Source organism: Gastrolobium bilobum, unplaced genomic scaffold (assembly GCF_033153095.1).
Source record: "Gastrolobium bilobum isolate Gb01-03AN ecotype WA unplaced genomic scaffold, APGP_CSIRO_Gbil_v1 utg8041, whole genome shotgun sequence".
NCBI classification, from domain to species: domain Eukaryota; kingdom Viridiplantae; phylum Streptophyta; class Magnoliopsida; order Fabales; family Fabaceae; genus Gastrolobium; species Gastrolobium bilobum.
In genome coordinates this window covers 1,019,919-1,092,007 of record NW_026897652.1, presented here as the reverse complement: position 1 = coordinate 1,092,007, position 72,089 = coordinate 1,019,919, and the positions used below count along the sequence as shown (strand labels likewise).

Below are 72,089 nucleotides of genomic sequence, written 5' to 3'. Positions count from 1 at the left end.
CAATAAGCTCTCTTGTGAAGGGACGTGTTATAGATACATAAAATCATTAATGTAATCTCACCCAACAGCTTAAGTTTTTGGGTTGAATTGGTTTTTTACAAGTTAGCCTAAATATATTGTAATGCATTGTACATATTTCATTAATTTAGAAATAATATTCAATCCTTTTTCATTCAAGTTGGGATCATAGTTCCTAATTTGGGAGACTTTGCGTTTTCAAATTAATCCTAGCTTGCCTTTATCTCAGCCTTCTTAGTTGCACCCTACATTGCAGCTAACCTCCTCCTAGATTTGAGCCTTTGTCACACCCAAAGCCACTACTGTCCACCATATCGGACCTTGAGACCATCCACAACTCCACCACTACTCAGTCCATCATGTCTAGTACCACACCATTCACTCAAATGGCGATTGGTCTTGCAGCCTACTGATCGACTCGCAGGAAAAATTAATTTGCAATGGACTCAAGTCAAGTCATTCATGCTACCCTCAAAGGATGATGCAAGCTAAACCATATTGAAAGGAAAATCCTCGATAAGACAGACCTAAAGTTTGATGAGTGGGACAATGAAGACTCCCTTGTCATGATATAGAAATGAAATTCTATGACATTAGAGGTTAGTCGGAATTGCATGTTCTTGTCCATTGCGCGAGGAATTTGGGATATCTTCCATAAGATTTACTCTGTGAAACACGACATAGTCACTTATTATGAGGTAACAACGATGATTTTTTTTCTACCAATAATACAAGGAATGCTCTTATTATGGGATCCTTAATGGGTTGTAAATTGAGCTAGATCAGTAACAAATGTGAAAATGGAGTGTAGTAAGCATGGTTCCACTTTGGCTAGTTTTGTTGAACGGCACACATCTTTCGAGTTCCTCATAGGTTTAAACTCTGAGTACGATCCTTTTAGGGTTCAAGGTTTTGGAAAGTAGAAACTTCTGTTCTATCTGAGCTTTTTTACACTCTTTGAGGAGAAGAAAGTTGTAGAGTTGTCATGCTTGATGACAAACCCAATCATGGGTCAACTTTAATAACAGGTAAGGCTTTTCTTCTTTTTCTGAACCCAACAAGGACAACCACTTGTGTTCCTATTGTAAGAAGTCTAGACATACAAAGGAAAATTGCTTTAAGCTCCATGGGAGGACTAGGTTCTTAGTCACACAGTAGGGTTCAAGGGTATTCCATAGCAAGGCTAATCTGACTTCTTCATATTCTATGCCTCTCGGGTGACATCCTAAGGGTGGTAGATGAAGTTCCAGCCCTTAATAAGGATGAGTTGGAGCAACTATGAACTTTCATTGATGCCAATCTGAACCAGCTAAGGACAAGGCTGGCCCACCAAAATTGGTATGTCAAAGGAGAGAAAATCCCAACCAAAAGGTTTATACATCCAAACCTACTCTTAAGTACTGAAAGTACTATTCCTCTTGTTGACTCTAATTCTTTGAACATTCCTTTAAATAATTGTGAACATGACTCATATGACTACGCATTGCCTTGAGAAAAGGTAAGAAGTCTTGTACTGGATTATTCTATTTCCTGATTTTTCTCATTTGAAAACCTTTCAGCATAAGAGTTTCATTTAGCCCTTGATTTTATCAAAATCCTTACAAAAGTGCTAGAGACATTGAAGGATAAGAATTAGGTTCAAGCCATGAATGAGAATTGGAGAAGAATGGAAGAAACACAAGAGATTATTGAAAGACCAAGGGGTAAAAGACTAGATAGATGAAGATGGATATATGTACCTTGAAATATCTGTCTAAAGGTACACTGGATCAATATAAATCAAGGTTAGTTAGAAATGGTTATAATCAAACTTATAAAATTGATTATCAGGGGACATTTTCTCTAGTAGCAACAATGAACACTATAAGAGTCTTTTTTCTCTCTCTCTCTTGTTGCTCAGCATGGGTGGGAATTGTAATAGTTTGATGTTAAAACTGCCTTTATTCATGGAGTTTTTAAGAAAGAAGTTTACATGGAGATTCCATTTGGATATGGTTCTCCTAGTGGAGGAAATAAGGTATTGATGAAATATAAGACTGAAATGTATTTTTCATATATTGATTGACACCCAAAGGGATCTTTATATACAGATTACAAGGTAGTTAAGGAGTTGAAGTAATAAATAAAATACACAGTAACCGAAGAGGCATCACACTACTCAAAGGAACAAGTAGCTAGAAACAAGTAGAAAACTCTAGAATATTCTACACTCCCCCTCAAGTTGGGAGATATATATTGATCATCCCCAACTTGCTAATTAAATCCTCAAAGATGGGTTTGTGTAATCCTTTGGTGAGAATGTCGGCTGTTTGCTCCTTGGTAGGTATATATGACAAACATACATTACCCTCCTCCAATTTTTCTTTGATAAAATGACGATCAACCTCCACATGTTTGGTTCTGTCATGATGTACAGGATTTTGAGCAATACTGACTGCAGCCTTATTATCACAATAGAGTCTCACAGGTAGAGAATAAGATATCTTTAATTCTCCAAGGAGCCTTCTTAACCAGATTCCTTCACAAATGCCATGGGCTAGCGCCCGAAATTCTGCTTCTGCACTGCTTCTGGCAACAACAGTTTGTTTCTTACTTCTCCAGGTCACAAGATTTCCCCAGACATAGGTACAATATCCTGAAGTGGATCTTCGGTCCATAGCAGAGCCAGCCCAATCAGCATCTGTATAGATTTCTATCATCCTCTTGTGTCCCCTTTTAAAGAGCATTCCTCGACCAGGGGTGTTTTTGAGGTACTTGAGGATTCTATAAACAGCACTAAGGTGTTTTTCCTTAGGAGAATGCATGAATTGGCTAACCATGCTAACCGCAAATGCAATATCAGGCCGAGTGTGAGATAAGTAGATCAGCTTCCCTACCAACCTTTGGTATTGCTCCCTGTCAACATCTTTTCCATCTTCAATTCCCAATTTAATATTGGGTTCAGCTGGAGTTTCTGCAGGCTTGCACCCAAGCATACCTGTTTCTTGTAGCAGGTCTAGAATATATTTCTTCTGAGATAAGGAAATTCCCGCCTTGCTACGAGCAACTTCCATTCCAAGGAAATATTTGAGAGATCCAAGATCCTTTAGTTCAAACTGACTAGCTAAACCCCCTTTTAAAGATTTTATTTCTTCCCAGTCATCACCTGTGACAATTATGTCGTCAACATAAACAATGAGGATAGCAATTTTGCCACTATCGGAGTGTTTAAAAAATAAAGTGTGATCAGTTTGAGCTTGGATAAATCCTCTTTCTTTAACAACACGAGTAAACTTTTCAAACCACTCTCTACGAGATTGTTTAAGTCCATAAAGAGATTTCTTCAACATGCATACAGAACCATCTCCCTGTTCAAAACCAGGTGGTGGATCCATGTAAACTTCCTCATGTAAGTCCCCATTTAAGAAAGCGTTCTTTACGTCCAATTGATGCAAGGGCCAATCAAGGTTGGCAGCAAGTGATAGTAAGACTCGGATAGAGTTAAGTTTGGCAACGGGAGCGAACGTCTCCTGATAGTCTATCCCATAAGTCTGAGTAAATCCTTTGGCAACCAATCTGGCCTTATATTTGTTGATGCTGTTATCTGCATTAAATTTTATTGTGAACACCCATTTGCAACCTACAGTTTTCTTTCCTCTGGGAAGTGCCACGGACTCCCAAGTTCCATTTTTTTTAAGAGCATCCATTTCTTCAAAGACTGCATCCCTCCATTTAGGGTCATTAAGTGCCTCTTGGATATTTTTTGGTATTTTTGTACCGTCTAATATAGTGTTGAAAGCACGAAAACCTGGAGATAACTTTTCATATGAAATGTGATGAGAAATAGGATGAGCAGTGCAAGATCTAGTACCTTTTCGAAGGGCAATGGGCACATCTAGGTCAGCTGTACCAGTGTTCTCAAGTGGATTGCTGGAACTAGGACTCGGGTCAGAATCCTGGCAGTCTAGAGGATCTTGAGGAGATTTTCGCCTGCTGTAGAATTTTCCCCATTTACCGGGAGGATCTCCAGTCTCTGGTACAATTGCTGTCCTTGTCTCCTGTACATTAACTCCCCCTGACTCCAAAGGTAAAGAAACCAGATGTTTCCAAGGGTAAAGGTAAGACAGTAGAATTATTTGGATTCCAAGACTTGTCTTCATTTATACCAATAGACTCCCCCTGAAGAGAAGTCGAGGGAAAAAATGATTGTGTTTCACAAAAAGTAACATCCATAGAAACAAAGACCTTTCGAAGAGAAGGTGAGTAGCACTTGTAACCTTTTTGATTAGGAGGATATCCTATGAAGACACATTTAACAGACTTATGATCAAGTTTGGACCTTTAATGTGGAGGAATATGAACAAAAACCACGCAGCCAAACAACTTTGGAGGAAGGGAAGAGAGAGCCCGAAAGGAGGGAAAAGAGCGGGTAAGGCAAGATATGGGAGAATGAAAATTCAGGACGCGAGAGGGCATCCGATTGATGAGATATGAGGCAGTCAAGACAGCCTCCCCCCACAGGTATTTAGGGACATGCATTGTAGATAAGAGGGCTCTAGCAACTTCAATGAGATGTCTATTTTTCCTTTCAGCCACCCCATTTTGTTGAGGGGTGTTAGGACAAGAACTTTGATGGATAATACCTTGCTTGGTTAGGTAATCACCAAGAACAGAATTAAAATATTCAGTACCGTTGTCAGTTCGCAGGATTTGGATAGAGGTCTGGAATTGAGTTTGTACCATAGCATGAAAATTTTTAAAAGTGGCTGCAGCTTCAGACTTATCTTTTAGAAGATATACCCAGCATACTCTAGAATGATCATCAATAAAGGTAATAAACCAACGAGTTCCAGATATATTTTTTTCACGAGCTGGGCCCCAAATATCACTATGAATCAATGTAAATGGAGACGAAACATGATAATCTCTAGGGAAATAAGAAACACGAGAGTGTTTTGCAAACTGACAATCATCACAAAAAAAGGAACTTGGTTTTTTGTTGATAAATAAGTTTGGAAGCAGCTTTTGAAGATAAAAGAAATTTGGGTGTCCTAAACGACGATGCCACAACAAAACATCATTACAATCGTCTGATAAACATAAAGAGTGATTTGCAAAAATTCTCTTTTCATGAGAATCTTCTTCAAAATAGTAAAGCCCTTCTTCCTCTCTAGCACTGCCAATCATCAGCCCCGAATCCTGTTCTTGAAAAACACAGGTTTTGGCAGAGAATTTAGCAACACAATGCAATTCAGAGGAAAGTTTACTAATAGAGATAAGGTTACAAGTAAGAGAAGGGACATGAAGGACAGAATTCAGAGTAATATGTTCAGAGAGCTTAATGGATCCCTTTCCCGCAATATTAGAGAAACTACCATCAGCCGTCCTTATTCGTGACGGGTGATAATAAGGGGTATAAGAACAAAACAGGGATGCATTACCTGTCATATGATCAGAAGCTCCCGAATCAAGAATCCAACGACTACTATGATCAACATGGAATGCCATACCTTGTTGAGCAACATGACTAGTTGCCTTAGCAGATTGAGACATCACCTTCTGAAATTGCTCATAATTCTTACCGTTTAAACGGTGGTTAGTAATCTGTATAGCTGGGTTGTCTCCGGAAGACGAAGAACAGGGAAGAGGAAAGACACCGGAAACATTACCGGATGATTTTTCAGAATGCTTATTCTCAGCCTCAATATTTTCAATTTCCATTGTTCAAAATAAAAAAAACAAAAAAGGAACACCAATCGTTCAGAACTGAAAAATCACGAAGATGAACCAACTGGACCCAACAAGAAGAGTGCTCCAATCGTGATTTAAACCCCCAGAACAGGAAGAGGAAGGCCAGGCGAGCCGTTCTGTGAAAGCCGCGTGACAAACGGAGGCCGGCAGGGCGGCGCGTGGCTCACACGCGCCGGAGAGGCAGTTCTGCAGTGGCGGCGCGTGGCGGCGCATGGATGACTTTCCGGCGACGGGGCTGACGTGGGTCGACTCGGAAATGGCTTCTGAGCCCAATGGTGGCCTTGGTTTCGTGATTGGAGGGGTCCAGATATGGTTTCTGAGTTATTTTAATAAACAGTGAAAAATGGAAAACGGAAGGAAACGTGAAGGTTTACAAGATGACCACAGGATAACCTGCTCTTGATACCATGATGAAATATAAGACTGAAATGTATTTTTCATATATTGATTGACACCCAAAGGGATCTTTATATACAGATTACAAGGTAGTTAAGGAGTTGAAGTAATAAATAAAATACACAGTAACCGAAGAGGCATCACACTACTCAAAGGAACAAGTAGCTAGAAACAAGTAGAAAACTCTAGAATATTCTACAGGTATGTAAGTTAAGAAAGGCCTTATAAGGAGTAAAGCAATCTCTCCGTGTTTTGGAAGACTCACAAAGGCATTGGTGTCATTGGGGTACAGGCAAAGTTAATGTTTTCTTAAAGCATTCAAAAGAAGGTAAATTCAGTGTCTTACTTGTGTACGTCTATAACATTATTATATTAGTTGATAAACTAGTTGAGAAACAATTTTTGAAAGAAAAACTAGCACTTTAGTTTGAACAATTTTTGTAAGGCTACTGGAGTACTCATTGAACAGAGCCACAAAATTGGTAACTTGATATACCTAATATATACTAGGCCATATTTGTCGTATGTTGTTAGGGGGGTTAGCCAATTCATGCATGATTTGAGGGTGAGACACTTATAGAATCCTACAAGTTACACCTGATAATGGATTATTGTTCAAAAAGGGTATAAATGAAAGTAAATATAGATGCTGATTTATTGATCGGATATTGTATGTTCATTGGTGGAAATTTAGTAACATGGAGGAGGAAGAGACAAAATGTTGTTGCCTGATCAAGTGCAAAGACTGGGTTTCGACCAATGGCACAAGGGAGTCTGTGAGTTAATATGGATGAAGAACATATTGGATGGCCTTGGGATTGAGTATGAAATACTATGAAGTTGATTTGCGACAACAAACCACCCATTATCATTGCTCATAATTTGGTTCAGCATGACACGACAAAACATATTAAGATAGACTGGCATTTCATAAAGAAGAAACCGAATTGATTCCACAATGTATTTGTAGAAAACTCAATTCACAATAGATAAAAGTAGAACAGTAACACAAACTAAATTAGAATTACTCCTCTGAATCATAAAACTTTGAAACATCTTCTAGTTATATTTAATGACAATACACAAAGTTACAGAAGCATGCATTCAAGAGGCATGTTCTCTCCTTATTCTCCCAACTTTCTGACTTAATTCCTCCTCCCTCTAATTACAATTTCCTTCTTTTGTTAATAGACCTATAACTGCTATAAGCACTATGCAGCAGTTTCTGCTTCCATTATCAAGCAGTTACTTCATAACTATCTTCCCATATCACCTTAAGGCAGTTATGGACTTATGGTTGTAGTTGAGATGGTTTATTTCCCCTATACTATCTCCTAAAATAAAGTAATAAACCTAAGTAATTGATGGTTTTGGTTGTCCAACAGTACTCCCCCTGAAGCTTTCCCCTTGTCCTAAGGTGAAGGTGAAATTCCAGAAAGTGTCTATGCCTTTTCATCAAATTCTTCTCCCATAATCAACAATTGCAATTGTTGATGTCTACAAACACGATTGAGAAAAAATGTGCCATCACGATTAAAACACAACACTTTTGATCTCCTCTCTTGCATGTCAGCCCAAGACAGCCGCCTAAGACCCTCTTGATTGTTACTTCCTGTATTCTCGTCATTCTTACTTGTGGAAGGATTTATGATTTGAAGATTTGCGCCGATGTTGTGTGGACCCCTGTTCTCCTTTGTTGTTTCTGTAAAGGTTCTTTACATGGTATCAGAGCCGTTCGATCCTCGCCGCCCCCCACTTTCTTTCAAGTGGAATTTCTTTGTTCGCACAGGTAGGTGAGCCTGTGCATTGTCCACACTTCAAGCCCAGTGGGCTCTCGTGTGGGGGGCGTGTTGCAATATATAGTCCCACATTGGTTGTTTGTGCAACTAATGTGGAGTTTATAAGGCCTTGGACACTCCCGCCCTTTGAGCTAGCTTTTGGGGTGGTGACCTCAAGGTTCTTTACAGTTTCTATAAAAACATGGGCTTTGGTTTGTTGAGATATGGAAGTTGGGTTAATGATCCGTACATGTTGAGCTAAACGTTGTTGGACATTTCTGATTTGCTACTAGCTTGCACAAATTTTTTTCTCTTCCAACAATTGGACTTGTGTCATCATCTCCATTAATGTACCAATTCTGTATAACATGAATTCTGCTCTGATTTCCTCGTTTAAGCCTATCAAGCACATTCCTTTGAGGAAATTATCATCGGCATCCCTAATCAAACCTGAAAACCGCTCAAACTAATCCCTATATTCAGTTACAAAACATTTTTTGTGCAAACTAAATTGAATTTCATATGGATTCTTAGCAATCGTGGGTCGGAAGCGTTGTAATAAATCATATCGAAATTGATTCCAAGTAGGTTGCGATACCCGTCCTTCCCACCATTGGTACCAATTGAGGACTCTTCCTTCCATGGCTAGAAGCACCGTTGTCAGCAAATCAATCTATGAAATGAAATTGATTTGAAAATAACTTTCCAATTGATTTATCCACCCAAAAGCATCATCACCATCAAAGACTAGAATTTCTAGTTTCCTCCCAAGATCGAGCTCCATTCTGGACAAATTTTGTTGAAAACTTCCTAATTTGCTTCTGGTGTTATCCTGCAATTCTGGACCATTACTTTGCCCCACTACTTCATGAGAATCTTCACGTCCACTTGATCTAACGAGACGTGCAAGATCATCAAAAGAGGCCTGCATACGAACCTCTTGTTCCGCTTGCCATCATTCCAACCTTTCTTGCCATTGTTCCTCCCGTCCCTCCAACAAACTCAACCGAGACTCCATAGTCCGGCGATTGTGGACCATCAAAAGCTCCTGGATCGGGATGTCTGATACCACTTGATAGAAAACTGGATACACATAGATAATAGTAGAACAATTAAACTAAATTAGAATTACTCCTCTAAATCATAACTCAAAAACATCTTCTAGATGTATTTAATGACAGTAATCACCAGAAGCATGTTCTATCCTTATTCTCCTAATTTTCTGACTTAAAATTCTCCTCTCAATTACAGTTTCCTACTTTTATTTATGGGTTATATTTCTCTCATTTTACATAAGAGAAACAAAGTTTCAACATACACAAAATAGAGGTGGGTCCCAAAAACCTCTACTTTTTCTCTCTCCTCTTACCTGTGGATCCCACTTATAATTTTGTTTTTACTACGTGAGATAACTATTTTCCTACGACATGAGAAAATGATTTCCTTTTATTTATAGACCAATAACTGCAATAACCACTATGCAGCCGACTCTGCCTCCATTATCAAGCAGTTACTTCATAACTGCCTTCCCATCTCCTTAAGGCGTTATGGTAGTAGTTGAGATGGTTTATTTCCCTTACACTGTCCTAAAATAAAGTAATAAACCTAAGTAATAGATGGTTTTGGTTGCCCAACAGTATTTTATAGATATTCTAAGATAATCTAAAGATATCCAAAATGCTAAGAATTATGACTTTAGGATGAAGAAGGAAAAGAGAGAAAAATGACTAAATGTAGCAAACTGGAAATATTACAATACCTTATCCTATTAATTAATGACCCTGATTAAATGAGAAAACAAATCAAGAAATCAAGAAACAACTTCTATGATTGCTTCCTCAATTAGATGACTGATTCCACAAGATGTTCTAAAGATATTCTAAGATAAATGAAAGATATCATAAATATTCTGTAGCAAGTATCAATCACTTCTTAGTTCTTCATAATCCAGGAAATTGCCATTTTCATGGCCATATTGATTGGGTGCACAACTTTTGTAATGCACTCAATTATTTTTTCGTTAAGTTTATTGACCCAAGTTGGTTCTCTGTCTCTCTTTTTTGTTTCTTTTATGGTACCAGATATATGTACTTATTTTTGTAAGTGTCTTATGGTTTTATTGTCTTGTATTTAGTTTTTACATGCTAATATATATATATATATATATATTGCAGTAATTATTCCCATAAGCTAGCAGCTGAAAAATTATGTCAGCTTTATATCAGAACATTTTTTGCATTCTTTCCTTCCTATTAATTCTTTCTTCTAATTGGGTGCATCTGTGACTGATTACAGCGAATGGGGAACATTGATAATGCTGTCCCTTTCTTTGGAGATAAGTTTAACAGAATCTATCCACTTATTATGGTTATATACACCCTTTTGGTTGCAAGCAACTTCTTTGACAGAGTATTTGATTTTCTGGGGAGCTGGAAGAGATATATTTTCAAAACTGAAGCTGAAGATATGGATGGGGTCAATCCATCAGGATTAATTATCTTGCAGAAAGGTATGCAAGATGACACTTCTCTAATTATTAAAACTCACTTCCAAGTTATTTAGTGTTAAATCATGTCTAAATTAGTGAACAACATCGTAATTTTGGATATTGAGTTTGTGATAGTTATGCTGATTATTGAATTTGTATAATTTGTAGAACGGTCTTGGCTTGAACAAGGACGTAAAGTAGGCGAGCAAGTTGTTCCACTAGCAAGGAATTTTAATAGTATTGATGTTGAAACTAGCAACAATATTATGGTATGTCGACTCACCACCAAAAAAAAAAAAAAAAAATTAAAAAAACGGAAGTAATCTTCTCTATTTTCATCTTTCATGTAACATATGTAGTTTAACCTCATATTGCCTTTGACGGCTGCAAGATATGACTTCTGTTACTGTACTTTTTTCTTTTTGTGGTCAAACAGTTCACTAATGTTATAGCTTATATTGTTCAGGAGAAGAATGGTGTTGAAATGGGGGGAACTTCCAGTTTAATCAATGCAGAAATAAATGGAAGTCTGCCTAAAAGTTTGAAGGAAGAGAAAAGGAGATATAGTTCGAGCAGGGAAGCCATCAGCAGCAAGTATGCTGCTGCCAGACTGCAGAGTGGACAAGCACCTAAATTGAAGGCAGAAGAGAAAAACTTAGCGTCTGCTAGGGTTTCCTTGCTTGATCAAGGGAATACTCATTCTAGTAATACTACTGGAACTTCTAGTTTGGCTTCGACATGGCAAACAGTGAAAACAGGCTTTCGGAGTTTCAAGGGCAACGTCGGGGCCAGAGGATTTTTACCCATACGGCAAACACAGGCAGATAAGATCTCTCCTGTTTCCTCGTCTGAGTCACTTGATGATATATTTCAAAGACTGAACCAGCCTTCATTGGACCCCAAGTAATATACAATGACGATAATTATTTGATGGGGGCCAATATTTCTGGTCCTTCTAGATGATTTCCATAGTTTGGGCTAAAAGTTGCAGTTGTTGTAAAATTGGGAATGCAAGTCCATATTATCATGTACAGTAATGGGGAAGTCTTGCATTCTGTTCTTAGCTTCTAATTTTTTCCCCTCTTTTTTTTTTTTTTTTTTTGGTAGTTTATACTCCAATACAACCTATTGATGGAAAATAGTCTGCTATACAGATACACACATACGTTACAAATCAATATCATACGAAAGGTAGATGGTCCATACTCCATAGAATAATGAATACTTAAAATTGTACCATTCGACGGCATTGTTGGTGATTGGTCTGTTTGATTCACAACTTTATTCCACTGATAAGTTTGACATACCCTTTCGAAAAGAATCCAAAATTGCATTGGTTTAATGTATCTCATTATGTCCTCGTGAATTTACTCCGTGATATTTTTTCTTCTTTTAAGGTTACATAAGATAAGATGTAATGTTTAAATTACATTAAATGGAGGGCGAGCTTTGGAGTAAGGAAGATTACAGTTCGTGTTCTGAAAATTATTTATACCATCAATCTTTATTTCTACCTTTTCAAGTCGGAAAGCTCCGAGCCTTGTTTTTTTTAAAATGTTACGTAGATATAAAAAAACGAGAAGAAACTTTTTTTTTGGCGGTTCTTGGATAGTTAGAATACTCGCGCAGCAATTATGTATAGTTCAATTTAACGCGAGAAAGGTTAATTTTGATGTACATTACGATGTAATTATCTATAGTTACATTATTTAAAAAGTAGATCAAAACTAAACTCATAAAAAAGTCAACCCGTTCCCTCCCCAGTGGTCCTGGAATGCATGATCGGTGTCCTTTCATGTAAATTTGAGTAGCTTGGACCAAAAACTACGTTTCTTACTTCCTCTGTTTGCTCCATTAATTTCCCTATCTTTGAGTCGGCTTTTTGAAGCAAAGGTAATCGAATTGCTCTTCTTCAACCCATAATCGAAGCTAACCATGGAAGCAACAGAATCCGTCACATAGGAAGAATGGCGACGGTGAAGTCGGCGATAAGCCGGAGACACATAATTTGACGAGGTTAGAGTGGCAGAAGAGAAGGGTTGAGGATGATAAGCAGAGGAAGAAGGTACATGATGATGAGTTGGTTCGTTTTTGTAGAGCTTTGAGAGTTTGTCTCTTAAGCAAGAGGAGCAAACACCTGGCAGCTGCGTGTTATTTGGGTGCTCCTTGCATCCTTCTCCTTCTCCTCCTCCTAACTCTGACCACTTCATATCTAATCTAATTGCTGCTCTTATTATTCATTAGTCGTAGATGCAATGCATAGGAAATGCACAAGTACACCTTTCCCGGAAGCTTCTTCTTTTCGCTTAATTGATAATATTATTTGTGTATATATATATATATGTATATATATATATATACTATTTGTGCTTCTGGATGTTTTTTTTTTTTTTTTAATGGTTTTCTGATGCAATCTTTAACTGAAAGTGTTGCAAACTAATTTACGAAAATTGCATCGATAATCATGACGAGATTGTTACAAATAATGTTAGTTACGTACATCACTTCACATTTATTCATATTTTATCACACAAATTTACTTCATCGCATCTTTTTTTTTTTTTTTTTTTTTTTACATATTTATATTTTGATTTTGATACCTTACACAAATAATAAAATACAATAATGTACCTCAAATATTATTCAATTGTTGAATTTTTTATTTTGTTGACAAAAAATGAGGATGTTATTTATATTTAGTGTATGTTTTGTTTTAATAATTTTTTCTTAGATAACATGGAGTTTTTTCTTAAATAAAATTATTATTGACAGTTAACTTTCGAGTTAAGGTATTAGAATTAAATGACGACTTTCATTCATTGATAAATCGAAGAGGTAGACAAGATTATGTGGAGAATAAGAAAATGGCGAGCCTAAGGCAGCAAAATCAAAGTTTATCCTTTGACTACGGAGAAGAATTTGTAGCAAGTCAAGGCAGCGCACGTGAGAAGAATAAATAAATTATTTCTAGGCCTCGTACGACAAAAAAAACTACATCAAAAGAAAATTAGAGATGTCTGACACGAAAATATCAAAGTTTCCCATTTTCTAGTTCATCCAGCGTCTTCAAATTACTGTTAAGAAATTAAAAAATATTTAATATAAAATATAACCTTCGATACATAAGAAATAATTTAAAACATTATTTTATTTAATATTTAATATTTTAAAATCCTTAATATTCATTAGCATTTGACCAAAACAAATGTCACATAAGAATTAAAAACATCATTAAATTAAAGGCGTACCAATTTATTTTTTGTTTTTTAATTTATATGTTTTTACTAATATTTTTTTAAAATTATTACCCTATTTTTTTTAATTTTTTCCTATCTTTAATAATTAAAAAATTTAAAGACAAAGAAATTACTTTCTACAATTCCTTTATGAATTTTTTAAAATAAAGATAATGTCATATTTTTATAGTTGTTAATAAAAATGTATCATTAAAAATAAATAAAAGTATTCTAATGATTTCTTAATATTAAAATTACAATTGACTTGAATAATAATTATTTAGAAAAGAAAAAAATATATTATTTACTTATGATGGCGAATTGGCGATTAATTGCGTGCACGTCACGATGTTAAGAAAACGAAACGGTGCACATTTAGATGACCCCCAGACCCAGAACCCAGAAGGCCAGAAGGGGCAGACTTGAGGGTCCCAAGTTCTGATATGTAAAAGCCCATTTGGCCATTTAGATGATCGAAACACTAGTTACCACGAAATATAAAAACTGAGTGAAGAAATTGATTGATCACCAAAAAATAAAAAGTGAACGAATAAATTTATTGTATGTTTGGTTTTGGTACATGAAATGAAATGATAATAATTTTACAATCATAATAGAATAGAATTATTAATTTTTAATCTACAACTTAGTAATTTGAAGGGATGTCTATTCTTAAAACAGTTACTGTAAACCTCTTAAAATTATTCATAGATAGAATACAGTCATAAAAGAAAGATGAAAAAAAAAAATTAACATTTCAATATGTGTGTTTGTCCATCAGTGTTCCTTCTTTTTTTGTTTTAGTTTTTTGGTCAACAATCGTTCTGTTTTGTAAATTGAAACAAATGACAAAGGCAATACTAAGATTTGCATTTGATGGCCCCCATATTGAGGGTGGGCCTAATAGACTCTTTGAATGTCACAATTGCGGGCCTCCTTAAGAAACCCACTGATCCTTTCTGAACCGGATATTATATCCAACCAAGAAAAAATAAATAGAAAAGAACAGATTTAGAGAGAAAGAGAGAGAGAGAGAGAGTGTGAGAATTCTAGAAAATAGAATATTTTATAAAAATGATAACAAGGAAAATGAAATATGATACTTTACATAAAAATATGAAATATTTTAGCAGAAATTTTCTTTACTAATTTTTTCAAAAATAATTGATTATATATTTTCGTGCTTTTCTTATGATGATTATATATGAACATTGTATTCAAAAAAATTTATTATAAACAAAAATGAATAAAAAATTTATTTTATCAGATTAGGGTAAACAATTTTTTTTTAAAAAAAATAAGTATTTTTTTTCATTTTCAGTACAAATTTAGATTATTATTATTTTGGTTAACATACAAATTTAGAATTTATTCATCATTTATAAAAAAAAAAACGCATATTTTGATATGGTCAACAGTAATCTTGTGGTGGTCCTTGCATCAATCGAAGCCTCAATTCATTGCAATTAAATTTGACCACCGCAAGCTATTATGATTGGTCTAGTGGTAAATGATTTGGATAGGTCGTAGTAGATTATATGTTTAATTCTTACTTGTATTTAAAAAAGAAAAGAAAAATTGACCACTGCAAAATAATTTCCTAGAAATCTTTTTTAGTTGGTCTTGGGATTCTTGATTGTGTTTTTAAATAGGTGTTCAACAAAATTTAAATAGTACTTCACTAAGGTCTAAGACATGTTTTGTGACCTTAAAGTTTAATAGCCTTTTCTCTCTTAACTTCTTTTCTAGTGAGTATGAATTACCAATCTCAATACAAGGAGTCCTATATTTGATACAACGTCATGTATTAAAGGTTCTCCTCCCTTCATCCAATAAATGCTTTTATATGATTAATTCTACGGTGGATAACTGGACAGGCTCAAGGGTTTAGTAGCTAAATAAGAAAGTACTTAAGTAGCTAAATCATAATAAATGGACTTAACATTATATACGTAAAGTCTTGAGACATAAAATTTATGTTTACATTGATATATTTCTTGCTAAGTTTATTCTTATCTAAAAAAAGACTATTATATCACCATCATTTATTAAGAGGTTGTTCGGTAGTCCTATATCAGGTAAGCAGCTAAATTTTGTAAAGCTTCATCCACCACATATTGCTTTGAAGTTTGAATGCTACCTCAAACGAAAAGGCAGCTTTTAAAAGTGTCAATTGAGTTTGTGCCACTGCGATGAAGAGTACACATCAGTGTCCTCATCTTGAAAGCCTCGCCCTCGCGTAAATGGATTACCTTCAGAGGATATTATCTAAGAGAGCGACACAAATTAAGTCTATTAGAGGGACATTGATAGAAAGCTTCATTGGCAGGTTCATTGGTCAACCACAGTTTTGAATCAACGCTTCTTTATTAATACCTGAAGTCCTGAACCACACTATGACTATCCTGTAGTAGCTGAAGAGAGGACGGTCCTAACTTTTAGGTATGGCATTTATGAATTCTGATATCAGCTTCACTATTCATTTCCACTATTTCATTTCATATACATGTAGGTTCATTGTATAAGACTTATTTTGTAAGAAAAGTAATTTTGTAATATTATAGAGATTTATTTTGCGTGTCTTAGTTTTTTTTTTTTTCTTGCTTTAAAAAATGCGGACCCCATGTTGTATGTGTAAGAAACTTTTTTGTGTTATGTGACATGATAGATGCAAATCCCTTACTATAATGGACTCCCTTTGTTGAGCAACTGAAATAGCTCTTTTGAGAGAAAATTAATGGTTTATGATCAAAGGGAAAAATGATTATCCTTTTAAATGACATAACTTATGTCATTGAAATTCTCACAAAAAGGTGAGACTTACAACTTTAATTTTTATTATTCACTATTTTTCCTTTATGATTTGTCTCTTTCTCTCACTAAAATTAATACAACTTTATATACTTTAAAATAATATATACTTTGGGTTTATTTTTTCTAAAGTTACTTTAGATAATTTTATCTAATGTTCATCGAAACGACGTCGTTTTGGAACGGAAATCATGGTGTTTTTGTAATTTTAATTTATTTTAGGGTTATAATAGTCTTTATCATTATAATTTTTTTATTTTTCAACCCCAAAACGACGTCGTTTCGATGAACATTAGACAAAGTTGTCTAAAGTAACATCGAAAACTTTTTTCCCATATATTTTTCCTATAATCAAAACATTCAAGCAGAGTGTATGGGATGATTTAATTGAGAAAATCGAAACATGATCAATATTGCTATATATTATGAACTATTTTTGTGAAATGTCTCAAGAATAAGACGTGACATTTAATTATTTTATTTTATTTAAAAAAAACATTTAAAGTAAACTAAATTTATCCATTTAATGAAAGGGTTTTAGTGAGATTTGTCATTTCCCTTGAAACCGAGAAATTTGTTTTAAAAAAGTAATTAATACTATGAAAGATACTATTAAAAAAAAGAGAGTATTAAAACTGATCTAGATAAAATATGATAGGTCCATTAGAGGTTCAAATACATAGAAAAGGCCCAGAGTGGGGCGCGAATGGCTTCCATCGTGCATAACAAGGCGCGATGCCACCATCTCGCATGAAACTGCCCTTTAACATAACTTCAGAGATAAGAAAGCAATCTCAGGGACTAATAAAGGTCCACCGCGCCTTAGTACAAATAAATAGAAGATAGCACCAGCTTGCCAGTTGCCACCGCTCTATCAGGATAGCCTGACATCAAACGATAAGGCTATCGAAGCACTAGCAGAACCTGCAGCCCTTGAACAGCCAATCAAAGGCCATACCACCTTCCTAAAGCGGCATTAGAACCACTGTATAAACAGATGGTACATGCCCAGATATTATTATATAATTCAGTAAGAATACACATAAACCTAACATTGATACTGACTTGAGTGTCAGAGTGTCATTGCAGGTATCCCAGCCAGGCTCAACGCGCCGAAGGAGAACCAAAGTCCTCTCACCATCATCAACAACCGCCAGCCCAAAAGACATATTATACAAAAGTCTTCCCATTTCAACCGTGTATGATTTGACCCAATACACTTTGGTCAGCCCATCTTGTATTTGGTCAGATCAAAAACCAAACTGGAAAAAATAATAATTTTATCAAACTCTTGAATAAGATTTGGCTTACTACTCATGAGTAATAGATACACAGTTAAATTTGCACGACTCCTATAAGACAAGAATTGAGATGAGTTCACTTATTTATCTTGTAAGTTGTTAAAATGTAGGGTTTTATGTTTATCATGTAACATAACACAACTTCACTTTTCTATACACATTAAAAAGATGGAGTCTATATGTTTTTCTTTCTCTTTCATCATTTCACTTTCTCTCTTCCTTTTATTGTGTGTGTTGAAAACAAAATTTAAATTATGTAACATAACATTAATAAAACCCAAAAATGTAAGCTGAGAAAATGAAAGAAGAATGAGTACAAAGGACATTACTTGATGAGATCCAATGGGCCAGTGCAACTGTAGCCCAGTGAATGTTGATTGGATAAGGTGAATGTTGATTGTTGAATCCTGTAAAGTTCTCACTTTTTTTTTTAAAAAAAAAAAAGACCTTATAAAGAGGAGAGGACAAGTATACAGAAATCTGGGGCACCCTCTAATAGCTTGTCTTTTCTTTTCTTTTCTTTTTTTCTTTTTTATGTGATGAGCACGGGTAAATCTGTGGATTGTAAGATTTATGAGGTGAAAAGAGGTGGGGGAAAAGAAAAGAAAACGATGTGCTGACATGAGAATCTTTTCAGTGACCGTGCGTGGCCGATAGGTTAGACTCAGAACTCAGAAGGGACCTGAAAAAACAATAGTTACAGCGGGTTACCGGCAGTGACAATATCACAAAGAAGCCAATGTGTTACTTGCTCAATTAACACTAACTATTCAATATTGAGATATGATTGTAATATAAAGTTTAATTCTTTATTAATTTACTTATCATTTTCTTTATCTAAATACATATACTTTTAACATTATAAAGCAACCAACCCTTTTATAAGCTTAAAGGTCAGATCAGTAACATAAATAATTTTGTTATATATTACCTTATACTAGATTTTTTTTTCTGAATTCAAAGCCTGGATAACGTATAAATTCATTTTTATTTTTATTTATTCTATGTTTAAATTCAATATTTATTTAATAAATAACATCGTAAGGATCGAAATTTAAACCATTTGAACATACATTCTAATATGGTATCTGTTAGGTTCTAGAGAATTAAGAATTTATACAATATAATATGTGTTCAAAGATATTTTAGAGATCTTATACAAAAAGAGAGAGAGATTTTAGAGATAGATATCCTGATTAGCTTATAATCAATATTCCAAGTCTCCAATTACTGCACACTATTAATGGGCGTGTAGCCAAGACATATGTGGATGTGTGCACAATGTTAGTAGTAACAGTAAATAGGTCAAAAAATGTGTATCCGAAGTCTTTAGCATCTTATTTGTAAAAATTACCTTCATAGATTTGGGCATTTGAGATCTCTTTATTTATATGAAATCTTTCTTGATTGATGGAATATGAATTTATCCTTTGATCCTCTCTAGATTATATAATTGTGATATCTCTATTTAATCTTATTAGTAATAGAATTATTAGGATATGAATATATTCTATAACAATATTACATCTAGAGATCAATTCTCTAGAAATTTAAACACTTAGAGGAGGCATGTGACCTATATTTTTTAATAAATATATTAAAAAAAAAAAAGCACACAAACACAAACACACACAATTTGCCGGTCCCTACGAGATGTGGAAAGTATTGAATGGATTCAAAAGTCATTCGTGCTTTGTTTTGTTGCGTTTCACTTTCACCGTCCCTCTCATGTAATGTTTGGATATGACCTAAGACGCTCTGCCTATAGCCGTGGGTGGGACCTACTTTATATTTCCCACCAACCATGTTCATATGGACAGTGAGACCCAGCAGCCTCTTTGCCCCAACACTGTGTTTAGGTACAATTCTATTCTACTGAGCTGGGTCGTTTTAACATGCACCTTTAATTTAAAGTCCAAGGTGCACCCATGCATCTTTGACCTTACCTGATATAAGTCATATAACAAGTTTTTATATTTTACACCGAAGTTCATTGTTTAGTTATGTTTTAGCCATACATCTAACATTATTTGTAGTTAGGCCTTCGATATATATCTTCAATTTTCTATTCATGTCTTGCGAGAAAAAGGTAGTAGTAACTACATATCTTCCTAGTTATGGAGATTTTGCGGTCTCGAACCCATAAACACCGTAGGATAAACTACTACATCGCCAACAAAAAAAAATAACATAAGATCCCACAATCTTCCTCCAATGCACATGTTCACACTCCCACCATGAATGTTGACAAAGGGTCTTGGTAGGCAGAACCTCTAGATCCTGCATTTTCTTATAACTGCCAATTAAGGAGCATGGAAATCAACGAAGTTCCACTCCCCAGTGAGTGAAGAATTTGAAAAACGACATATTTGCGGGCCCTCAGATAAAGGATTTTCTAAAAGGGGTGTGTCCATGCTAAACACGTTGGTCAGTATATTTAGGGAATATTTTAAAATATTTTTGAATGATATTTTAGGATAATCTTTGTGGATTTGATTTTTTCGTGAGAAGATAAAATTATTTTTTATACATACATAGAAATATATGAGACTGTATGAAAAGAAGAGAGAAAAAAAAATGGCCTCACACACTTTTATATGTGTGTATGTGTGTAGAAGATAATTTTATCTCTTACAACATAAGATACATTAAACCCAATTTTTATATTATATTGTATGTTTTGATTTGTTTCTTTTCCTATATTATATTGCGAGGTGCATTTTAATTGGACCCTTATTAAATTTCCTCACTCACATTTATAACCTGTAAAATAACCCAGTTATTAAACACAACCGAAATAAAATGTCCTGCTCTCTTTCTAGTTTCTACGCTTGGGAAGGAAGATTTGGACTTAGATCCCAACTATTAATGGAAAGTTAATGTTATCACCTAAACTATTGTTCAAGTGTCAAATGGACTGCTCTCTCCAAAGGTTGCAACTAATCTTATCTTATGTTTGAAACCCACTTCTTTGTAGAGTTAATAATCATGGACTTCTTTCCCTTGAGCAATTGATATATAAGAGTAGTGTCATTCTAAATAAACAAAAAAAAAAATTCATAGATGTAAATTTATTATCATCATTCATTTATTTTATTTTCTATCCTATTAAAGGTTGGTTGGCCTTTACAAGGTGAGGCACATATATAGTGTAAATAACTATCAAAGTGAGTCGCAACTAGAGTTGGAAAACAAGTTTCATATGATAGGTTAATCCGTTTAATCAGGACTGGCAAAACATGTCAAAATGTTAAGTTTGTGTCGTGTTAAGGTCTGATATGTGGGTTAAATTATCCAACTTGTTGAAATGATATAATATTTGCTGAGTTATACAGTTGTTGGAATTTTAATCATTGATTACACAATTACATAATCATAGGAGATTTGTATTAAATAGATTAATTTTTTTATTTGCAGTTGATTGACATAATCATAGGAGTTTTGTATTAAATAGAAATAGTAACAGGTTATTTCATTTCCTTATTCATAGCTGATTGACAGCTAATTTGTAATGGACCTAGAGTCCTCATTTATGTATATAATTACCCCAGTAAAGGAAGAATAAACATGAAGAAATATTCATAATATGGCACCATTGTTTTGACATGGTATCAGAGCATTTCTGATCCAGGAACCTATTTTCATTAAACCTTACACATCGTATGGTTCAATTTGCCTGACTCAAATTTTTTTTTTTTCTGTTACCCAATTCGAATTTCTATTTTCCCATGAACAATCCCAAAACCTCCTCTGAATCTTCAACCCCGTATTCTTTCAATAAACGTTCCCGGAAGAAAATACATGCCAAAGCCATGACCATTGTCTCCGCTAGAGATGCTCCTGTCCCTGCTGCCAATTTTACTCAATCCGGTATTTTGGGTAAGTCTCTTGCTTTCTATACATTGTGTAGGAATAATATTTGGATAATTGATACAAGTGCTTCTGATCATATGATTAAAGATTCTTCCCAGTTGTTCAATCTCTGTAATTCTTCCTAATCCGTTATTTTCACTGCCAATGGGGGTACCTCAAAAATTACTGGTCAAGGATCCTTAACCCTTTCTAATAGCTTATTTCTAGACTCTGTGTTGGTTGTACCCTCTCTTGAATACAACTTACTTTCTGTGAGCCAATTAACTTCAAAGCTTATTCAGTAACTTTTTTCCCTCTCACTGTGTTTTTCAGAACATCCCCACTCGGATTACTCTTGGTTATGGTGTTAGACATGGCCAGCTTTACTTCTTGGAGGTCCCTGATCCTAGCCATCCTTCTTTGGCTACTACATGTGCAACAACTGGTCCAGAACAGTCCCGTGCTACCATTTGGCTTTGGCATCGAAGACTTGGTCACCTTTCCTTTAGTTATCTGAAAAAGTTATTTCCTCGATTGTTTTCCCATTTGAATAATGCTGATTTCAAATGCAGCACTTGTGAATTAGCCAAGAGTCACAGAGTTCCTTATTTTCCTAGTACTAATAAAAGTTCTATTTCATTTCAAGTTGTTCATTCCGATGTTTGGGGCCCTACAAAGGTGCCTTCTTTCTCAAAAGCCTACTATTATGTGACTTTTATTGATGAATGTACCTGGATGACTTGGTTGTCACTGTTAAGACACAAAAGTGATGTCTTTGATGCCTTCAAAAAATTTTACAGCATGGTCGAAACCCAATATCTGTCTAAGGTTCAAATTCTACAATCTGATAATGGCAGGGAATATTTAGATGGCCACACTATTGATTTCTTGAGCACACAGGGGATCCAACACCAAACCTCTTGCCCTTATACACCCCAAAAGAACGGCCTAGCTGAACGAAAAAATAAACTACTACTAGAAGTGGTTCGTGCCTCCTTTTTGGTATGAATTTGCCTAAAACATATTGGGGTGAAGCTGTTGTTTCTGCTGCCTATCTCATCAATCATATTCCATCCAGCGCCCTTCACTTTCAAACTCTACAACAGACTCTGGAATCTTATTTCTCTATTCCTCACATTCCCAACCTTAAGCCTCGTGTTTTTGGGTGCACGATGTATGTCCATATCCCCAAGGTATTACGAAACAAATTGGATCCTTGTGCTAAAAAATGTGTATTTGTGGGTTACTTTAATGTACAAAAAGGTTACAGATGTTATGATCCCGTTCTCCACAAAATGCATGTCAGCATGGACGTGTCTTTTCAAGAATTGGAACCATATTATTCAGGGGGAGATTCTGTTACTTCTTCTCAGGGGGAGATACTTGCTACTGGACAAGAAATTATAACTCTTCAACACACTCCTGGACCAGATGTTACCCCTCCACGAATGATTTTGCTACGCGTCTAACACCTATAACTGAGGCATCTTCCCTAGATGTTCCTGAATCCATACCTGAGGTAAACACTAATCCTACTCCTATTTCTTCAAATGGACCTTCTATTACTAGCATAGATGGTTCCATCTTACCTGTTAGAGTGTCACAAAGACCAAATAAAGGTGTACCAAAACAGCTTTATGAACCAGATCCAAACTCTAAGGTCAAATACCCTATCGGTAACTACATGTCCAATCATAGGTTGTCAGAATCATATATTGCATCTGTTAATCAATTGTCTAGTATATTTGTTCCTAACAATGTGCTGGATGCTTTGGATGATCCAAATTGGAAGGAAGCCATGAATGTAGAAATGAAGGCCTTACAAAAAAACTCAACGTGGGACCTGGTTCTTTTACCAACCGGGAAGAAACCAATTGGAAGAAAATGGGTGTTTACTGTGAAGTTTAAAGCAAATGGCAGCCTTGACCGATATAAAGCCAGATTAGTTGCTAAGGGATACACACAAAAATACGGGGTTGACTATCAAGATACATTTGCACCAGTAGCAAAACTGAACACAATTCGTATTCTGATTTCTATAGCAGCTAACAGGGACTGGTCACTCAAGCAATTTGATGTAAACAATGCATTTTTAAATGGAGACTTAGAAGAAGAAGTATATATGGAAATTCCACCAGGCGCCAAACATGCCAACTTGAAGGGAAATAAAGTGTGTAGATTAAAAAAAGCACTATACGACCTCAAGCAATCACTTAGAGCTTGGTTTGGCAGGTTCTCTCTAGTCATGAAGAAGTTTGGATACAAACAAAGTACTGCAGACCACACCCTATTCATAAAACATAATGGAGGAAAGGTAACAGTGTTAATAGTGTACGTTGATGATATGGTTTTGACTGGTGATGATTTATTTGAAATGGAGTTATTGGAAAGACATTTAGCAAATGAGTTTGAAATGAAAGATCTTGGATCATTAAAGTACTTTCTTGGAATTGAAATTGCTAGATCAAATCAGGGAATTTTTTGTCACAAAAAAGTATATTTTAGATCTACTTGCAGAAACAGGAATGACAACATGTAAACCAGCAGAAACACCAATTGAAATGAATCATGTATTGGATTTATATCCTGATCAAGTACAGACTGATGTTGGCAGATATCAAAGGCTAGTAGGGAGGCTAATTTATTTATCACATACTAGGCCAGACATTGCTTATGCAATTAGTGTTGTGAGCAGATTTATGCACAACCCAAGTGAGGATCACAAGGCTGCTGTGTATTGAATATTGAGGTATTTAAAAGGGTGTCCAGGGAAAGGTCTGCTTTACTCAAAAAATAATAGTCCCGGAATTAAAGGCTACACAGATTCAGATTGGGCTGGAGATAAAACTATCAGACAGTCAACTTCGGGATATTTTACTTTTGTTGAAGGCAATCTAGTTACTTGGAAGAGTAAGAAGCAGAAAGTTGTGGCTAGATCGAGTGCAGAAGCAGAGTTTAGAGGAATGGCACATGGAGTGTGTGAATTGTTGTGGATTAAGAGCATCCTACAAGATTTACGAATCTGCTACAATCAGCCTATGGAGTTAAATTGTGATAATAAAGCTACTATTGAAATTGCCCATAATCCAGTTCAACATGATAGAACAAAGCATGTAGAAGTGGATAGACACTTTATCAAAGAAAAGCTAGATAAAACAACTATTCAATTTCCCTACATCAAATCTGAAGATCAGTTAGACGACATCTTGACAAAGGATGTATCAGGAAAAGTGTTTGAAGAAGCAATTTGCAAGTTGGGCATGATTGATATCTATGCACCAACTTGAGAGGGAGTGTTGAAATGAGATAATATTTGCTAAGTTGTACAGTAGTTGAAATTTTAATCATTGATTACACAATTACATAATCATGGGAGATTTTTATTAAATAGATTAATTTTCTTATTTGCAGTTGATTGACATAATCATAGGTGTTTTGCATTAAATAGAAATAGTAACAGGTTATTTCATTTTCTTATTCATAGTTAATTGACAGTTAATTTGTAATGGACCTAGAGTCCTCATTTATGTATATAATTACCCCAGTAGAGGAAGAATAAACATGAAGAAATATTCATAATATGGCACCATTGTTTTGACACAACCCAAACACAACTCATTTTTTTTTTCACGGTTCAAAAATTAAAACTCGGATACGACTTGCCACAGGTCATGGGTCATACAGATTGATGTGCAAAAATTAAAAAAAAAATTGATTTTTCTAAAAAAACTAAAAATATTAGTGGGAAATAGAATAAAATATATGGGTTGACCCGCGACCCACAACGAATTGTGTCAAAATCACCAGAAATTTAACTTTTTTTCACAATTTTTTTTACAGATTCATGCTCGTCATGCGGATCAATCCCTCATACACGATCCATTTTATCACACTGGTTGATAAGATCTTCATTTTGATGTGTCGTGTCTCGGATTATCACATGTTTTGCCATCCCTACATTTAATATGTTAAATAATGACAGCTGGAGTTATAATTATTAATTGGTCAATTTGCCATAACTCAACATAGCATTAATATGAGCTTTTTGTCCATTGTGCTCCTTATTTAATTGAAAATTATCATTATGCCCCCATTTTTGTACTATTTAAATTTTTTTGATATTTTCCTTAAAAATAACACCAACCTGCCCCTGTTTGATTGTTGAATGCACTTCATACTCGAGTAAACAACCCATATACTCGAGTATATTTCGCGGGTTGAAGTTGGTCATATGTCTCATGGGTTTATACTTGAGTGTTGACCCTGATACTCGAGTATGTAATTAAATACCCGAGTATCCCACTCATATACTCGCGTATTTATCAGCCATATTTCTTTTCTATTGATTTTGGTCTTTTGGTTGTTTGGCATTTTTGACAATTAGGTTGGGAGTAAAGTTAATGGAGGTAGATGTACAAAGTCTTCTATTAAATATGCAGTATAATAGAAGAAACTCTTTTCCATGCCATTATAATCACAAATGGAAATATGAGATAAAAGTGTTCAAATTCATAGGAATTTATGGAGTAGAGAGAGAACAGATCAATTCAGATGGTCTTATTAGTGATGGATCCATATTTCCCTGCACTTGCTCTTCAGAAAACGATACCTAAGACACACATATGCAATCCACTGACAATGTTGGTCCAACTTTTGTGATATTGATGCATTTAGTTTACATTGAACCTTGAAATCCTATATCCTTGCATCTTATGTCTATTTATAATATTCCCCTTTGGAAGAAGCTTCATGTGTCTGTCTGTGAATCTCCAATTTATTTGTCAAGTATAAACTAGAATTTTCTTTCCTCTTGGTAATTTTTTCTCATGCTATAATCCAAAACAAAGTTTCTCATATTCCCCTTCTATTCTCCTATTAATAGGTTTCAAATGCTCCTATGTTTTTATATGCCAAAGTATGGTAAATATCATTGTAAATGGTTGAGAACGTAACACATTTTGTCAAATGCAAAAGATTTTCAATTTTTTATGATTTGATGTGTTATTGACTTCAAAGTATATTAGTTTCAGGTTTATATTGATAAATCAGAGCATTGATAGATCAAGGAAGTCGGAGGAAGTCAAGACTTAAGCCAAGTGAAAGCTCAAGGAGTGATTTCACGTTGTATCTCGCTTATTAACTCGCTAAAGCAAGTTATTCAGCAAGAAGACATCAAAAATAGCAAATTTCGCAAGTCTGCTCGCCAGTTAAAATTACCTCGCCAGAATACTTGCACGAGCAAGCTGATTAATTTATCTCGCCAGTTTGCTCGCACGAGCAAGCAACGTCGAGAAAAAAAGCCCGTGGATATTTTCATTCAAATAAGACGTCTAGGGTTGATTTTACACATTTCTTGTGCGGCCAAAGATCTTAGAGGAGGCAGAGGAGCAGTTCTGAATTAGAGGAGCGGAGGAAACTGTCAAAGCTTCACCGTGGAGACCGAATCTTAAGTTTCTTTTATGGATGCTAGTTTTCTTTCATCTTTTGTTATTGTTTTCATGAACATGTTAGGCTAGATTTCTTTATGTATTTAGGGTGAGATGGAACCAATGGGTTCCTAACATTATTTTATGCTTTCTTGTAATTAATATTTATGTTTCAAGTTATGACTATGGATAAATCTTCTCGTAAGCAATGACTATGAGATGATAAAATATTTCAAGCTATGATTCAAGAGGGAAGAGAGAAGTCTGTTGGGAATATTTCTTATTTCAAAAATCCCAATAACTAAAGTGAGTATATATAGGTAGAGGTGTGCAAAAAAACTGGTTTACTTGCCCTGCCCTTGTTCTGACCTTGACTTGACCCATAAATACCTATTTTCTGAACTCAGTTTAAATATTGATCCACTTTTATTTGGGTCAGTTTTAGACCTGACTTATTTTAATAATTGACCCAAAACTTGACCCCACCCATTATGTAAAAAAAGAAAACCAAAAATCAATAACCATAACTCGTTTGATATCCACTATGTGTGAAATGAACAATGGAAAAAAAACTCTGCTGCCACTAGAATTTGTCAGTGTTGATAATATATCCCTCAAGCTCTATAACGACCCCGGCTTCCAGTGACTATGGCAATATGGTGTGGGAATTCCCTGCAGCAGTGTTTCATCCATCTTCTATACAGGACATAGTCTGAGGTTGATAAAATGCTCATACAATAGCTCTGTCCCTTTCAATATAGCTACGAGGGGCCAAGGTCACTCCACTAGAGGACAGGTCATGGCACGTGATGGGGTTGTTAAAAAAATTACATTCCTTTATTTATTCAACAAATATCAAATTTATTATATAATTTATATATTTTAAAATAAATAAATAATTAAATTACATGAGTTTAAAAATTATATCAATAACTATAAAAAAAAACAAAAACAAAAACATGTTTTGAAACAAATTCAAAAATGGGTCAGGTCAAAGTTGACCCGATTTTGAATCCAAATTAGACTCACTTCAGAAACCAAGTTAGGTCAGATCCGACCTGATTCTGAACTAGTTGAAAAAACTCAAACCAGATCAAACATAACTTGTATCAAATTAAATTGGATTGAGTCAAAATACTTGACCTATAAGAATCAAGTTGGATCGGGTTGGCACAAAAAATCCGACCCGACCTGACGATACATAGGAATTAAACATATCTCTTAAGTAATTCTCATACACAAAAGCCCAAAATACTTTAAAGTAACAACAACATAACCCAATAATTGATAATATATACATATCTATGCGTGGGTGTATTATTTTAGACAAAGAACTAGTCCGGCAATGTAGTTGCGTGGTTAAATTTCCTCCAAATAAAAAATTGTAGTCACATGGGAAATATTATTTTGATATTCCCTAGAATATGAACTACATATTTGGCTGCGACATAATACATGTCTGAACAAAATAGTAGTGAAACATGCTTTACAATATTTAAATTCCGCAATTAATTTTAGATTTGAATAATAGATTTTATGCTTTCTCAACAGATTTTCTCCCATAGTTTATTTATTTTTTTAATGCATACCGGTAGTTGTCACCATCTACTCTGGAATAAAAAAATAAGACAAGGGGTTTAAATTTATTTCTGAAGAGAGAGAACAAGATTGCGGTCACAGAACTTGCCGACACATGAGCAATAGGGCACATGTTTCGTTCGGAGGAAGAGCACAGAAGAGAACAGAAACCAACTTGGTAACTAGAAGAAAGCAAACCGATGCATTTCCCCAACGCGTGTAATGTCGACACTTTGTGTTTTGTCTTAAAACGACATTTTTCGTGCAATATGCATGGAACAAACAGCTACGGGGTCAAATGTCAAGAACGAAATCAGTTTTGTTGGTAACCTTCACCGCCAATTGTTCCCCTTTAATTTTGTTCTGGTTTATTTTTCTTCTTCTCTTTGCCTATGATAAAAATGCAAAATTCATCAACAAAGCTATAAAATGAATTGATTATGCATAATTAATTAGTCAACACTAATTCAGTGTGCAATGGCCGGCGCACGTTTGAAGAATATGAAGTGAAAGAACAAAAGGTGCAATATATTTTATTTAACTAGCTAGATAAATACTAACTGAGCAGCATTGGAGGAATTCAAATATCGTTTATAAGTGCACGGAAAGAAAATATAAATGTGGTACCGGGTCTATTGGGGAGAGTGAGACGGAAAGAAAATAAAGACAGGGTTCATGGTACAGAAATTTAGTGTGAGCATGCAGCTTTTCATTTTACTGGTAAATGACGAATTATCACGTTCAGGGAAGACATGCATGGGACAAGGTTTGTGGTTGTGGATTTATACTGTTAACTGAGAATTCTCTTTCTGAAATAATCATTGAAAAATATTTGTGTGCTTTACAGACCCAAGAAAGTTGCAGAGGCAGAGCACGTGATAGTCGGTGCCTCTATATTCAAAGCTTGGAGAAGAAGAGTGCATGAGAGATCCAAAGAGTAATCATACCGGGTGGTTGAAGATTTACCCGGGTACACCCCTCTCTACCCGGGTAAATAATTCAAGCAATTTTTCAGGTACGAAGAACAATACCCGGGTACACGCCTCCCTACCCGGGTAGACAAAAATTTTCAAAAAATACCCGGGTACAGAGGGGTGTACCCGGGTAGGCTTGGTGGTCAACGGTCAAACAGGGGCAGATTGGTGTTATGTTTTTTGAGGGGGTTAAATTTTTGAAATAGTTTATAATCAAGGTCAAATCGGTAATTAATTAATAATAAAGGGTTATAAGGGTAAAAAAGCCGAAAAACTATACTTAGTGTAGCAAAGGTCTTTTTTCCAAATCTTATCATATATAGTTCATTATATTTAATCTGGGTAAAAAGAATTCTCAAACTTTGCTAAATGCAGAGAAAAATAATTATGGCTAATAGACATTCATCTAATATTAACGAAAATCGATCATGACATTGTTATCGTGCTGTCGCAAAAAACCATCAATACAAGAAGAAATCTGTTAGAATTCTAGACTCCAAATTGTGTTGGTTTGTTGCTATATTGGTTTTGCTTTGGTATTATATCGTTGTTAAGGAAGACGAGCATAAAAAACACTCAAATATTGGATTGGGCGGCCAAACGACCTGAAACATTTAGATTGTGTTTGAACATGATTTTGGATATGATCTGAGGACTGAGTGGGAATGAAAAAAAATAAAAAATAAAATAAAAATTTGTTGTATCAAACCATAATTTATAAACTATTGATTGGCCAAACACGCTATAAGTAGACCGACACAAGTACAACAACTAAACTGATTAGCACTGCTAGGTTCTTGCAGTTTTCTTCAAGTGTAAATAGCATTATGCGTGATCAACACATGTATTTTTATTTTATTATATATATATATATATATATATATATATATATATATATATATATATATATATATATATATATATATATCCTTACACCGTTGTAAGAATAAGAAGTTTTACATTAAATCTTGATCATTGATTTGCTTGCATCTAACGATTCAAATTTGCAATAAATCAGAACCGTTAAATATAAATAAAATAAATGATCAAAATTTAGAGTGTAAATTATACTGGTGTAAAATAATTATGAGATATATATATATATATATATATATATATATATTGATTATTTGATTAGTTCAATTCAAATACTGTCAGGTAACCTTCCCAAATTTGTCTTCATTAAAGGAGTTCGAATTCAAAATATTTGATTAAAGAGAACAAATTTCTTATCACTTAGTTATGTATGAACACCTGTATTTTAGGTAAATACATAATATTTGCATCAACATTTTTTTGTTAATTAGTAAATACATGTTAAACGAAGTTTTTTTTTTTTTTTTACATATTTACTAAAGAATGTGCTGATTTGAGAGAATTGCCCAGACTCCCTTTTTAAAACTCCGGCTAAATTGCACGTGATAAAAAAATTGAGATCATCTTTTCTTCTTTGATTTATATATTTTGGTGTAAAAGTTTATGCCATTAAACTATGAGAAAAGTATTTTTATTGTTGTATGAGTATTTTTTTCTGCCATAGTTCATATTTATTTAAAAGTGAGTGAATTTTATGAACTTGAGTGGCGGATAAAATATCTATGCAGAAAAAGAAAAAATGTTACATTTTTAAATTAATACAATTTTTTAGTCCCTAACCATGATTATTAATTAACACATATAGTCAGTAAAAATGTGATAAAAACCACAAATTAATTTAAAGCCAGTTAACTAGCCGAGCCATATAAGAATAGCTGGCTCGGATGCTACTTTAGAACAGCAGCGCCTGGAATAGGGATGGCCGATGGGGACGTAAGTGAAATTTAACTTGTTAACAAATTTAGTATTTTCCAATATAGCTTAATTAGTATAATATATATAGGGCATTGCTTTTCAACGGGATGTCCCCACTCTCGATATAAGAGACATACCAAACTATAAAAATTTCAAAAAAGTTAGAAATGGGCGTCACCATCACTTTTTTTAATAAGAAATATTACCCTAGATAATATTTTTTAAAAAGCCGAAAAAAAAAGGGAAGGCCTTTTTCATACCTGAGTTTTATTGAAATGAATAATCATGTACTTGGATCATCTGAAGTTGAAATCCAAGTGTAGTTAAAGGTAGAAAATAAAAAAACGAGTTTCTTGATTTTTGAAAGGGGAATGCTTTTCTCCTTTCATATAAAAAAAAATTTGATTTCCACACATAGATTAAATTTTGTGTTAAGTTTTTATTTTATTTTATATATTTTTTAAATTGTTGGCCCTACTTTTTTGTCTTGATAGGAAACGATTCTTTTCTTGTGTGAAAGGAAAATTATATTTTTCTTTTTAAAAATCATATTTTCTTTTTTTTTTCCGATTAAAATTCAAATAATAATGATATATATATAGGGGTTGAGATTTCTGAATCTGTTGTACGTGCAGCAATCAAATATTTGCCATATATGAGGAATCATAACCATACAAAGAATGAAAGCATTAAATGTGACGTATCATAACCATACACCTGTCTGTCATTGTTGTACGTAAAGCGGCTGCAGAAATGATTTTACCATATATATATATATATATATATATATATATATATATATTAGATATTTGAACATTTTATTATTTTTAATTGAATTTATAATTAAAGAGTGAATTAGTCACGTATTATTAATATTACTTTATTGTGGCACATTTATTAATACGTGTTCAATATCTACTTCTTATCGTTATCTACTGTATCTCTACTCTTTTTCCTTTCTTTCTAAATTTGTAATATAATAAAAAAATAAAATTATACGAATTGGAAGTATTTCGCAATGAGTAACTCTTAAAGAGGAGTAAATTAGTTCCCTAAACGAAGATATTCTCACTAATGTATGAACCCTAAACCCTTAATATTCTCATAATAATTTAGGGTCAAGGAAAATCTCAAAAATAATTATGACCGAAGGAATCGAGTATGTTACGGGCTTCCATAGTGAACTGGGCCCTATGACCAGGATCCGGAAGAAACCCCATTACCTGAAGGACTATGAGACTGGTTGATGTATTATTGGGCTCTTGCTTGATAATAGCAGTGTTTTAATTCTCATATTGTAACAAGAGACGATGGGTTATAATTGTGTAAGAGGGCCCAATATGAATAGGGCACCATAAGAACTCTAGTAGGTTATGAATGAGATATGCATCTTTTGAATGAATCTTCTCTCTATAACTTCTTCTCTCTCTACCTCCAACTCCTTCTTCTCTGATTCTGAATTCTGCCCTTACAATTTGTGTTCTCGTTGCTAATTCGTCCTCCTTGCTCATGGCGGACAATACAAGGATGAGAGATGTAACACAACGTCTGGATGCTTTGGAACAACAAAACCATCGCCTAGATATACTCGAACAACAGCTCCGATCTGCTGAATTAATTCGTGAACAGCAATATATTGGACTACAAGAGTCTAATGCCAACCTACAGGAGTCTCATGCACAAATCCAGCTCACATTACAACGAATACTTGATGGCCAGAATCATGGTATGCACTCAGGAATTCTGGGATCGGGACCAGGTTCAGGTTCAAAATCTCACTCAAGTAGTACAGATACGGGTATTTCTCGCCCTTTCAAACTTATTTTTCCACGATTCAATTATGGTGATCCGACTTCATGGCTATTTGTTGTGGATAAATACTGTCAGTACTATTGCATTAGTGAAGAGGAACGTCTGTTGATTGTTGCATTCCACTTAGATGACCCTGCTGCTTGTTGGTTTAGGGGTCTTAGTGATGAAGGGTTATTACCAACCTAGTCTGCTTTTATTACAGCGTTACATAGGCGATTTGGACCCTCTGAATTTGATGAACCCATTGGTACCCTTGCTAAACTACAGCAACACGGTTCTGTATCTGATTACCAATCTGCCTTTGAAGCTTCAGCCAGCAAAGTTCCTGGTCTATCTGCCACAATGAAACGTGGCCTGTTCATTTCTGGACTCAAACCTCGTATCCGTCGTTCGGTCCTCACTCAACGCCCTGCTGATTGGCACGAAGCATTAGCTCTAGCTAAAGTTTTTGAAGATCAACTCGCTGATGACAAACCTATGCGGCCCTGGATACCTAAACAGACTTTTTCCACTTCCTCAGTATCCCAACTGCCTTCATCATCCCAACCCAAATCCATCACCTTCCCAAACTCCAATTCCACCAAACCTATCCCAGCAATTCCCATTCGCCGCTTAAGTCCAGCAGAGATGCAAGTTAAACGTGATAAGGGTCTTTGCTTCAATTGTGATAAGAAGTTTGTTTATGGTCACAAATGCAAGGCACGGGCTTCGCTATTATATTTAGAAGGAGCAGATGAGGACGAACCCCCTGACATTAGTAATTCAACACCTGAAACTGTAATCCACATCGAAGAAACTGAGGATGTTCCCGAAATCAGTTTCAATGCATTATTTGGCACTTATTCCTCAAAGTCATTCCGACTACTGGGTACTGTCTTGGGTCAATCAGTCCAAATCCTAATCGATGGTGGCAACACACACAATTTCATCACTCCTAGAGTGGCTAATCACTTACACCTTACCCTGTTATCTATTCCACCATTTAATGTGCAGGTGGGGAACAGTGACTCTCTTAAGTGTTCAGCCATGTGTCAATCGGTTCCTCTTGACATTCAAGGTCACCGATTTGCAGTGGACTTGTTTGTATTGGAACTACAAGGAGCAGATATGGTACTCGGTGTCCAATGGTTGGCAACCTTGGGACCTATTATGACTGATTACCAAAAACTGACAATGGGGTTCTTATACCAAGGGACATATGTCATTCTGCAAGGAGAGCAACGTATTGCAGCAAGCCTAACACCTCATCCCAATTGCACAAACTACTGGCTCAGAACTCTCTAGAGTCGTGTATTATGTGTCTATCTGTTGTCAGCGGGCCTATGAATACTCCCATACCTACACCGCAACCTAGTGAGTACAATCCAGAAGTCCAAACTCTATAAGACCAATACCAAGATGTTTTTGAAACCCCTCATTCCCTACCCCCTGACTGGCCCAATAACCATCACATCCAACTACTCCCTGAATCCAAACCTGTCCAAGTCCGTCCATACAGATATCCACACTTCCAAAAAAATGAAATTGAGAAATTAGTTTCTGAAATGTTACACAATGGGGTGATAAGGCCTAGCCATTCCGCTTTCAGCTCTCCAGTCTTACTAGTCAAGAATAAAGATGGGACATGGCGTTTCTGTGTGGATTACCGGGCCTTAAATGCGGTCACGGTACAGGATAAATTCCCAATTCCTACTATTGATAAACTAATGGATGAATTACATGGTGCAACATTGTTTTCTAAGCTGGACCTCCGATCGGGCTACCATCAGATCCAGATGCATGGCCCAGATATACATAAAACAGCTTTTAGGACACACCAAGGCCACTGTGAATTTTTGGTCATACCATTTGGGTTGTCCAGTGCCCCATCTACATTTCAGGCTACTATGAATCAGGTCTTTTCTGAATTTTTGGGCAGATTTATAGTGATTTTTTTTTTATGATATTTTGGTGTATAGTTCATGTCTCCAGGACCATCTGAGTCACTTACACCAGGTGCTACATACTTTAAGGGCCCATACCCTGTTTGCTAAGTTGCCCAAGTGCCTTTTTGCTCAACCGTCCATCCAATTCTTGGGCCACATTATTTCAGGTGAAGGCGTGGAACCTGACCCTAGTAAGTCTAAAGCTATTCTCGAATGGCCCATTCCGACTTCAGCCACTCAAGTCCGAGCCTTCTTGGGTCTCTCTGGCTACTATCGTCGGTTTATTCGCCACTATGCTTCTATTGCAGCCCCATTGACAGACCTCTTGACAAAGGATGGTTTTATCTGGTCCCCAGCTGCGGACGAGGCATTTACTAAGTTTAAAATTTCATTAACAGAAGCACCTATTTTGGCTTTGCCAAATTTTCATGAACCATTCGTGGTGGAAACTGATGCTTCTGGTATTGGAGTAGGAGCAGTTTTACTTCAACATAATTATCCTATTGCTTTCTATAGCAGGAAATTGGCTCCCACTATGTACACCAAGTCTACGTATATTCGTGAAATGTTCGCCATTACATCTGCCGTGGCTAAATGGAGACAGTACCTGTTGGGGGTACCCTTTACCATCCGAACAGATCACAAGAGCCTGCACAACCTCATGAATCAGATTGTTCAGACACCCGAGCAACAGTCCTTTTTGTCAAAGCTGTTGGGCTTCGATTACTCTATCACATACAAATCGGGTAAAACTAACGTTGTAGCAGACGCCTTGTCTAGGCATCTAGAAGGGGCTTTCGACATTACAAAGCCCCATTTCTCTGTTATATGCGGTCCCATTAGTGATTACAAAACCCTACTACTACAAGAATTACAAGAAGATGGCTACTGTAAAATCATAGTATAAGATTTATTGACTGAACCGGCCAAATGGCCTGAATGGAGACTACGAGACGGTTTGTTGCTCTTCCGCGAACGCATTGTTCTTCCTGTCAATTCTTCCATCATCCCTCACTTACTACATGATTTGCACACCTCGGTCCAAGGGGGCCACTCTGGCTTTACTGGTACTCTGCAGCGAATTGCCCACAATTTCACCTGGAAAGGCATGAGGAAAACGATCCGTGAGTATGTGGCAAACTGTGAAATTTGTCAAAAAATTAAGCCTCCCAATCACTCACCCTTTGGACTGCTAACACCTATCAAACCACCAGAAGAGACTTGGACAGACTTGAGTATGGATTTCATTACTCACCTGCCACTGTCGCATGGATCCTCAGCAATCCTTGTCATTGTTGACAGATTTTCCAAAGGTGCGCACTTTGTTGCCCTCCCACCACGTTATATAGCCGCCAAGATCGCACAGATGTTCTGGGATTCGGTTGGCAAAATCCATGGAATTCCTCGATCCATCATCTCTGACCGCGACCCTTTATTTTTAAGCAATTTCTGGACTACACTTTTTCACCTTCAAGGGACCACATTACGGTTCAGTTTACCACCCTCAGTCCGATGGTCAAACGGAAAGGGTAAACAGATGTGTGGAACAATTTTTAAGGGCTTTTACCTTTGATAATCCATCTTCGTGGTCCCGTTACTTGGCTTGGGCAGAGTATCATCACAACACAGCTTTCCACAGTGCAACGGGTATGACTCCGTACCAGATTACGTTTGGTTGACCACCTCCCAATCTCCTGGTCTATACACTCGGATCCTCTTCAAACGAGGTAGTGGACAACACCTTAGCCTCTCGCGCCTCCATCCTCGCAACCGTGAAAGAAAACTTGATGAAAGCTCAACACCAAATGAAACATCAGGCTGATAAGAAACGTAAAGACAAGATTTTTACCGTTGGGGAACAAGTTTTACTTCGTCTGCAACCTTATCGTCAGCTATCGGTTCAGCGAAGATCATCTCAGAAGCTCGCGTTGTGCTTTTATGGCCCTTTTGAAGTGGTCGAACGAGTTGGTCCAGTGGCCTACCGCCTCAAGCTTCCACCTTTGGCTCGCATCAATCCCGTCTTCCACGTTTCTCTACTAAGACCCTTCAAATCGGATCGTCAGTACCAGATCCATGACCTACCAATTATTCCACGCGATAACCCTATGGCACATACACCAGCGGCCATTGTGGGAAAGCGAGAGGTATGGCGCAATGGGACGAGGGTAGCACAAGTTCTCGTGCAGTGGCACGGCCTACCCCTTGAGGACAGAACTTGGGAAGATGAGGATTTAGTTTTGAACCAGGGGCCACAACCTCACACGGAAACGACATCAGACAAGGAAGAGAATAAGGGACAGCTGAGACAAGAAGCTAGCTCTCAAGAGGTCAAGACTCTAATGGGAAGGGAAGACTCTTATGAGGTTTCAAAGCACTTTGTCCCAAACGCAGAGACTCAGAACAGGGACTTAATGTGATGTGTTCTTTCAAAGACTTTTCAGCCCCCCTTGGTTATCCAACAGCCAATGCATGTGCCCACTATGGCTGTGGTAGACGCGCTTGTCATTAATGAAGGCTAGCTACTGCCCACCTACTCCTCTGATAACCCACTCACACATATCAACGCCAACTGCTCGGATGGGATTGGACCGCCACTTATCCTTGAGGACAAGGATTTATTTGAACTGGAAGGGGATGTTACGGGCTTCCATAGTGAACTGGGCCCTATGACCAGGATTCGGAAGAAACCCCATTACCTGAAGGACTATGAGACTGGTTGATGTATTATTGGGCTCTTGCTTGATAATAGCAGTGTTTTAATTCTCGTATTGTAACAAGAGACGATGGGTTATAATTGTGTAAGAGGGCCCAATATGAATAGGGCACCATAAGAACTCTAGTAGGTTATGAATGAGATATGCATCTTTTGAATGAATCTTCTCTCTCTACCTCGAACTCCTTCTCCTCTAATTCTTCTCTGATTCTAAATTGTGCCCTTACAGAGTATATCTTCATTATTAATTATTATTTTCTATTGAAAGTAAAAAAAAAAAAAAAAAAAAAATTAGGTGACATGAACTATAAAAGAGTAAATAAAAAAAGTAAATTTTTTTTTTTTTTTAATATTAACAACTAATATTTATTACGAGATTGAGTACTGAATATTTTTTTATGGATCAACTAAGTAAGCTAAATCCTATTGAAAGCATTATCATCAACCTAATAAAAGTAACTTTTAGTTTTGAATTATAACTTAAGTGATGATCTCGTGAATAAATTTTAACCACGTTGCTCATAATATGTTTGGATTAAAATTTGAAAATCATGATTTCATTCAACAAAAATGTATTTCTTTTTTTCTATTTTTTCTCAAACCATGGTTTGAGTCACAAAATCATGCTCAATTATAAATCAACCAGAATTTTGTCAAATATAAAATTTGAAGATGAAAATCAACTTACACGCTCTAAACTCGACTTGTGGTTTAGTAATTATAATCTAAACATACTATTAGTCATTTAGTCACTCCATCCCACTGTCCCATATTTCTTTCTTTCCATCCTATCCCATTTTTTGGTTTTATGAGTTCTGGTTTCAAATTTTGTTACTTTGTCAGAACTTTTCAATCAAATATGTTGGTAACTTATGATTTTGAATATCTAAATCATATACGATTACCGAAAATATATGAAGAGGATATTATTCAATCATCATTCTTCAAATAATACATTATGATGACTTTTAAGTTACATCCTTTTAAGTTGAGCAAGAACATTAATATTGTTATCAATTAGAACCACTCATTACTTATCATCAAAAGTATTAAGTGGTCCAAAAAGGAGTTTCTGAAGAGAAGGTGAACAGTGAAGGTCAAATCTAGAGGAGTCTGTATGGACAATCGCTAACAAGAGTCGTAGTTTTTTTTGTCATAAACTGTGACATCTCTCATTCCCTCTTTTCCTATTTTATCCTCGGTCGAGTCATACCTCGTGATTCGTGCCTCATGCTTGCTTTCAACACTGGGCGTTGAATAGTCTTCTTTCCTTTCTTCATATATATTTAATATTTGTTTATTTGATAACCTCATGTTCATACTCGTTGACTATTTTCAGTCTTGTTTATCTTTTTCCCTCGACGGTCGGAACCCAACGATTAATTTTAGGTTAATATATTCTCGCATTTTTTTGGGGTTAAAAATAAATTGTTAGATTTAATTCTAAGAAAGATTCAGCGCCAAATTGCAAGTATAGGACCCAATGGGTGCAGCTCAGTTGGTAACTTGGCGCTGAGTGAGTGGGGTTGGATATGTGTTCGATTCCCGCTGAATGCATTCTTGGGGAGGGGGCTGAACCTTTAGCCATCACTGTTCCCCCGCATTCCGGATTAGTCCCATAGCCGGCTCAAAGAGTCGAAGCTCGTGGGGACACCGGAGGGAGCCAACTCATCTCAAAGAAATAATTATGATTGAGTAACTCCAAAAAAAAATAAATTGCAAGTATAGGTGCATGTATTAACTAAATGGTGCTCGTAGACCTAAAAATAGTTGTATTACTGTTTACTCAGTACGTGATCAATACTATATTAATCATTTCAAAAGTAATTTAAATCATGCTATGAAATTTAATACAAATATATTATCGTATATAAGATTCACCTGATGGCTTATCAATTATTATTAAACACTAATTAGAATATGTTCATATTCATCTTGATTTTATTATTAAAGAATCTTGATTTTTTAGTAACCATTAATTGACGATAGCGACAAGAAAATAAATATATTGATCTTCTCAATTATTCAATTTAATTTCGTTTGAATATTCACGCAATCGATTTCATAGAGTTAAGTACAAGTTAAGACAATTTATTCTTCAGAAGAAGAAATTCAACTTTGACAATTTACTGAAAATATTTTTAAATGATTTAATGGCTTAAAATGTTAAAGTAATATATATATTACACAGCTATTTGTATTTCTATTGAGCTCCGTCAATCCTTTTAGAATAAGATTTTTATAAATTTGAGGAAAGAAATGTGTCAATTTTTTTCCTATAATGAATTTTATATCATTTTTTAAAATTTATATACATTTAAATAAAAAATTATTTTCCGAATAGATTAATTACTACAACCGCAACAAAAATAAATAAATCCTACATAACCGCATTAAATTAGTTTATAATACTACTTGGAATTAGAGCAGGATTCTTTTCATATAATACAGTGGTTGAACAATAAAATCTTTGATACTAATACTTAATATATTGACAAATTAAAGACACTATTCACTCTACGAAAATTCTTTTGTGATTTCATGAAATTTCAGTAATCAAGTATTCATTACCATTCTAAATGATGTTAGAGAAAAGTATAAGATATAAAATTTAAATTTATCAATATGTCTTTAACTAAACAGTTTAAGTTTTTGAATTGAATTAGTTGTTTATATATAAGTGATCACAAGTTTCATTCCTTTATTAACCCAATTCAATATATAAGTGAGTTTGTGAATTATGCACCCTTTAAATCAAATGAAATCTTATATAAAAAAAACATGTTAGAAAAAAATATAATACAAAATATGAAAAGGTGCTATAGCTTTTGATTTTTCTGCGAACTCCTCAGATTTACTCGATCACCTTCTTTTGTTTGTCTCCTAATTTTGTAGTATTCTGTTTTAGCCTGTGTTTGTAACAAAAACAAAAAATTAATGGCGTTATATTTTTAATCATATATTTTTGCATTCGCGGTAATATTTTCTCAGTGGAAATTATGGCTCAACTGACAACTGCTAAAACTTAAAATCTACTTAAAGAGTCACAATCACCGCTCTTGCATTTCATCGTCAGCGGTGATAAAAGCTACAGATATTTAATCGATCGTTGCTTTCCAAATAATATGAAAGAGCCGCAATTTCACTTGTTCCTAAAATCAAGTTCCCAATATCACCATCTGGTTATCATGTTTGTTTCTTCAGATTATTAATTATATTTACAAATTATATAGGAATATATAGTTGGCATGTATAAAACACATGCTTTTAATGATGTTTACAAGTTAACGTTACTTTCCTAATCACTACGAATAAATTTAATCCAGCTTGTAAAGAACTTTGGGATACACCATCCCAAAAGCTAGCTCAAAGTGTGGGAGTGTCCAAGGCCTTATAAACTCCACATTAGTTGCACATACAACCAATGTGAGACTATATATCTCAACACAACTCCAGAATCAGCCCTCCGTTTTTGTCTTAAAACATTTTATTTCCATTCCATTTATATTTTTCTTCAACAGCACAGTACGGCATCTACTATGAAACTTTTAAGTAACTGTATAGAAGGAGACAAAACAAGAAAGCATTCTCTCCCTCTGTGCGTCGCTTTCTGCATGTTTACTGTTCTCTCTCCTATCTTTATAAAATTAATTTTCAGATCCCTAATTAAGTTTATTGACAAGATTAACCAGTCTTATTAATCAATCAATTTAGTAATTACCTGCAATTAAGAATTATTAATGTTGGCGTATATGTATGGTCGACGTTGTGCGGAAATTATGACTAGCGCGTGCAAGCATTTGATCTAGAAGTTTGCACAGTTAATGGGCATTAAAGTGTACTTTACATCAACAACCACACTTGGGCCCAGAAAGAAAAGGAAAGAAAAAGAAATGTTATAGGTGTGCAGTAGTTATACTCAATACTTGATAGCCACAAGAAAACTCTAGCTAGGGCATATCTTATATAAAATTAAGCCTAATGATATTACCGCATAATCTTTAAATATATAAAGGCGTATATTTTTATTTTATATATGTAGATTTTAGGCGATGGGAGATTTTATGGTGCTTTATATATATATATATATATATATATATATATATATATATATATATGATATTGTTACTATCAAATAATGTTACTACTATATCTTAACCGTTGATTTCCATCAATCAATAATTATTATTTATTACGAATTAATAATTAATTAATTAGTTTGATTTGTGAAAATAATAATTGTTGATTGAAGGAAATCAAAGGTTAAGATATGGTAGTAATATTATTTGGTAGTAATTATATCCTATCCCTATATATATATGGTAAATAGTTCTATAACCACTTTATCAGTGGCGGAGCTGGGCTCAAATTTTAGCCCGGGTTAAAAAAAATTACATATCAAATTATCAAAAAATTTACTATAAATTCTAGCATACTGATTTAAATTATTTACTAACTCTCTTTTTTATTTTTTATACTAACATAATTTTCACTCCCATCCTCGTGCTCAAACCACTTAAGCCATCAAGCAACTGTTCTCCCTCATTTTATACTATCCTAATTTATAATATTTTGTTCTTTTGGATATGTAGAATTTTGTACTACTTTAGTTTATTGTTTAAGCATACTTCTTGAATGAATTTGTTCTATATTATCTTGTTTGGATATACATTGAATTTATGAATCTTTGTGGAATTATTAATGTTGTTGATCGTATATTCTATTTGGATAAATTTTTGTTATCTTATTTTCTTTTAACGGGCTAACAGGTCAAGTCAGATTTTTTTTTTTGTAAATAAATTAGGCTACATGCCGGTAATTATATTTAAACAGAAGCTTAGCCTTTTAAGACCAAAGTCTGGTCCAGCTCGGCCTATTAACACCCTTAGCAGCAGCAGAGCAGCTCACGGGAAGAAGAAACCTAAATCGAGAGTTGTAATTTTATTAAATATTTTTATTACATGTTTTTAATTTTATTAAATATATTTTAAATTTTTTTTATACAAGTCAAAATTGAACACATAACCTAATACAACATACTCAAATTCCTTATCACGAGAGCAATCCTAGTGGCTTATATATTTTAATTTTTAGATAGAGTCAAACTACAATTTAGCTCAGGCCAAATTATAATTAATTATATGATTATATGTAATAAGTAAAATTTGTAAAATTTAGCCTAGGCCAGGCACCACCCAGCCCCTAAGTTGCTCTGTTACTGCATTTTATATAAGGTTATCTATAGCTACCCTTTATAACAATGTATTATTCGAATATTAGAGTTGCTTTTTTTTCCTCCTCAGTCATTTTTCAGAACCTGTCTGCTGTCTTGGAGAGAGAAAAAAAAAGGAACTTTAATTTGATAACTATGTATTCTCGAGAGTACATAGTGTAATGGTAGCTGTAGATAACCTTATCTAAAGTGGATATATATATATCATTTTTATGATCTTAAGGGACTGTTTGGTGTGATGTATAAGGCTTGATAGTATAATCTTATACTATACGTTATGACATTTTCAGTTATTTGGTGTGACCATCGTATAGTATAAGCTTATGTAGCAGAATCCCTTAATACATCAAAATGATGTATAACTTAATCAAGCCTAAGGAGTTGGGATTAGGCCTGATAAGGGGTTGATGTATTTTATTTTATTTTGGTAAAGAAAATGAGGACTAAGCCCCCAAAACAAACAAAGAAAAGAAAAATAGAAGAAAACTACGAATTACAAACTAAGACACGAGATCTTCCCACACCAGCCATATCAGCATTAAGAAGTACAATTTTCAAAAATTAATATATTATTTCAATATTAATATATTAAAAAAATTATTTTAATATATTATTTTTTAAAATATTCGAGGATATTATCTTATACAATACCATACCAAAAGTTAGATAATATTAAAATTTAATTAGGTCTTATACTATCAGACCTTATCCAATACTATACACCAAACATTCCCTAAGTCATTTAATCAATCAAAAATGAAGATATTGCCTTAGCTTGTTCCAAATGATCTTCTAATCTTCTTGATTATTCTTTTGTTTGGCGACTAGGGACGGCTCTCTCTAGTACTATCAATAAGGAAAAATTACTCTGATTGATGGCAGTTTCAATTTCAACTTTGTTTAAGTATAGTATATAATATATATATAGATACTACAAAGCACGGATACATTGATTTTTTTTAAAAAATACGATCGTTACTTCTCCTCCTGTTCTTCGCCACCACCGCTGCTGCAGGGTCGACCTTCGACGATTTGGTCTTGGAAGCACAGGTCCTCTAGGTGATTGGTCTCCTTCGCTTGCTTCGCTCACAGGTAAAGCAAGAGCTACAAGATGGTGGAGGAGATGAAGCACCGATTCCAGATCTTCTCCGATAATCCTAACTCTAGAGTTTTATGCAATTTTTAGAACAAAATGTTTAGCTACAGAAGGTTAAAACAATAAAGGTTGTTGTGGTAGAGAACAAGACGGTGAGCTCAACTTTTAATACTTTATTCTTTTGTTATTAAAACAAGACGGTGGGAAGTGGTCTCCAACTTTTAATATTTTATTATGTTGTTATTTTCCACATAAAGGTTGTTTTGGTGTAAAAGAAGATGGTTTATACCAAAAAAAATTGTTGCAGAATAGAATACTCATCGGTTTACTAAATAAATGAAAATATAAAGATTGGATCAAAAACCAAAAATATAAAAATTATAAGAATATTTGATTGGATATATGATGTTTTATTATTTTCTCTATATTTATGTTATGAATTTTTTTTATTAGCTATATATTAATTATGGATTGTTATATGTATTATGTTAAATAACAAGAGAAAAGATAGGAACATTTGAAATATTTCTGTGTGTATTGACTGATGAAGGTTGTACAATATATAAACAGACTAATGAGCTAAGCCCAAACCTAATGTAATCTGACCTAATACAAAATAAGGAAACCCTAATTACAATATATTTCTAACAGTCCCCTTCAAGCTGGAGCGTATAGGTCATATGCACCAAGCTTGTTACATATAAACTCTATTCGAGGGCCCCTCAAAGATTTTGTAAACACATCTGCTAATTGCTCATTAGAGGGTACAATGCTCGTTTTAATTTCACCAGCAAGAACCTTTTCTCGAACAAAGTGGCAATCTATTTCTATATGCTTGGTTCTTTCATGAAACACTGGATTTGATGAAATGTGTAGAGCTGCTTGATTATCACAAATGAGAGTTGTCTGTCCAGTGTCTCCAAACTTAAGTTCTCTGAGAAGCTGTTTAAGCTAGATGAGCTCGCAAGTAGTAGTCGCCATGGAGCGGTATTCTGCTTCAGCACTTGATCTGCCAACTACGCTTTGTTTCTTACTTTTCCAGGAAATCAAGTTGCCTCCAACAAAGACACAATACCCAGAAGTAGATCTCCTATCAGTTGGACAACCAGCTCAATCAGCATCACAATAGCCAACCACTTTATCATGACCTTTATCTTCATATTCAAGGTCTTTCCCTGGAGATGTCTTGATATACTTAAGAATACGAATGACTGCATTCCAATGTTCTTGACACGGAGAATTGAGAAATTGACTGACAACACCAACTGCAAAGGAAATATCAGGCCGAGTGACTGTGAGGTAGTTCAATTTTCCAACCAATCTTCTATACTGCTCAGGATCTGAAAAGGGCTCCCCCTGATTTGGTAGAAGCTTGATACTTGGATCCATAAGAGTATCAACATACTTTGAATTTAACAGAGCAGTTTCTTCAGGAATATCCAGAGCATATTTCCTCTGAGATATCACAACACCAGCTTTAGATTGGGCCACCTCGGTTCCTAAGAAGTATCGAAGTTTCCCAAGATCCTTAGTCTGAAAATGATGACATAAGTGTTGTTTCAATCGAATGATCCCATGCAGATCACTGCCTGTGATGACAATATCATCCACATATACCACCAGATAAATAGATCCAGAAGCAGAATGACGATAAAAGAGAGAATGATCAGCTGCACTCCGAGTCATGCCAAATTGTTGAACAACACTGCTAAATTTACCAAACCAAGCTCTTGGAGATTGTTTGAGGCCATAGAGAGACTTACGAAGACGACAAACAAGACCTGACTCCCCCTGAGCAACAAATCCAAGAGGTTGCTCCATATAAATTTCTTCCTCAAGATCACCATGAAGAAAAGTATTCTTGATATCCAGTTGGTAGAGAGGCCAATGGCTAATAGCAGCCATGGCAATAAAAAGGCGAACAGTAGACATTTTCGCCACAGGAGAAAATATCAATAAAATCCAAGCCAAAGACCTGAGTGAAACCCTTCGCCACCAAGCGAGCTTTAAGACGATCCACTTGACCATCAGGTCCAACCTTAACAGCATAAATCCATCTGCAACCAACCACAGATTTTCCAGAAGGAAGAGGCACCAGGTCCCATGTGCTATTATGATGAAGAGCACTCATTTCATCAATCATAGCTTGTCTTCATCCCGAATGTGAAAGTGCATCACCTGTGGTCTTAGGAACAGATACAGAGGACAAAGAGAAAAGGAAAGAAAAATATGATGGAGAAAGACGATGATAACTAATATTGACTGTATACCTGGCCAGAGGGCGAGTATCACGAGTACCCTTACGAAGAGCAATGGAAAGGTCACTATCCGAAGGTGGGACCGAAGCCGTGGGAGGAGATGCAGTTGAATGTGAGTCCACAGATACATCTGACGAACTATGCTCGATCTCATCAGCAGAAGAGGTGATAGAAGGAGAGTCAGAAACATGGACGGGTAAAGACGGAAGGTAAAGAAGGTCACATGGAAAGGACGACTGTACAGAATCAGTATCCACAGGAGTAGTAGAGGTTCCAAAAAAGGGAACTGATTCAAAAAAGGAGACATCCGCCGAGATAAAGTATCGACGTAAAGTGGAAGAGTAGCAACGGTAACCCTTCTGAGACCGAGGATAACCCAGAAAAACACATTTATGAGACTTGGGAGCTAATTTATCCAAACCTGGACCAAGATGATGAACAAAACACGTAGAACGAAACACATGTGGAGTTAAAGGATATAAAGCTTGATGGAAAAATAAAATAGAGTGAGGTACCTTATGATTGAGAACAGATGATGACATGTGATTAATGAGATAGCATGCAGTAAGTATAGCATCACCCCAGAATATGTATGGAACATTACCATCAATTAACAAGGCACAAGTGGTTTCAACCAGATGACGATTCTTGCGCTCGACTACACCATTTTGTTGGGGTGTATGAGGGCAAGATGTTTGATGAAGAATTCCATGAGATGAAAAGAATTGTTGAAATTGATGAGATAAGTACTCACATGCATTATCACTATGAAAAGTACGAATAGGAATACCAAATTGAGTTTTTATTTCATTATAAAATAACTGAAAAATAGAAAACAACTCAGACCGTTTTTTTATTAAAAATAACCAGGTACATCTGGAATAATCATCAATAAAAGTAACAAAGTACTTAAAACCCAAAGTAGAAGAATGACGACTTGGTCCCCAAACATCAGAGTGGACCACAGAAAAAGGAGAAACAGCTTGACGACTAAGACGACTCGAAAACGTACTACGAGTATGTTTCCCAAACTGACAAGACTCACAATTTAAAGTAGAAAGAGACGATAAATGGGGAACCATCTTCTGAAGCTTTGTAAGACTAGGATGGTCCAAACGAGCATGGATAGTAAAAGGAGAATCCACAGTGGAGCAGGCTGAAGAATAGGGAACTAGTTGATAGAGGCCCTGAGACTCACATCCTTTGGTAATCTCCTTCCCCGAACTTCGATCCTGTAAGATGACAGAGGTTTTAGTAAAAGAAACAACACATTCAATGGATTTGGTCAACCGACTAATAGAAAGTAAGTTAAAAGGAGAATCGGGAACATATAGAACATGATCCAGAGATAAATTAGGTAAAAGAAGAACCGTGCCAATCCCCTTTGATTGGACCAGAGACCCATTGGCCATAGTAATAGTGGGAAAAGAACCAGTAGTACAAAGAGAAGTGAATAAGGACTTATTACCAGAAATGTGATCAGAAGCCCCAGAATCTAGAGTCCAAGGGCCAATAGAGTGAAACTGAGATATGCCAGCAAAAGAATTACCAGTGGGAGGAATGGATGCAGTAGGACCTGATGTTTGCTTCTCAGACCACTTAGTCACAAAAGCTTTTGCCTGACTCCAAATAGCTTCACAGGTAACAGCAGGTCAAAAAATCTGCTTGATAGACGGATGAAGAGTAGCTTTGATGAAACTACACAACTGAGCATCAATCATCTTCCATCGTGTGCGCTCATTTTCTGCCACAGATTCAGCCTTAGTGGTGAGATGAGATGTATAATTCTGCCCATCCAACCAGAGTTGCAGATCGGAAGACCAAGTATCATAATTGGACCCATCCAATTTATCCACACTCAACAGAGCAAGGATATAATTTCAGAAAATAGTAGACTCCGACTTTTGTCCCGCCGGAGTCCTAGAAACAAAAACTTTGGAGACAGGAGTGTCCATAATCAAAGGAAAAAAGCAAAAAGAACAGGTCAAAAACTAACCGGTAGAAGAAGAATCTGTGCGTCGACACAAAAAGAGGTCCAAACACCAAAACAAGACCAGATCCAAAACCTACGCAAGGAGACGAGAAGATCTCAATCAGCCGCGGCCGGAGAGAGGCCTCCACGCGCCGCCACGCGCCGCCGTAGTGAAGGAGAGTGGCCGAGTTGTCACGCGCGCGTGAGGGCGCGTGTGACCTTGAAATTGGACGAGACCGGTGGCGTTGAAACCGCGCGGCGGAGACGATCACGGAGGTATGTGGATCGCCGGAAAAGGTGACCGGACGGTGGTTCTGGACGAGACAGAAGTTGTATTCGGAGAGAGAAGCGTCCGAAAAGTGATAAGGAGACAGCTCCGGAAAAAAAAAATTAACCGACGATGAACAGTAGGTTAACCAAAATTTTTTTTTTCAAAGTTCCTTAGGCTCTTGATATCATGTTAAATAACAAGAGAAAAGAGAGGAACATTTGAAATATTTCTGTGTGTATTGATTGGTGAAGGTTGTACAATATATAAACAGACTAATGGGCTAAGCCCAAACCTAATGTAATCTGACCTAATACAAAATAAGGAAACCTAATTACAAAATAAATAAACCCTAATTGCAATTTATTTCTAACATATTATATGTAAACTATATTATATATTTCCACCAAAAAAACTATATATCATATATATATATATATATATATTAAAAATATTATTTAATATCGAAATGTGTCCTAACATGTCGAAATATGACATTTTTTAGAATTAACGTGTCGGCGTGTCGTGTCCCGTGCCGCATGTCGTGTCACGTGCCGCGTGTCAGTGTCCGTGCATCTTTGCTAGATATATTGCTACTCGTTGAATTCTCTAAACTCAAAGTATTTTTGAATTGATTAAAATTTATAAAAGTTTTAATAGCACAAACAAATATATACAATATGATTTATTCAATAATGCTTTAAACAAAGTGCGCTTCCTTTTTTTCCTAATCCCTAGCTCTGTCGAACAGAGACCCGCAAAGGTCCTCACTCTTGTCAGCATCTAATTCCCTTTATTTATTTTTTTGCGGTGTGATTGTCATCATCTAATTCATGATTGAGTAACAACTCCTGTATTGTATAAAAGCTGCAGAGAGGTTCGTGAGTAGTATGAAAATGGTGCTCCTACACGGAAAGAACTTTTGCAATCATTTTCTTATCCGTTATTGTCCAACCCCCAACTCCCCTACGTCCTAGCTAGCTCCCTATTATTACTATATAAATAATTCATCACCAACCACTATTCATTAATCGCGTGGCTTCTGTGAATGAAATTCATCAGAGTTTTTTATGCGCAGGTCTATTTATTCAGCACATACAAGTTTTCAATATTTTGAAAAAATGTATAGAATATCTAAGAATTCAACTTATAACTTTGTAACAAATGATAATAATTTAGTTGGTACTAGAGAATTGAGTAGGTAGAGATAAGAGCATGTATTTAATCTTTTCTGATATCATTTTAAAATGAGTTTAAAACCTTAATCCTGGATCTTATTCCTTCGGAATAATCAATTGGAATATCTTAATTTTTTTTTTATAAGAAATCGAAATTATTGTGAATACAATATTTTCTTTGCTATGTGTCACATATATTTTGAATTATTTATAGTTGATATAAAAAAGGAAACTATTAAATATGGAATATTTGAATTTTTGGTTTATCAAAAGGCATCCTAAAAGTTGCGTATAAGAAAATCTTTTTCGGTTGTTTGCGTATAATTAAGAATTATAAGTTGAATTAGTCATATAGTATATATTATCATCATAACATTAATTAATGTGATGCAACTTATTATAATTAATTTACAATAGTATCCCTAATATAATTTGAAGGATTTTTATTATAAACCTTTGTTAAGGTATTAAAAATAATTCGTATTAAATAAAAAATGAAGCTTCTAGAGTTTTAGTTTCTGAACAAGTTTAGAGCACTTGTTAGTAAAATCTTAATTTAAAAATATTATATCCATGCACTCATTCAATAAGGACTTGAGAACGTTACCTCATTTAACTAGCTATAAAGCATTACAATAATGATTCAAACTCTATTTTTATTTTTATACGAGAAGAGTTAAAACAAAAGGAAGATTGTGCTTTTGCTTAATTGTATTTATCTGTTTGTATAGTATATTAAATCCTACTTTATGAAAGCATACATCTATGAAGTGTATAAACTTTAATTAATTGTACACTAATTGTTTGATAATGTATTGAAATTACATAGCTTGGTGAAACTATTGCGAAGAAAAAACATTTTGGATGTTTTTTAAACTCTTTTGCAACAAAGTTATATCTCTCATTAGCTTTTTGAAAATATTTAACGTATTTCTTTTGCCCGTGCATTATGTGGGTTACACACTAGTTTATAACGTAAATGAATCTCAATAAATTTTGGTTTAACATTTTCTCCTTTACCATCACATTTAATTTTGAATGCTGGTGTTTTATTTTATCATTCATATGAAGATTTGTACGGTACTTTAATTTTGTTCCCGTGTCAAGTGAACATGTACGTTTTGTTATGTGATAGATGAAAAATCTAGGCTTACTAATAACTCACAAATCACAATACACATAGAAAATGAAATTATGAATATTAGGGACAGTTTAGAAATCCTAGGAAAATGGGGTGAAACAATTTTTTTTCCAACGTTTCGTATAAGAAAACTGAAAATATTTTCAGAAAACTTTTTTTTCTTCATCATTTCAGTTTTAACTACAGAATCCCAAATAAAAATACAATCTAATACATGGTATTTTTATCTTCCCATAGTATCAGTATAATTAATTCAATGTTCCTAGAAAATTTTTGAACCTACCAAACATCTTTTCGTAATTTACTCGGGAAAAAAAATTTCCCACCATATTTATATAAATCTTTCTTTTCCGATAAAAAAAGAAAAAAATCTTCTTTTGCTTTTGTTTTGTGCATAAAAAATGAGGTGGGGAAACATGGTATTCATTGTGAGGACAAAGTGGAGCATGCTACCTAATGTGTAAGCTGCCTCAGAATACCAAAAAGAAAGGGGAAAAGCGATATAAATAATGGTGATAATTAATTTCTGTAAATTGAAAGGGTTAGCAAAAGCGGGATCATTATAATGGGGATTTAAAAACAAAAACAAACCAACGTCAAGCACCTGAAGTGGGAGAAAGAGGCAAAAAAGACAGATTATGTGGTGCCGCTATATAATAGTTAATAAATTAAAGGGGAGAATAAAATGTTTACATTATGGTTCTATGCAACCAACTTGGAATAAAAGCTATTCCACTATAGTAAACTCGTTATTTAATTCTCTTTTTAGAGACATGTTTAGGTACATTGGGTGTAGGAAAATCCTTTCACACGGTAAAGCCTCACTATATTGAATTGATTGTTGAGGTTTGAATACCATTATAAGAAATTGTTCTAATATGTGATCAAGGATAAGGAGTTTGATATTTATTTCCTCACCACTCCACTTTGTTGATTTACAATAAAAAAATAAGGGTATTAGTTTTCTTACATTGCGTTACGGGTCATAACTCAGCTTTTCTGCAGTGTAGACATACATAAATCCCATTATTTTTTTAAAAAAGAAAAAAGAAAGAAAAGAAAACTGCGTAAAAACTATTCAGCATTCCTGCAGCTGGTAAATAGCATTTCCGAAAAAATAATGGTAGCTCATATAAATAAATTCAAATATATATAGTTAGATTATCTTAATTATAAAAGCTGTATATAATATATAGTATATAAGAATAAAAGCTGTTTGTTCAGAAGTCTTACGATTCCTATTCTCAACAATATCATGATAAAAAAAATTCTAAGGACCACTTATAAACGCATGCTAAGAGTCAAGACGTTCAAATTCTTGATTAATCTCATATTTTCCTCAACTTTTGTTAAAAAAATAAAAAATAAAAAAATCTCTGTCCTTAGAGGTGCCAAGTTTATTAGGTGGATGAGCTGTCAGCAATCGGGGCGTCCAAAGAAGGAACACTGTACACATTCTCGTCGTCCAGCTTCCAGCTTTCTTGCAAATTTTACGTGACGGTGACCTTTGAAAATGACATGTTCGATGCAGCGCGGGACCCGCATCACATGGCTCTACCAATACAGGAATCAAAGCTAGGAGCTGGTAGGACCCATATATATGGAGGGGACCATACTCTTTTCCTTTTTTAATAATATATTTGTTTTGCTTTGGTGGTACCAGTGTTACTTTCTCTTTCTGGTACTATTAGTCTAAAAAAATCTACACTAAACTCCAAATCAAAGAGACCGAGAGAGATCAACGCCATCAGAAATCAAGGATCAAGAACCTGTAGTATAAAATGGGATGTGTTCGTGTTTTCCACAGCCTACACTAAGATGTTAGCGGTTAAAGGGAACACAAAATAAGAGGAAATTTTTATCATTAGGTCAGTAACAAATTATAATAGTTGATATCATATTTTAAATTAACATTTTAAGATAAAAAAAATATATCTTTTATATACATGCCTATATAATTGTTACTTAATTAGTTTTTGTTGTTGTTGATACATCACATATATATTTTAGGGAAGACAATCTTATTCAGATAAGTTCAAGATTAAACTTTTAAATCTCTTCTAAAAATATATATTTTCATCTGACTTACTCAGCTCTCGTACTCACGTTGAATTGCTATCATTTGGTTTACCCAACTCATTTCTAATCTATATAAAATTTTATTATTTATACTTAAATTTCTTACGCACATTCGTACCAAACATCGATATTATATTATTATTATTATTATGATAGCTACAAGTTTAACGTAATCAGAAGAAAGCTGGGTCCCATCCCTCCAACTTGGACTGGACCCTTTCCGAATTAGTGTTTAAGAATTTTGAAAGGGCAATGGAAAATAGTGTTTCCTTGGATAACCACATCACCATTTATTGGTCTTGTTGAGAATTAAATATTTGGCTATGGTATTGGACATTGGGGCAAAAGAAAAATTAACAAACTGAATTACCTGTTATTTACAAAGTTTGGACAAAGGAAATTTTGAAGGGGGAAAAAATTGGTAAACGTTGTTTTAGAAAGTACTAATTAACTGTGTTTGTCAAATAAGGTGCTATGACTTACGCAGTCGTGTTAATAAGGAGGGGACCACTTGGACAGACTAGTGGACCAGTCTCATCGCCGTACACGTGTACAATGAATGGGTTTCAAGAAACAGAACACGTACTCGTACGCACGATCACAAAAGGTAAGAGCCATGTGCAAACCTGCACTGCAAGCGGGTTTTTCGAGTGAGCTGATGCCCAAGCCGTACACCCACAATAAAATGTTGATTTGTTTTTTATTTTGTTTTTAGAAAATGTAATAAAAAAATAAAGATGATTTACTTTTCCAGGTAGCGTACGCAAGCTACGTGTCTTGCTCTATCTTATTGGTTGTTCGTGTGGGGTTTGCTTTTTCTTTTATTCTTTAATGCAATTATTAAAATGTTTTTTTTTCTTCTTTTAACTAATAAGGAGTATGATGTGTTACAATTCTACGTGATTGAAAATCGATAAATACACTCTGTTGTAAGATTTATTTATTTATTTCTCGCTTTTTAACCTTTATTAACATAAAAAGCGAAGGATGTTAATGTTACGAAGCAGATCCAATCATGCGGCACATCTTTTTAGAGGACGCTTTCTTTAATCATCCTTTGTCTTTTTCTTTTTCAGCATCGGATTTGGTTAAAGCAAGGGTCACAAGTGGAACACAAACACACCTACTAGTCTCGTACTAGTCCTACTAATATATCATATCACATTATCACATCGCATTATTTGTTATTTTTTTTTTAGTAACTGATGACATCGCATTCTTCTTTCATGTTAATTGTTAATGGAGGCCTAGGCTCCCGGAATTAATGCATGGATATAGGATGGCGAACACGATGACGTTCCGTTTGATAAACTAGTTAATAAAATGAGTTTCGGGATGCAAAATTTGGGTCTCTTGATGCTCCTGATCATAGGCGTTTCAGTGACTTACATCGGATCTCGAATATCCGACCAAACTATCTCAGATCCCTCAGTTTAAGAGAAGGGGTCTAAAGTTTTAATTAGAAGGGTAAATTTTTAAATTTTGTAAAATTAAGGTTAATTTTAAGACTTTGAAAAGTTTAGGATCAAAATTAATTTAAGCCAACATTAAATTAAACTCTAAAAGAGTAGGGTTTAGATTTGAGTCCTTATATATAGTAACATATTTTACACAATCAATTAGTATTTAGTGTAATAGGTTTTAGTCGAAAATTTTAACCATGTTTTAGACAAGTGATCAGACAGATTTGAAAGCTTCGATCCTTTGAAATGCAAGGGGTAATTTATCAAATGTGAAACTATGGATTTTTTTAATTAAAAATTATATCGTACACTAATTACACTCTAAAGTACGTGATGCATTTTAGAGAACCTTGACAGCAAGCGACACTGTATGATCTGTTAATATTATAAATTTTTTATTATCAACGGAAAAAAATTAAACCCACACAAATAATTTATCACCTTCCTCTAATAGTATAAATACAATTTTATTTATAAAGATAAGACTAAGGATCTATTTGGATGACCTTCTGAAAAAAATTAAACTCATACTAATTAATATTATAACTTTTGTTAAAAAAAATTACGGTTTTCCTTTATAAATTATGAGAAAATATTAAAGTTAATTTTTTATGAGTTTTTTTGTTTTTAATTGTATAATTACTTAAAAAATTAAACATATTTTTATATAAAAAATAAAATTTTCTCAAAAGAACACAACCAAAGTCATTTGTTTCAAATCTCGTGAGTGACATGAGGAATGAAAATCCCTTGTGAAGCAGTGGGTTTCTCTTTTTATAGGACTCGTTGGATAAGAAGGATGATGCCTAGTGCCTACCTCCATATGTTTGTCGAGCTTATTTTGTCATTTAGTCCAGCTAACGAAGATAGTGGGAAGCAGAAACGTCATCAAAGGCCATAGCATGTAATGTGTGAGACCAGAAGCTGATGGAATCTTCTTTCACATACTTAATTGTGCTCAAGCAGGTGATCATGAAGGGTTTTTATACGGGAGCTTCAGGTACATAATTTCATGGAGGGTTGTTGGTGATTGGGGCATGAGGAAAGCTCCAAGGTTAGCTTTTACAAAGAAAATGCCTGATGAAGACGTAGACACTTATTATAATTAGTGGTGCATAAGTCGGAATAGAAAGATACCCCTCAACATGAAATATTCAATTAAATTATTATTTTTTTGTTACGCTAAAATTGTATTTATAGTTTTACAATATATGTGATCATAGGGAAGAAGTCATATACATTCTTTGATGCATATTCTGTTCTTAAGCAGATGTCATGAAATTTTTAATCCGAGTAAGAGGTTTTTAAATTTGTGGAAAAAATTATGCACACAAAAGAATCATAATTCTTTTATTAGAATTTGAGTCATAATGAGTTAATATTGTTATTGACGATTGAATGAATCAGTGTTATTTATTATTTTGATTTATTCAACAACTACTCTTTTGATACGTTTCAATCAAATTCTATTAACTTTTTTAGATTCTGTATAAAATAATTTGAATAAATATCATTTTTGGTCCTCAGCAAATCTTATGATACCCGCTTTATTCTCTAGCAAATAAAAAGGCTATTCGTAGTCCCTAAGAAATTCAAAGTGAATTCATTTTAGTTCTTTTGAGAGACTAATATGGATCTTTTTCAAATTTATGAGGACTACGATTTTAACTAAACGAATTCATTTTGAATTTTTTAAGACTTTTTTATTGCTAGGGACTAAAGTAGATATCGTAAAATTTGGTGGAAAGATATTTATTCAAATAATTTCTTGCATTTCAACAACTAGTTTATGACAGTGATTTCTTTGTCTTTTTTAACACGTGTCCTAGTTTAATATTTATTTATTTTGGAAAAAAAGTTTTATGCATTTCAATTTAATTTAATTATTAGATTCTCTTAGGTGAAAATTTTGACAGAAGGGGGACACGTGCTCCTGTACTAATTTGTTTTCATCTTCTCTTTTTTGCAGAACAAAACAGAAAGAGATAACTTTCTAAAAAAGAGAGAGAAAACAAATTTTATTTTTATTTTTATTTTATTATAAAATAATTAGATTTATTATTTTATTTTATTTTACTTTTCTCCTTTTATGTTATTTTATTTTTCTCGTTAAGATTTATATATTTTTTCTTTTCGTCTGTAACATTATGATTCCTGTAACCTTAATATTAAACGACATTTGGTAGTCATTTAATATATTCTTATTTTTATTTTTAATATAAAAAATTCTAGTTTATAATTTTTTTTATTAATTAAATGGATGTATCAGGCATTAAGTTTTCACTCTAAAATATAACGACAAATTCATTATAAAAAAAAAGTTTAACGACAATTTTTTTAAAAAATTTAACTTTTTGATTTAAATAAAAGTGACAATTCTATTTATTTATTTATTTTTAAATAAATTTCAATTGAATCTAATCTCTACGCCTCCGTCATGTTGTGACTTGTGACATAGTGAATGAGGCTTTTAGCCAAATTCAATTCATAAACATACCTTCGTTAAACACCATAGACGGTAAATGGTAATCAAGCACGGTTAGAATTTAAACAGTTTAGAAAAGACGCATATTTGTAAATATTAGTAAGAAAAAAGAGACTGTAATCGTGAATGATATGAATTTGAGTTTTGTTCGATGAAGATGATCGAGATGTCCAACGACTAGTTGATAATTGTATTTAGGATTTATACTTTCAAAGAGTCTAGAGACGATAATGCCATAAAGGATAATAGATCATTATGTATAATAATAGGGATTTGATTTTCTCACGTTACATGAGAATTCAATTATCATGTTATGACTCAACTAACGGTGAATTCCATATTTATTAAAAAAGGAAAAAAAATTACACGTAAATCGAAGAATCACAACATGAGAATTGAATTCTCATACAACACGAGAAAATATTTTCCACTTTTCCCATAATAATAATAATAATAGTATATTGTATAGCCATAGGTGTAAAGTGTGGACACAATAACAGTTAAAAAAGTATGAAGTTAAACATGTGTAACTAGTTAGTTTAATCCCTTAAAATAATAGGGGGCTTAATATTCGATTTATTAGTCATATGATAAAATTGTTATACGATCCTATAAAATTATTTCCTTATCTCTCTTAGCTAATTGTCTTTTGTGGGCTGTTAAAGATATTAGTGCGTCCATAGCAAGTTTTAACCATGTTAATTACTTATGATTAATTTGTAAAAAACATTCTTGTGAAATATTAGTTCTAAAGTGAATGATATGTCATTAACCCGAAAAAATTAAATTAGTAATAGGAAATGAAAGATGACAATTAAAAGAAGTAAAAAGAATAAAAAGTGGAAGCACGAGGCAATTATGGATCCATTAGAAAAGTAATTTTCTTCTAGCCATCAAATCCAAAATTTTTACAGCATAGATTTCATTACGACCTAATAATCATTATTCATAAATTACTTCTTCACCGCACGGCTGAGAAAGTCATGATTAGCCTTGATCGTCATCAACCTTTCTCTCACTCACTCACTCTCTCTCTCTCTCAACTCTCACAATCTCTTCAACTTGGTTCTCGTCTTCTTCTTCACCATGCTATGTTGGCGTCCCCAACAAGCCCAAGGCAATCGATTTCATTGATCCATTTTTACAAACATATCTCCATCTCTCTCTCCATTACCTATATACCGTGCAAATGTCTTATTTTTTCTATTCCCTGCTCTCTAATAAAACTCATGAACTTGGTTTTCTTCTTCTTCTTTTCCTTTTATTCTCTCAACTCCACTCTTCCGAACAGTACCAGTGCAAGGTCGGTGCTTGTTCATCTGAGAAGAAATTGCAGGCCTCGTCGCTGAGGAAATTGTTCTCTTCCATCTTCACGTACTGTGTCTGGTACTGTTTCTGGAACTGGAAGCAATTCATGGAAGATGGCGAGGATGAGGAAGAACAATTGAACTTGAGTATTGAAGACGACCCAGGAGACATCAAAAGGTTGTGACTTTGAAGAACCCCAGATGAAGAAATGGCCGCGTTGGGGCTATTATTATTCTCTTCGTTCAAGATTGCGCTTGAGTCACTATCGGAAGAACCGTCTTTGAACTCTGTAGCAGGGAAGAGCGAAGAGTTAACGGCTCCTACCCCATCATTGTTGTTGAAGCAACCAAAATTCAAGTCCTTGGAATCGGATCCAGGATTAATGGCTGTTTCATGAGATGGGTTACTCCGTTCAATCATTTTATATTCTGAGTCTTCGTGCAGGGTTATCATCTCTTCCTTCACTGAAACATCGCTTTCAGTGTTTTCTTCTTGCAGCCTTGATTTCAATTCATTAATCTGCAAGCACAAGCCAAATTTTAAACTCTTTTCTACAAAAAGGGTTTCATAATTGAGTGGAGTTATTAGTGGATTTTCTACCTCTTTGAGTAAGGATTCGTTGTCCTGTTGGAGGGTGTCAAAGTTATGTTTAAGTGCTTCGTAGTTGGCTTTGAGAACGCCATAATCTCTCTCCAATTGCTTGGTTTTCCATCTAGCTCGACGGTTTTGGAACCAAACAGCTACTTGTCTTGGCTGCAAGCCAAGTTCTTGGGCAAGCTTCACTTTCCTGTCTGGTTCGAGCTTGTTTTCTACCTCGAAGTTCTTCTCCAAAGCCTTGACCTGATCCACACTTAGTCGTCGTTTCTTCTCAACGTGATGCCCTGATTCTTCAATACACCCTTCCTCATCCAGTCCTTCCAACATGGATTGGAACTCCCTGCCATACACGTGGTTGTTCCTCGGACTGTGTTCGTCTATGTCAATGCAAATCAGACAGAATATTTAGTTAGTATAACAGTTATTGTCTCTTAAAACAAACGCAGAACGCAATACCCAGACAGAAAAAGCGTAATTGAACATGATGAGTTGTAATGCAATACAGAAAGAGAGAAAAAAAAAAAGGAGGAGGAATCGAACATAACGAATAAAAGTAATCAAAAGAAAAACTTGGAAAGGTTCCAGCAATTTGCAAGCTTGATCACAATCAGTGACAAGACAAAGCACAAAAACGCATCATGGATCTGTCTCAATTATAAAAGCAAAAAAATAAAAAATAAAATAAAAAAATTAATAAGCAAAAGTCTCAATTAACCTGTTTGTGGACAATTTGTCATTAGAGCACCCAAAGAATCGGAACTGCCAAGTCTCTTCATGAGTACTAAAGCACGGATCTTATTAGATCAAGTGTCCTTAAAATTTGATCCCTTTTATTGTTAGTGAATGAGTATCAAGATCTCAAGAAAAGCTGAGAGGACAAGGTTTTTCACTTAAAGGGAACCATTGAACAAGAATAGTGGTGTATTAAACAGCGCCAATTTGCACAATACTTTAAGCAGCTATCATGCAACCAATTATCTCCACCAACTCCTATGTGTCCCTTCTTTCTTAACACTTGTTCTCCCTCTTCACCCATCAAACGATTCCAATTTCACAACCAAGCAAACACCAAAACACACAACAAGAAAAGAAGTCACTAATTTCCTTCTGACTATGATCTCTTTTTAATTCTCTATCTACATCATTACACCATCAAAATTTATAGCCTAGGAAGGGGAGAATGAAACTGAAGAGAAAGACAGAAAGAGAGAGAGAGAGAGAGAGAGAGGGTTTGGAATGAGATTGAGGAGGAGAGAAGTTTGGGAGTTGAGGGTGAACAAGTTCACAGCCCAGCTTAGTTCTCAGTGTCTGTCTTTAAATAAACCAACCTGGGTTAAAATCTGACTGGGGTTAGGTGACTGCTACTGCGGTTAGCCATCAAATGAACCCAAATTCAATCCAAATGCAACTTTCAGTGTACCGGATCAGCCGGTTGCGCTTCCGGTTTTTCGACCGTTCCCTTAAACAATGATATTACGGTAGTGCACAGTATACACACATGAGTATGGAAATGGCGCGGCTTTCGACGGCTCGTAAGCCGACTTAAGATATGTGTATCGTCAGCATATTACTATAATAAATCACGCGCTTCACTAGCAAGTGGACGATGAGCTCATCGTTAAGAGTGTTAATGGGCTGAGCAGAACTGAGTTTTCGTCTTAAAAGATTAAGTCTGTGTTTAAATATGTCAACCTGACTAAGTCTTGCTGCATTTGACCTGACTTGTTTATAAAAAATAAAAGTCTTGTTTAACATGTTTAAAAAAATAAGACAACAAAAATTTATCTAAACAGAATATACCATCAACAACACTAGTAATTTTATAAATTCAATGTATATTCAAACAACATAATATAAAACCATATCATTCAAAAAGTCTGTTTAACCAATATAATAAGGTGAAATGAATTGAGGAGAAAGAGGCTACTACAAGTAGTATAAAAAATAAAAAATAAAATATATTAGGCCAGCCTGAGAGGCTCTAAGGCCGAGCTTTTGAATTGGAGCATGAGGCCTTTTTATTAAACGAGCTTTTATACAAGTTCAAGCCTGGTGCCAACAATCAATTTTAAACATGTAAGTTCTGGCCTTCATGAACCGAGCCAAAGGCTCCTGATTCGTTTAGCACCCCTAGTCATCGTATATTTTGATTAATTAATTAATTAATTTAAAATAATATATAATTTAGATTTTATTAAGAGATTTTCTGAGAAATTAATTCTTCTCTAGAAATTTTAGAAAATGTAAAATTTCGTTCATTCTATGTTCCAATTATCAGAATTTTTATACAATTTTTTTTTTGGAAATATTTCAATCGGTTGATTGTTTCGCCACTAATCCAATTTGGGGCGTGTCCAGGATTAAGGCTTTAAACCCTTTCCAAAAGTGGTACTGGGGAGATTCGAGCACATGTTCTCACCCCACCTGCTTAGCTCCCATGCGCCAACTGAGCTATCACCATTTGGTTTTTCTATTCAATTTTATTTAACGTAAATATGTTTTAATTAGTTTTATTTGAATTTTTAATATTTTTTTATGTACTTTATGATTTTCTTTTTGAACTTTCACGTGTAATATCAAGGATTTTAAATTAATTTAAGAGAGTCTTAACAATAAAGTTTAAAAAAAGAAAAATCTTATCCACATCAAATATGAACCTTCATAAGAACTGCAGTTATAATTAAGAGCTAAAGGAGTTAAAGGATCTGAGACCTCATAAGCTTAACATAAAACTCTAGACTTATTACATATTTGGAAAAATATTTTTTAAGAATTCTATTTTCAAAAGCCCTTTGAATTATATTATACTGTGTGTGCGTGTAACTTTAAAATAAACTAACACAAATACACATTTTATCTATGATAACTCAATACCCATCTCCTATAAATACTACGAAAAACAACAACAAAAAGGGAGTTATCATCAAGAAAAAAAAATTAGGTTAGACCAAGGTTTAACATATGTTATGTTTGGAATCAATCGAATATTTTTATTTTTATTTTTTTGGGAAAACAGGAAATTTGACGTAACAAGAAAACTTATTAAAGGCTAACATTATATGAAGATTTTAAATAGGTTATGGAAAATAGACTTCTTAATGTCAAAAAATTATAATTTATAATTAACTTATTATGTCATGCATAAAATAAATATTATTATTTTATAATTAATAAATTAGCCATTAAGAGTGGGTTAGTGATAAGGGACTTGGGTAGTGTGCCTCAAATTATAGATTCAAACCTTAGTCATACCATTATATATTTACAAAATAAATAAATTATGTAAGCGTTAATAACTTTGTATTGTATTTTCAAATAATAAATAAATATGACAGTTTGATTGGTCAAATAGTATTCTTTTGAAGACTTAATTATGACGTAGCATACTTAGTTAATTAAGTTTTTTTTAAAGTTTAAACTTTATTTTTTTTTAATAGATAGTCTAAATAAATTTAATTGTAAGCCCTTAATAAGCAGCTTGGTTTATCCTACCCATGACCGTCATAAAGGGGCTTGTGTTTAAATTTCGAGGAGTATTGATTGGTAGTTCATTGGTTCATGATCAAATGCAGGCAATCACATTCTATGTTCTACTTAATTCCTTAGTTTGCCATGATATATAGATTTATGATTTCTTCTACCTCTTTTGAATTCTATTTGTGTTTGAGTATCTAACTATATTCTAAGAATATGATGTAACTTTTATACTTTACTGTAATTGATGCGTGATTTATTAATGTATAATGTCATTGTTACTTGATTCATTCCTTGCGTTATAACATGGAAGGTGTGGTATTTTGCGCGCCATATTTGCAAAGATTAAGATATTTGGTGGAGGATCAAGAGATGAAGTCTATTTTTGTAAAATCAAAGAATTGAAGTATAGTAGAGTTTAATGGTTTTCAACTAATAGAGTACCTTGAAAATATGCATCATTTTAATTCCAACATACTTTTTTGGCGCGAAAGAGTATACTTAATTATAATATATAGAATAATCCATTTTTGAAAACGTAATAGAATATTACTACCGAATAATTAATTTTCATCATGATCAGTAATTGTAGTAAAATCATATGTAGTTATAAAATCTTAATCAGAAATTACTTGATTCTAAATATTTTTTTTTATTTTCTTACTTTTAATTTTTAATTTAAATTATTCCATCATTTTCGTTAGCCATAATTATTGAATTGTCATAATTTGGGGATCACATTATTCACTCAAGAATGGTACTATATATACTCTCTCTCTCTCTTTCTGACGAAGTGCAATTGCGAGTTTGCCACAATAAAATAAAAAAATCCAAAATTACACTAAGTTATAAAATCCTCAATAAAGTCTTATTTTATCTATTTACATATAAGATTATTAATGTTTTGAAAGTTAACATTTTTAATATTTCAATTTTTTACATAAATAATGAACTCAAATGATGTCCGGACATAACTAGACTTTAAACTAATGGATAAAGTTGATTAAAATTATTATTATGTAAATAAATAAATTAATAATGAATGTATTTTTTAAGATTAAAATATAATTTTATCAAGTGAACCAACCGCACAAGTAATAAATTGTATGAGTAAGAGGATCATTTGTAAATACAGGTATGTTTTGATGATAACAAAGTTGCAACAACAAAAGGAGAAGAACATTGATCAAGAGTAAAAAAACATCAACCACGTGTAACGATTGAAGATGCATGGTGGAGCAACAAGGAAGAATAAAAGAAGAAAAACCAAGATCAAAGAGAACAAATCATAGACAACATTTAAAAGGAGCTCAATATAACAACCATGATGAAAAAGGATCAAAACCAATAATTCAAAGAATCAAGCTCAAGTGAAGAATCAATATCTAAGATTGAATGCAACAAGCTAAGTTTAATTCCTTATTAGAATACATTTTTAGGACTTAGATATGATTGTAAGGATATAAAGTAGATTGCATTACAGGAGCTAAAAGATTTTTCTCAAAGTAAACATATTTTTCAAATTGCATAATTCATAACCTTTAAATAGTTTAAATAAATTTCAAAAATCCATGGAAAATATCCTTGACATGTTTATAACTTCAAAACATATTTACTAAGTCAAGATCTTTCATAAAAAGTGGTTAGAAGCAACTTAGAACACATTTGAACTTATATTTTGCTGCATAATTTGGTTGCTATCTTTCGGACAATTTTTTTAATCAAATATGATAGATTTGGATCTTGTGTTTTCATAAAAGTTGTAGATCTCTCTTTTATCTTTAAAAAAAAGCAAGATCACATCAATTTTAAAAGCATAACTCAAGTTATGTCCAAAATATAAAACAATGTCTTTGCTGTCAGGTTAGGAATCGATTACCTGCAAATGAGGTAATTGATTACCACTGTCACAGAAAGCCTGTAACGGCTATAAATGACTAGTTGTGAGAAAATCACTATATATACATTCCCAACGGCCCTAAAATAGATTAATCATTATTCCTATACATCTTAAGGATGATTTAAGAGCTTCTACCCTATTATTTGCATATTCTTTCATATCTTTCAAAAATAAAATATATTTGAGCTTATATCTTGAAAATTCATATACCCACCGTGCTTCAAATTGTATATCCACGCTTTGAGAGTGTATATTCATTTCCAAACATTTTTCTTCTTGTATTCTTGAGTTGAAAAGGTGTTGAAACCCATTGTTTGAGAGGAAGCCAAATACCTAACTAAATTTGGATAGAATTGTACGGTATCCAACTACCTGCATACTTAGAAGTTGTAAGGTTTCCAAGCACCCAGAAGCTTGGAGGTTGTAGCGTTTTATCAAGCACTTGTGAAGCTTGATAGTTAGTAAAAGATTTGAACGAGCGACTTCAGTCTAGACGTAGGTCACAAGCGATTTAATGTTCTAGTATATGTTCGATAATTGTGTTTGTAATTCTCTAAACTCTTTATTTCTAGCACTTTAATTTTTTCTTTGATATCTTGTATACGCTAGTATATGTTCGATAATTATGATTGGTTATATGTTATGGATAGTTTGAATGTATTGATTAACTTTTCATATATCAAAGTTTGCTTGAAATGTTAATTTAGAAACAAGAAGGGGGCTTTTGCAAAAAAAAAAATTACAATACTCAATTCACTCCCCCTCTCGAGTATGTAAGCCACATTCCTAACATCATTCTCAGGAGGATTGGATTTCAACTGGTAATTCATTATTTATGCTTAAGTTGAATAATTAATTAAGAAAATTGAATAAAAAGTAACTTTAATAACAAAGCAGGAAAGCAAAGACCGGATAACTTGACAATCAATAAAATGGAATCAAGGTTTCGATTTCCCCTATTTCCTCTTTATGTTATGAATTAAAATCTTTAATTGAATGTTCTTTTTTTTTCATGATACAATAATGAGAATTGAACACATAACCTAATACAAACTACTCAAACCCCTCACCACTAGATCGATCATAGTGGCTTAACGTCCTTTTCATATTGCTAATCGATTCCCAAAAGTTAGTTAAGACTCAATTCCTTGATATCCTAATTCTTTACCCTCTTTAAAGAATCCTAGTTCCTCGGTTGTTCTTCAAAGAAAATAAGCATTAAATCCAAGAATCATAACTATTGCATGACCCCTATGTCTATCCCTAGAGTCATATGAGTTAATGATGAATTTACCAAACTCGATTCATGTACCAACAACACTATTGCTATACATAAACCTTAGATCAATCAACAAGATCAAGAACTCATAGAAGACATGAAGAAAAGATAAATTCATTCGATATAAAAAGAAAATATGACATTAAAGATTATTCAAACACATAAAGAATTGATTGAGTTCTATCTAACCCTAACTACAAAGAAAAACTAGCCTAACATAGTAGAAACAATAATGTAAGAAAACATAAAAACTTCCCCCAAACTCCATTAGTGTGATGGTGCGGTGAATCAGGGGCATGTGTGTAAACACTAAGGGAATAGAGTGAATACTGCCTAAACTATAATATGCCAAAGCCAAACAAAAAATAATAATAGAGACAAATAGCACTAGCAATAAGTTCTGGAATCATAAACACAAACACATGGCATGAAACCTAATCATCATATTGCAAATATCATTCTGGGGACAATAATTCTTATGATTTTTCATCCAACGATAGTCCCTGTAGTATCCTAATAAGAACGAAGCAATTAAGAAGAACAAAGCTCTGTTTCCTATCCTCTCTATCTCTGTATCTATTTCTCTCTGTTTTTCGATGGGGTGTCCTCCAATAGTGCTCCTTGCTCCCCATTATTGTGCCGAACTTAGATCCATGACTCTATCAAACTCCTCCCCCTTAAAGAATCAATCTTTCCCTCAATCTCGAACTTCGGGTATGCTACCTTAAACACCTTCAGAGATACCCATGTAGAATCTTCCAACGAAAACCCCTCCCACTGCACCAATAGCTGAAAGCTTTCATCTTTTCAATACCCCATGGTTTGGGTTCGCAAAATAGTCGCCGGTTGTACAACATGGTGATTTTCAGAGGTGATTGTTGGTAACGATATTGGATGCAGCTGAGTGTTTACACGATAAGGTTTAAGCAGTGATATGCGAAACACAAGGTGAACTTGATTGATCCAAAAACACAATAATATCCTATTCTTATGGTTTTTCAAATTTTAAGGGGGTGACGACCCACCCTAGCCCCCTGGCTCCGCCTCTGCCTCAGCACTGTTTCAGCCTTGTATCATGCCTAAGTGGTAGGTGAGTGTGTGTAAGGCCATTCAGAGAAAAAGTCTCGTTGGTAGTGATCATGGATGTAATGATAGTGTCCAAGACATTGTGGAGCACAGTCCCACGACCCGGGCTGGGGTATCAGGGCAAGCATAGGCATGGATGCATACGACTTCCTCAAATGTGGTACCTAGCTGCCAAGTCCTTTGAGAATTCATCCCGGTAGACGGTAGTCCTTTCTCCTCGTACTAACCCCAGACTAAAAGTGAAAAAAATTAAAAAAATCAAATGTATCTAAATTAAAAAGAAGAAAATAATGTGGACAAAAAAAGAAAAAAAAATAGAAGAAAGAATAAAACAAAATATGTTGAAAACTTACAGATTTCTTTTTCTTCTATTTATTTTTTATTTTATTTTTTGTCTTATTTTTACTTCTATTTTTTTTATCTCCAGACTGATTTATTCATTTTGATTTAGATTATTTTTATTTATTTTTAATTTTATCCTTTTCTATATAAGTTTTTAACATATTTCGTCTTATTTTTCTTTTATTTTTTATTTGTCTTCAGTTTATTTTCTTATTTTTGATTTAGACTTTTTTATTTCATTCTTTTCTATCACTGTTATAAGTGTTCAATATATTTGGTCTTATTTTTTTCTATTTTTTATCCTTACTTAATTTTTATTTTTCTTCTTCTATGATTTGTTTTTTACTTTTAATCATTTTTGTAAGTGTTGTAAGTTTTAACCATATTTGATCTTCTTCTTTTTTCCTTTTTTTGTCATTAGTCTATTCTTTTATTTTAAAAAGGTAAAATAGGTAGAATAATTAAATTTCTAACTATGTTAAGAGTGGATTTGGATGAAAAAATCATAGGGAAGGTAAGTGATTAAAAAAGAAAGAAAGCGGTGTTAAGTGATTCATAGTAAAATTATAGGAGGATTTTTGAACTTTTCCCTAAGGAGGAATTTGGTACGCAATTTTTTTATGAAACCTCGGGAAAGCATGGTAAGGCTTCAATTTACTTTCGTTTGGTTGCTGAATTCTCAAAACTTCCTTGAGCAAATATGTTTCCGGCAAAATGGTTTTGTGTGATAACTTTCGTACGGTCTCTCAAATTAGAGATCCATAAAATAGGTAGAATTATTGACTACTCGGGGAAGCCAAAATTAAAGCGCAAAAATGTGGAGTAAATTGACCTTCAATTTGTACGATCTGTAGATATGTTTTAGGATAAGGTGGGGTTATTTTGGTAAAATAACCTCACATTCCCACTAATATTTCATAACAACCAAATACAAATTCAGTAAAATTAACCATATTTTTTCGAAAAAATATAGGTCTATCAAACATCTTTTTAGTAACATTCCAGTAAAATATATTTTCAACTACATTCCGGTAATAATTATTTCCTGAATAAAAAAAAAATCTGTACCAAACACCTCCTAAATTTCTTTATATAAAATAACAATAGGGCGTGTAGTGTGCTATATGGAGCCAAATGTTATCCAAAATGAAAATAATATGAACATAAAATGAGAGTAACGAGAATAATAATATTAAAGTAGATGTGTGGTTATATAACAAAAAGTAAGATAAGAAAGCAAGATATTGAACGAAAAGTTAAAGTAATATAAGTGGCCCAAAACATGATAAAACACATATTAAGATAATTTCTGCATATTATTCGAAGACCTCAAGATGTTCTAATAAATAAAAGTTTGTTACAAAGAGTATAACATAAAAAAAAAATGCCAGACAAAATTTAATGAGGGAAAAATAATAAAACACAATTTAATGTAGTAAATTAACTTATAATTTATTTTATGAGGAGATGCAGGGAAGTTATTAATATTGTGGATGGGTAAATCTTTATTTTTCTTTCTTATTTATTATTATTATTATTTTCTCACTCTGGTTTTTTTTTAACTTTTTTTTTTAATTTATTTAAGGTAAGGATAATATTTGATGAATGCCTTTCCATCCATCCAATCACGAGACTAAAAATTCATTGTTTTCCTCGCCAAAAAAAATAAATAAAAAAAATTCATTGTTTTACGATGAATTTAGGCCACAACCTTGCAACCTAGTTCCACAACGAGAGTAGAGATTGGTTGAATTTGAAGTAGTCTTAGTCTTGTATTTCCAATTATGCCTTCTTTTGCTAAATTTTCCCCTCAAAACGCGAATTCAACGCTATCTGCATCCATTTGATCAGCTTGCCAGGCCAATTTCAACAATGAATCATCATCATCAGTAGTGGCTTCTTAACCAAACATGTAGACTTTTTTACCATCATCAAAATTCCCGAAATTAAACCACGCGTCTTGAATATGCCATCTATAAAATCACTTGTCTTCCATCAATTCGGTCTACGACTGCCAAGTGTATTACACATTGAAATTTAGCCCTGGATAGTAGGAGAGCATATTTAATGTTCCTGGAACACATAACATTCAGTGAAGCAAAGAAATGAGAAAGAGAAAAAAAAATTAATTTTTTTAAGTCAAGTGTCAAATTTTTAATTGAAGGACTATGGTAATTCAGGTGCACTATAAATTTTTTTTTCAGATAATAGATACTAGATCGATCAGGTTGGAGGTATATGCCCAAATTTTAGTGCAAAAGGAACCACACACCAATTGACTATTGATTGCCCATAAATACTAGCATTCTCTTATCAAAATATGACTTTTACAGCCTTATACACTTCATTACTTATCATTCGAGTTGTTTAATTTTAATAACTTTGACTGTTGGTATGCATATGTTATACTTATAGGGGGTCTTGCTTGACTTTATTTCAAAAATATTATTCACATATCACATTTCTATACCACTTACTTTTTTTTTGTGTGTGTGTGTACGTTTACCTATACCCTTTGAAAATGAGTATTGTTATTGCTATGCTAACAATTCTTTACAAAATTATCATAATTTTTCTACCGGACAACAACTTAAAAAATATAGACTCACGAACATGGGTGTGGATCCCTATTGCATTGGCAAATCCTCCTAAATAAGAAAATTTAAATGGGAAAAGGAAACACAACATATTGTGACAGCAAAGTCTGCATCAGACCTACACCCAATTTCCCAAAACATACGGCATATATATATGATATATGAACTAGTAAGTTCTGTCGTTTCCAGCTTCGATGTATGGACAATTGTATCTGCTACGTTCCATTGTCTCCTATCCTACGCAATTCCAGGCCTTTTCAAAGCAGTTACCGACCAGTGACAGGCAAGCACGAGTGGAATGGGAAGGAGAAAGGGAGTTTCAGCATAAAAGTATGGCCATCATTCATCACTTATCAGGCCCCACTTCCATGGAAAGAAACAAGAATGATAAGAAAATCTAGATGCTTTATGTGAAATGTGGCCCAGTTTTGTTAATTAGCAACAACACGTGTGAGGTGGGCGCATAGTTTTTTTTTTTTTTTTTTGGGATAAACCAAGTGTATTTTTTATGGAAAGTAATCTTGTTCGGGACAAATACAAAATTAAGACTTTAAACTCCTTCTGAAGATAATATAGGCTGGATCGAACATATGTTCTCATCCCCACCTGCTTAGCTCTTATGCATCAACTGAGCTACCATTATTTGATAGGTGGACACATAAATGACCCCACGCAAAGGGGAACTGTTTTGATGAGCTCATTGAGTTGCAAGCAAGTGGATGAACTTCGCAACCACAGCTAATTTGGTTAATTAAAACTACATCTGAATGTGAAAGTGTCAGAATAGCACGGTATGTACTTCGACTCAAGTTTAACTCGTTTAATTTAAGAGTTTTACTTTTATCATGTTGTATGAGACAAATTGTCTCATGGACCAGGCTAAATTTTACATTTATATATCATATACACAGAGGGGCTGCAAAATGATGCCCGCGGACCAGGCTAAATTTTAGGGAACACATACTTTGGTTCACAGATATGAATCCTTTTATGTGTCAAAATTTCACATGATATTGGAAAATAAAAAAATTTAACAAGCGAGAATTCAGTAACCAAACCCTAGAAATTGAGCTTGCAGAGCTCCTCCAAATAAAGGATGGGAAACAGAGATGTCCCAGTTGTAGACAGTATAAGGAGGGAAGTCATACAAAGATAACAGAGAAGGAAAATTGAACAAAGGAAATCTGTATTCTGTATATTGAATAGTTGCTTTGAATCTATATACAAGTGTGTTTATATAGAAAAGGAAAATAAAGAAACTAAGCAAGAGAAAATAACTAATAACAGAAATTGTTAACAGAAATAACAGAAACTGTTATTTAACTAATCTTATCTCTAATCTTATCTCTAATCAACCCTAACTTGGAAAGAACTGTCTTGAATTGAGTAGGATGAAGAGGCTTAGTAAAAAAATCAGCTAGCTAAGATTTAGAAGAAATAGGAAGAAGATGTAAGAGTCCATAAGTGATCTTCTCTCGTAATATGACAATCAATTTCTATATGTTTACTTTGCTCATGAAATGCTGGATTGTGAGCTAAGTAAATAGCAGAATTGATATCACAATAGACTGAGATAGAAGTCTTTAAAGGAATGTGCAGATCTTGAAATAAGATGCCAACCATTGAATTTCACAAGTAAGACTAGCTAAGGCGCGATATTCAGCCTCTGAAGAAGATCTTGATACAGTGTTTTGCTTTTTAGATTTCCAGGAAACAAGATATGAACCTAGAAATATGCATATGCCAATGATGGATTTGCGTGAATCTAAACAGCATGCCCAGTCAGAATCTGCGAAGCCACAAAGATTAAGAGGGTTGTTAGCTGAAAAGAACAGACCCTTGGAAGGTGATCCTTTTAAATATCTAAAGACACGAGTTGCTGCTTGATAATGAAGATCAGTAGGTGATGAAACAAATTGAGATAATTGTAGTACTGCAAATGAAATATCTGGCCTTGTAGTGGTGAGATAGAGTAATCGACCAATTAGTCTTCGGTATCCAGATGGATCATGATAAGAGGACCCTTTATCATTTGGTAATTTTGTAGAAGCTTCCATGGGAGTAGATGCAGCCTTTGAAGCTAAGAAATCAGTGTCAGATAAAAAATCCAGAGTATATTTTCTCTGATGCAATGATAATCCTTTTGAGATCTAGCTATTTCCAAGCCAAGAAAAAATCTCAATTTTTCCAAGTTTTTGATTTTGAAGCGATCATTTAATTCTGATTTAACACGACAGATTTCAGACATATCATCTCCTGCTAATACAATATCATCTACATAGACAAGTAAGGCAGTGAATGGATGCTCCGATTTTCTAATAAAAAGCGAGTGATCAGTAGAGGATTGTTGATATCCAAGGGAAATCAATGCAGAAACTAGTTTTTCATTCCATTGTCTGCTAGCTTGCTTCAAACCATATAATGATTTATGTAAATGACATACCTGACCTGGTTTGGAGCTTTGAAATCCTTGTGGAAGTGTCATATACACTTCATGCAAATCT

At 34.2% G+C, this 72,089-nt stretch overlaps 3 protein-coding genes across 3 annotated transcripts in view; 1 reads left to right on the top strand and 2 right to left on the bottom strand.

Annotated features, from left to right (window-relative positions):
* LOC133309080 (uncharacterized) overlaps nt 1-11,568 on the top strand; it is a 13,399-nt gene extending 1,831 nt beyond the window's left edge. Inside the window, exons 5-7 of the mRNA XM_061509823.1 lie at nt 10,218-10,431; nt 10,579-10,679; nt 10,877-11,568. Coding sequence (XP_061365807.1) covers nt 10,218-10,431; nt 10,579-10,679; nt 10,877-11,317 — 756 coding nt within the window. The 3' untranslated portion in view covers nt 11,318-11,568. The remainder of the gene's footprint in view (nt 1-10,217; nt 10,432-10,578; nt 10,680-10,876) is intronic.
* Nucleotides 11,569-12,203: 635 nt separating this feature from the next.
* Nucleotides 12,204-12,620, bottom strand: LOC133309079 (uncharacterized). The gene has a single exon (XM_061509822.1). It carries the CDS (start codon nt 12,618-12,620, stop codon nt 12,204-12,206), a length of 417 nt encoding a protein of 138 aa, XP_061365806.1.
* Nucleotides 12,621-57,837: 45,217 nt separating this feature from the next.
* On the bottom strand, nt 57,838-60,187 carry LOC133309004 (homeobox-leucine zipper protein ATHB-6). The gene is made up of 3 exons (XM_061509743.1): nt 59,623-60,187; nt 58,911-59,284; nt 57,838-58,829 (listed from the first exon to the last, which is right to left on the bottom strand). The coding sequence occupies exons 1-3, from the start codon at nt 59,681-59,683 to the stop codon at nt 58,272-58,274; spliced, it is 993 nt and encodes a 330-aa protein (XP_061365727.1). The 5' UTR covers nt 59,684-60,187; the 3' UTR covers nt 57,838-58,271.
* Nucleotides 60,188-72,089: the final 11,902 nt, after the last annotated feature.

Bases quoted from the DNA above. Each gene is read 5' to 3' on its own strand.
- LOC133309079 (XM_061509822.1), bottom strand. From the start codon at position 12,620: ATGAAGTGGTCAGAGTTAGGAGGAGGAGAAGGAGAAGGATGCAAGGAG.
- LOC133309004 (XM_061509743.1), bottom strand. From the start codon at position 59,683: ATGAAGAGACTTGGCAGTTCCGATTCTTTGGGTGCTCTAATGACAAAT. The intron at 59,285-59,622 runs GTTAATTGAGAC...GCATTGACATAG, and splicing joins GACAAATTGTCCACAAACAG to ACGAACACAGTCCGAGGAAC. The intron at 58,830-58,910 runs GTAGAAAATCCA...TTGTGCTTGCAG, and splicing joins ACGAATCCTTACTCAAAGAG to ATTAATGAATTGAAATCAAG.